The sequence below is a fragment of the Cetorhinus maximus genome, chromosome 9 (genome assembly GCF_964194155.1).
Source record: "Cetorhinus maximus chromosome 9, sCetMax3.hap1.1, whole genome shotgun sequence".
Taxonomy (NCBI): Eukaryota; Metazoa; Chordata; class Chondrichthyes; order Lamniformes; family Cetorhinidae; genus Cetorhinus; species Cetorhinus maximus.
In genome coordinates this window covers 123,428,871-123,498,988 of record NC_135887.1, presented here as the reverse complement: position 1 = coordinate 123,498,988, position 70,118 = coordinate 123,428,871, and the positions used below count along the sequence as shown (strand labels likewise).

General features: G+C 42.2%; 1 protein-coding gene across 1 annotated transcript; it reads right to left on the bottom strand.

Annotated features, from left to right (window-relative positions):
• Positions 1–59,350: 59,350 nt before the first annotated feature.
• Positions 59,351–66,865, bottom strand: fgf3 (fibroblast growth factor 3). The gene is made up of 3 exons (XM_078547891.1): positions 65,746–66,865; positions 63,641–63,744; positions 59,351–60,006 (listed from the first exon to the last, which is right to left on the bottom strand). Exons 1-3 carry the CDS (start codon positions 66,020–66,022, stop codon positions 59,674–59,676), a joined length of 714 nt encoding a protein of 237 aa, XP_078404017.1. The 5' UTR covers positions 66,023–66,865; the 3' UTR covers positions 59,351–59,673.
• Between the last annotated feature and the right edge of the window lie 3,253 nt (positions 66,866–70,118).

Sequence of the window (70,118 nt, the reverse complement as noted above, 5' to 3'; positions counted from 1 at the left end):
CTTTATGTCTGTGCATGAAGGCATATATTGTATTTTCACACTGGGGTGGAGTAGTAGAGTGGATGTAGTTGTGCCAGTGAATACCAACATGTGGCACATTTTATTTGCAATTTAAATGACCACATACACGAGTCCCACATTAACTGTGGTTGCAATATTTCAAATTGTAAATCATGATATGCTGGATCTTGTGCTGTAGATTTTGGAAATATTAACTGCCTGGAATAGAGATTCCAATAAGTGGAAAATCACAATAATGCTAAAAATCTTCAATTACTTCAACAATGAGACTGTATCTTATGCAAGTTTGATAATAATTATATATAGCTGTATCATTTAATACCTTTTTGCTATTGACACGTACAGTTATCCTCTCAAAGAGCGGCAGGCGATGTTCTTTAATATTGAAGTTTCGCTACAGACATTTTCCATCAAGGTAAATTAAAATAAACTGGACTGAGTTTCTAATCTATTATCTCCAGCACTGTCGCTTCTTCTGTATCTCAGGAGCAGATTATAGGCATCTAGATTAACACTTCAGATGCTGGCAGTTGAAACTGTGCAGATTAAAGAGTACACACTTTATCACTATAGATGAGCAGGATTAATGCATAATTGTAACTGAAATAATTACCCTTACTTCCACATTCAACTATTTGAACACCAGTCACCTTATTGTCTATAAGAACCCAAACAAAATTACTTTTTGCACATCATTCATACTTAACAAACACTATTTACAACTGAAGTGTGATAATGCCAACCTAAACTATTCAATGAGGCCTTAGACTTGTTTAAGAAGCTATGTTTAATATTTTGATCTGCATTAGCCTTACGGAAAACTGAAGTAATGTGCTCGGAATGGTTTTCTAATGCCAGATCGTTTCAAAGTGCAATCAATGCCATATTTTCTTTAATCTTGGTTTTTCAGTGAATGCAAGTCATGTTTAATTCTATTTATTCAATGTAGAGACAACACTTCTCTTTTGATATATTGGCTATATTATCAGCATGAGTTTGGAATCAATGGTTACACATTTACATCTGAAGAAGGGCCATGCGGTTTCAAAACGTTAACTCCGATTCTCTCTCCACAGATGCTGCTAGACCTGCTGAGTTTTTCCAGCATTTTCTGTTTTTGTTCTACATCTGAGTTACAAGATTGCAGGCTGAAGATGCACTCATGGGCAAAGATATTCTGATCATTGCCAGTAACACTTTTGAAATAAGGCAAATGTGTGCAAAGGAGGAGATCTTTTCAGCCACGGTGCATGCACCTCAGTTGGAGCTATTTACTGTCGATACATTTGAAGAACATAGGAACTGGAATTCAGACCTTTGAGTCTGATCTGCCATTCAATTAGATCATGTCCAATGATCTCAGATGCTATTTGCCCACCTTTCCTCCATATTTCTTGATACCTGTACCCCCAAAAAAATCTATCAACAACAACTTAGATTTATATAGTATATTTATCTATTATTTAACTAATAAATCATCCCAAGGCACTTTATATGTGCATTTTAAAGCACATCTGACAATGGGTCACTTAAGGTGATACGAAGGCAGATGGCTGAAAGCCTTTTCAAAGAGGTAGATTTTAAGTAGCATCTTAAAGGCAGAAAGTGAAGTATAGAGGTGGAGAAGTTTAGGAAGGGAATTTCAGAGCTTAGGGCCTAGACAGCCAAAGGCACAGCCATCAGTGGTACATCAATTAACATTGGGGATACTCAAGAGGCTGGAATTAGAGAAGTGCAGATAATTCAAAGGGCTCTAGAGCTGGAGGAGATTACAGAGACCATGGAGAGATTTGGAAATGAGGACAAGAATTTTAAAATCAGGCATTGTTTAACTGGGAGACAATGTGGATCAATGGTCACAGGGGTGATCGGTGAATGGGACTTGATGCGAGTAAGGACATGAGCAGTAAAGTTTTGGAATGGCCCAAATTTTCAGATGGTAGAATGTGCAAGACTAGACAGAAATGCAATGGAATAATCTAGAGATAACAAAGACATGGATCAGAGCGACAGATGAGCTAAGGCAGAGGCTGTGTTGGGTGATGTTAAGGAGGTGCAAAATAGGTGACCTTACCAATAGTGAGGATATATAGTCGCTAGTTCATCTCTGGGTCAAATATTACACCAAGGTTGCGAACAGTCTGGTTGCCAGGGAGAGGGGTGGAGTTGATAGCGAGGGAACAGAGCTTGAAGCTCACTCTGGTGACCTGGCCATCATTTATCCCTCAATCAATATCAGTAAAAAAGAACAGATTATCTAGTCATTATCACATTGTGGTTTGTGGGAACTTGTTTTCAGCAAATTAACTGCTGCGTTTCCTGCATTACAACAGTGACTACACTGCATAAAGTGTTTTATTGGCTATAAAGCACTTTTGGAGTACCTTAAATCATGAAAGGCGTTTTCTTTTTATAGCCTTTCATTTCCCCATCATCCCAATTAATCTTCACAGTAATTTTTCCGTGGTCCGAACATTATTCCGAGAAAGGGGCACCCAGAAATGAATGCCATACTCCAATTGTAGTCTAAGGATTTTTTCAGTGATATCAGCATCACTGCTTAGCTTTTATATTTAGTGCCTGCATGCATAAAACCCAGAATGCCTTTTACTTTGTGTACATTTTTTGACCTGAATATGCACCTTTAAAGATATCCGCATCAACCATGCCACATCTCTCTGTTCCTCCACCCTGTTAATAATCTTACGATTTACAAATTAGAAGCAGGAGTAGGGCACTAGGTTTCCAACAGATCTAGCAACTCAAGACTGGGCAACCATGAGGCGCTGTGGCCATCACCAGTAGCAGGGTTGTACTCAACCACAAACTGTAACCTCATGGCTCGGCATATCCCCCACTCTACCATTACCATCAAGCCAGGGAGTCAACCCTGGTTCAATGAGAGTGCAGGAGAGCACACCAGGAGCAGCACCAGGCATACCTAAAAATGAGGTGTCAGCCTGGTGAAGCTACAACACAGGACTACTCACATGCCAAACAGTATAAGCAGCAAGTGATAGAGATGCTAAGCGATTCCGCAACCAATGGATTAGATCTAAACTCTGCAGTCCTGCTACATCCAGTCGTGAATGGTGGTAATTAAACAATTCACTGGAGGAGGAGCTCCACAAATATCCACATCCTCAACGATGGGGGAGGCCAGCACATCAGTACAAAAGATAAGGCTAAAGAATTTACTGCAATCTTCAGCCAGAAATGCTAAGCGGATGATACATCTCGGCCTCCTCTGGAGGTCCCCAGAATCACAGATGCCAGTCTTCAGCCAATTCAATTTACTCCACAGGATATCAAGGAACGGCTGAAGGCACTGGATACGGCAAAGGCTATGGGCCTGACAATATTCTGGCAATAGTACTAAAGACTTGTGCTCCAGAACTTGCCGCGCCCCTAGCCAAGCTGTTCCAGTACATCTACAACATTGGCATCTACCCAGCAATGTGGAAAATTGCCCAGGTATGTCCTGTACGCAAAAAGCAAAACAAACCCAACCCTGCTCATTACCGCCCCATCAGTCTACTCTCAATCATCAGTCAAGTGATAGAAGGGGTCATCAACAGTGCTATCAAGCGGCACTTGCTTAGCAATAGCCTGCTCACTGGTGCTCAGTTTGCGTCCTGCCTGGGCCACTCAGCTCCTTACCTCATTACAGCCTTGGTTCAAACATGGACAAAAGAGCTGAACTCCAGAGGTGAGGTGAGAGTGACTGCCCTTGCCATCAAGGCAGCATTTGACCAAGTGTGGCATCAAGGAGCCCCAGCAAAACTGGAGTCAACGGGAATCAGGGAGAAAATTCTCCAGTGGTTGGAGTCATATCTAGCACGAAGGAAGATGGTTGTGGTTGTTGGAGGTCAGTCATCTCAGCTCCAGGATATCACTGCAGGAGTTCCTTAGGGTAGTGTCCTTGGCTCAACCATCTTCAGGTGCTTCATCAATGACCTTCCTTCCATTATAATGTCAGAAGTCGGGATGTTCGCTGGTGATTGCACAATGTTCAGCACCATTTGCAACTCCTCAGATACTGAAGCAGCCCATGTCCAAATGCAGCAAGACCTGGACAATATCCAGGCTTGGGCTGACAAGTGGCACATAACATTCGTGCCACACAAGTGCCAGGTAATGATCATCTCCAAGAAAATCTAACCATCGTCCCTTGACATTCAATGACATTACCATCACTGAATTCCCCACTATCAACATTTTGTGGTTACCATTGACCAGAAACTGAACTGGAATAGCCATATAAATACTGTGGTTACAACAGCAGGTCAGAGGCTAGGAATCCTGTGGCTAGTAACTCACCTCCTGACTCCACAAAACCTGTCCACCTTCTGCAAGGCACAATTCAAGAGTGTGAAGGAATACTCCCCACTTGCCTGGATGAGTGCAGCTCCAACAACACCTAAGAAGCTTGACACCATCCAGGACAAAGCAGCCTGCTTAATTGGCACCCCATCCACAAACATTCACACCTTCCACCACAAACGCACAGGGGCAGCAGTATGTACCACTTACAAGATGCACTGCAGAAACTCACCAAGACTCCTTAGACAGCACCTTCCAAACCCAGGACCACAATCATCTAGAAGGACAAGGGCAGCAGATATGGGAACGCTACCATCTGGAAGTTCCCCTCCAAGCCACTCACCATCTTAACTTGGAAATATATCACCATTCCTTGACTCGCTGTCAAAATCCTGGAACTCCCTCCCTAACAACACTGTGGGTATACCTACATGACAGGGACTGCAGCAGTTCTGGAGGCAGCTCACCGCCACCTTCTCAAGGGGCAATTTGGGATGGGCAATAAATGCTGGCCTAGCCAGCGCAGCCACAGCCCTTGAATGAATAAAATAAAACACGGCCCCTCCAGCCTGCTCTGACATTCAATAAGATCATGGCTGATTGATTGTAACCTCAACTCCACATTCCCACATACCCCTGATAATCTTTCACCCTCTTGCTTATCAAGAATCTATCTACCTCTGCCTTAAAAATATTCAAAGACCTGCTTCTACCGCTTTTTGAGAAAGAGATTTCCAACGACTTACTACCCTGTGAGAGAAAAAAAATCTTTTCATCTCTGTCTTAAATGAGCAACCACTTATTTTTAAACAGTGACCCCTATTTCTAGGTTCTCCCACAAAAGAGAACATTGCTTTCCACATCCACCCTGTCAAAACCCCTCAGGATCTTATATTTTCAATTAAGTTGCCTCTTACTCTTCTAAACTCCAGCAGATACAAGCCTAGCCTGTCCTGGCTTTTCTCATAAGACAGCCCTCCCATTCCGGGTATTAGTCTAGTAAACCTTCTCTGACTGCTTCCAACGTATTTACATCCTGCCTTAAATAAGGAGACCAATACTGTACACAGTACTGCAGAAGTGGCCTCAGCAATGCCCTGTATAACTGCAGCATAACCTCTCTACTTTTGTATTCAATTCCCCTCACAATAAATGATAACATTCTATTACTTTTCCTAATTACTTGCTGTACGTGCATATTAACCTTTTGTGATTCATGCACTAGGACACCCAGATCCCTCTGCGTTTCAAAGCTCTGCAATCTCTCACCATTTAGATAATATGCTTCTTTATTATTCCTCCTGCCAAAATTTATCCACACTCTACACCATTTACCAGATCTTTGCCCACTCACTTAACTTATCTATATCCTTATGCCCTCCTCACAACTTACTTTCCTACCTATCTTTGTGTCATCAGCAAATTTTGGTCACTTCATCCAAGTTGTTGATATAAATTGTAAAACATTGAGGCCCCAGCAATGATCCATGTGGCACTCCACTTGTTACATCTTTCCAACCATAAAATGACCCACTTATGCCTACTCTCTGTTTCCTGTTAGCTAGCCAATCTTCTATCCATGCCAACCCTGACACCATGAGCTTTTATTTCCAGCAATAACCTTTGATGTGGCACCTTATCAAATGTCTTCTGGTAATCTAAGTACAGTACATCCACTGGTTCCCCTTCATCGACAGCACATGTTACTTCTTCAAAGAACTCCAATAAATTGGTTAAACATGATTCACATTGCACAAAATCATGTTGACTCTGCCTGATTACTTTGAATTTATCTAAGTGCCCTGTTATAATGTCTTTAATAATAGTTCTAACATTTTCTCTATGACAGATGTTGACCTAACTGCCCTGTAGTTTCCCACTTTGTGTCTCCCTCCCTTTTAGAATAAAGGTGTCGCAATCACTATTTTCCAATCTAATGGAACCTTCCTCAAATCTTGGGAAATTTGGAAAATTAAAACCAATGCATCAACTATCACATTAACAACTTCTATTAAGACCTTAGGATGAAGTCCATCAGGACCCAGAGGTTTGTCAGCCCGCAGCTCCAACAATTTGCTCAGTACCACTTCCCTGGTAATTTTCATGAGGTTCTCCCTCCCTTCCGGTTCCTGATTTACAACCATTTCTGGGATGTTACTTGTATCCTATAAAGTGAAGACCAATGCAAATTATCTGCTTATTTTCTATTATTAATTCCTAGACTCAATTTCTATAGTGACCAATGCTCACTTTGTTAATGCTTTTAAAACAAAAAATCTATAGAAACTCTTGCTTTCTGTTTTTATATTTTCGGCTAGATTTCTCTTGTACTCCAATTTTTCCCTCCTTATTGATCTTTTAGTCATTTTTTGCTGTTTTTTATATTCTGTCCAATCTTCTGAACTGCCATCCATCCTTGCTCAATTACATGCTTTTTCTTTAAGTTTGATACTATCTTTAACTTTTTTAGATAAAGATTCTGGGCTCTGGGTCCTCCCCTTGGAATTTTTCTTTCTCGTTGTAATGTATCTATTCTGTGCATTCTGAAATATCCCTTCAAATGTCTGCCACTGCATCTCTATTGACCTATCCCTTTCCCTAATTCGCCAGTTCACTTTAGTTAGGTCTGCTTTCATGCCTTCATAATTGTCCTTATTTAAGTTTAAAATACTAGTCGTGGGCTCACTCTTCTCTCTCTCAAAGTGAATATAAAATTCAATCATATTATGATTGCTGCTACCTAGAAGCGCTTCACTATGAGGCCATTAGTTAATCCTATCTTGTTGCCCAATACAAGGTCTAGTTTTGCCTGTTCTCTGGTTGGCTCCAGAATGTGTTTTTCTAAGAAACTATCCTGAAAACATTCTATGAGTTGCTCATTTAGGCTGCCTTTTCCCATCTGATTTTTCCAGTCTATATGTAGATTAAAATCCCCCATGATTATCACCATACCTTTCTGACAAGCTCCCATTATTTCTCCCTTTATGCTCCGTTCTACCATGTGGGAACTGTTAGGGAGCCTGTATACCACTTCCACAAGTGATTTCTTGCCTTTATCATTTCTCATCTCAACCCAAACTGCTTCTACATCGTGGTTTCTTGAATTTTGGTCACCCCTCCTATTGTGCCAATACCATCATTAATTAAGAGCCATCCCTCCAGCTTTTCCTAGCTTCATGTCCTTCTTAAATGTCAGGTACCTTTCAATATTCAGGTCCCAATCTATGTCATTCTGCAGCCATTTCTCTGTAATGGCTATCAGATCGCACTTATTTATTTCTATTTGTGCTTTCAGTTCATCTGTTTTGTTTTCAATGTTGCATGCATTCAGATACAGAGCCTTTAGTTTTGTCTTTTTGTTATTTTTGTAACCTCTAGCCTTATCTGCTGATTTACTCTTAGGTTTGTACTCTCCATTCCTTCCTGTCATGATCACTTTATCATTTCCCATATTAGTACCTTTCTTTCTTGCCTTGTCTCTATTCTTTGATTTACCACATCTTCTCAAATTTGATCCCTTGTGCCCCTATTTGGTTTAAAATGCTCTCTATTTTCCTCGTTATGTGGCTTGCTGAAACACTGGTCCCAGCATGGTTCAAGTGTACACCGTCCCAACAGTACAGATCCCACTTTCCCCAATACTGATGCCAGTGCCCCACAAACTGGAGCCCACTTCTCCCATGCCAGTTTTTGAGCCATGCATTCATTTATCTAATTTTATTTGCCTCATGCCAATTTTGTACATGACTCAGGTACTAATCCATAGATTTATACCTTTACGGTTCTGCTTCTTAATTTTGTGCTTAGCTCCACATTACCTTATCTTACCACTTTTCATTGTTCTTTTCCCCACAGGCACTGCTCCGTATTCCTCTGAACTACATCTGCCATTTATCAGTCTGTTCTGCTAACCTGTCTATGTCCAACTGTAAACTCTTGCACAGGGCAGAAAAGCCAAAGAATGTGTTGGAGAGGCAGAGTCTGTTTTATTAGTGTTCATTTAGAAACTGACCTACTCTCTGTAGGCAGCACCACAATGGGAGTGCATGTAAACAAGCAAAATTGGAGGGGAGAAAGGATGGATCTTTCAGAAACTCCTGAAGTGATTGTGTGGGAGTCTGATGAGGAGCCTTTGCTGGAGCTGTGTTGGATACACTGTGACAGGAGGGGGTGTAACCACAAAATGTCAGTCCCGCTGAAGTAGGGCAAGGGAGGAGAATGTCTTGATTGCTTAGGTTGATCATTGCAGAGGTCAAAGATGACAAGGTGGGAGAAAGGGCAATAGTCTCAATCACAGGTGTTATCATTGATGGCTTTGACTAGGATGATCTCAATTCCATGAGTAGGCTGGAGCCAGACTAAGGGGCTTCAAACAAGGGGGGGTCTCAGCAGAGAATTTCAAATTCTGACCACCAGTGGCATAATAACACGTTCTAATCTCCTCTCTAAACAAAATAACCACATCAGACTGCTTTAAAGTACAAAGATACTTGGTTAAGGTTATTTTTAAATTCACTAATGGGATGTGGGCGTCACTGGCTAGGCCAGCATTTATTGCCCATCCCTAATTAAGAGTCAGCTACATTGTTGTGGGTCTGGAGTCACAAGTAGGCCAGACCAGGTAAGGACAGCAGATTTCCTTCCCTAAAGGGACATTAGTGAAGCAGATGGATTTTTTTATGACAATCAGCATGGTTTCATGGTCATCATCAGACTTTTAATTCCAGATTTTTATTCAATTCAAATTCCACCATCTGCCGTGGTGGGTCTCAAACCTCGGCCCCGAGACCATTACCCTGGATTATCAGTCTAGTGACAATGCCATTATGCCACCACCTTCCCTTTAAGATACTGCTTAAAGAGAAGTGGATAATTATTTGACAAAAAAAGGTAACAAGGAGCATAGAAAGAGCAAGAGGATGGGACTAAATCTTTCTTTTCAAATAACTAAATAACTTTCAAAACAGCCAGCCCAGGTGCAGCAGAATGAATGCCTTCATCTGTGCTGTTAAGTTTTCTTAGTAAAACAATACAGACCAGAAGATTGCATGTTTAATCCTCACTGTGTGTTGAAATAGCCAATCTCAGCTGCATCTGGGTGTTAAAGTAGGCCTAAGTGCACTTGGATTCAAAGGGAGGGAATTAGCTAGAGTTCCTGATTGCTATTCACTGCTGGAATGTTCTGTGTGCATGAGCATTGGATAGGCACAGAATTGGGCATGGTTGCAATGCCCTTTGAGGTGAATAGCTTGCCAATTATTACTATCTAAACTCACGAATGAAAGATATTACTGGAGGAAAGTGTTGAAGGGCTATGGTGTCAATGGAATCATACCCCATCCAGAGTGTATCTTCAGCAGAAGAATAGGGAATATCAGGAGAAGCTCCTCAAAAATACTTAAACACAAGCAGATTTAACATTCTGGGGGTTACCATTGGCCAGAAACTGAACTGGACTAGCCATATAAATACTGTGGCTACAAGAGCAGATCAGAGGCTAGGAATCCTGCACCGAGTAACTCACCTCCTGACTCCCCAAAGCCTGTCCATCATCTACAAGGCACAAGTCAGGAATGCAGTGGAATACTCTTCACTTGTCTGGATGAGTGCAGCTACAACAACACTGAAGAAGCTTGACACCATCCAGGACAAAACAGCCCACTTGATTGGCTTGATTCCCTCCACTGCCGATGCACAGTGGCAGCAGTGTGTACCATCTACAAGATGCACTGCAGGAACTCACCAAGGCTCCTTGGGCAGCACCTTCTAAACCCACAACTGCTAACATCTAGAAGGACAAGGGCAGCAGACAGATGGGAACACCACCATCTGGAAATTCCTCTTCAAGCTACTCACCACCCTGACTTGGAAATATATCGCCGATCCTTCACTGTTGCTGGGTCAAAATCCTGGAACTCCCTCCCAAATGGCACTGTGGGCATGCCTACACCATATCCAATCACTGCAGCGATTAAAGAAGGCAGCTCACCACCACCTTCTCAAGGGCAATTAGGGATGGACAATAAATTCTGGCCTAGCCAGCGATACCCACATCCCAACAATGAATTTTTAAAAATCCCATGGTGCTACTTACAAGTAAGTTAGTGCCCAGAGCGTGGTTGGGAAACGCAGTTGCTACCGTGACCTCCCTTTTTAAGGCCACTGCTCCAACTAGGCAAATCCAAATAATCACCACCTCATAAATTGCTGCAGGTCAGTTACTTTGTAAATTTCAAGCTTTGGGTTAGTTTTTGGCTATTTTTCTTTATAATATTGCTCACCATACGTAGCAAAGTTTCATATTCTCTATGCAATGTCTGGAATGTGACGCACACGAGGTGGATGAAAGGTTTTTTTTATATACAATGCATAACGAAAATACAAAATATATGTTTCAGCAAACAATAAAAGATTTTAAAAATTAGTTATGCAGAAATAACACATGGTCAGAGCAGCTGTTTTCCACTCAAGTAAAGGAGATCTACCTAACTCATTCATGAGTTATAAGTGCTTCACTCATAATATATTCATGGTGCCACACCTGTTCCTGTCAAGCATCCCCTGTATCTCTGTAGATGAAATGCTTCTTGAATTAGTTGAATTATTTTGATGAGGGCTGCTCTATAGCCCGACCTTGTAATCTAGGGCCTCTTTACTCCCCTGTACTCAAAGTGAGTATGTGCTGGTATCCAACAAGGCTGATTTACTTGAATTTTGTGAAGTAAACATCTTTTCCATACAGAAAGGTATTGAAAAGTCAACATGTGTCTCTCACTGGAGTGTTTTGATTCACCTCTACAATGGGTCATTGCAGAACCATTTTTTTATTTAGTACAGATTTAATGTATTGGGTATCAGGTTTGTGCTCTTTAAACAGGTGAATGTTTGACGTGTGTGAATGTCACTAAATTCCTACCATGGTCACTCTCCCTCCATCATAAAATGCAGGACTACTTACAATACTTGTGAGAGACATCTCTTTTGAGAATAGTAATGTTAAGGAATGAGGGCAAAACATAAACTGATAATCTAGGAACTAGGCTACAGGAACCAGGCACCAAACATTGAAGATAGATGATTGTCACTGACTCTACTGATAGCCAAGAAAATGTCCTTCAAAATTAGAACAATTTATCATCCAACATCAAACACATATCAGGCATTCTCCAGGATACTAACATTAGTTAAGCAGGCATTCTAGATAGGCTTAAAGGCTGAAAACTAATACATCTCACTGGACACATAAACTGTACCCAAGGTAGTTAGAAAAACAAGGAGAAGATTTCTGAAGCACTAATGCTGATTTTGAGTAAGTCAGAGAACAATCGCAGACCCCTGGGTGTGTAGTTCCCATAATCAGAAATCGCAGAAGGTCATACCTGGCAACTACACATCCATTAGCTTTAGCTAATTAAAAAAGTAATGGAATCAATGACCAGAATCTAAATGGAAGGGGACCTGAATGAAAAAAAAACTTCATAATTAAAAACCAATACAGAAGGAATCAATGGCCTGACCAACCTCATAGACCTATTTGGGAAGGTGCTATCCCAAGTTGATTTGGGTGGTGGGGGGTCAGGGAGGGGGTGGGGGGGTGGGGGGGGGGGCACGGTGGGGTTATTGGTAGTGGAGGGTGGGTGAGGGGTGATGGTGGAAGAAGATGAGGATGCATAATATACCTTAAGTTCCACCAGCTTTTGATAAAGTACTGCAAAGGAGCCCTGTTTATCAACTAACAGGAATGGAAGCACATGATACTTGCAAAGGAAGATAGGTCACTGTGGGGAAATGTTGAATGGGGTGCCCAAAGATTGGTGGGGAGGGCACTTCTGTTCTTAAGATATCTAAATGTCCTTGAATCACAATCTCAGTCCAAAGTAGTTGAATTCATAGAAAACACCAAGTTTGGGGGAAGGGGAATGTGGACTGGGAAGAGGCAGTCAGGATCTTACAAAGAGGTTGACATCATCTTGGCTGATCCATGGCAAATAAGATTCAATACTGACAATACATAGTACTGCATATTGGAAATCATATGCACTCTGTTCATGGCATAGAACTTACCAAATCGAAGTTGAAAGAGATCTAAATTGATTTACCAGTATAAAACAGTGCAAGCTGGCATTAAACAAATTGATTATACCCTCAATCAGTTGGGCATAACTTGCCGGGGGCCATAGTGAAGGTGTAGAGTGCTCTAATCAGGCTGCACATGGACTATTGAATACATTTGTGATTACTGTGACATTGGGGTACCACCCAGCCTCTGTCACCATTGCAGAGAGCAACAAGGATGATCCCCAGTGTCATAATGAAGAGGTACAGGGAGAAACTTAATGAGTTATATTATTCAGCCTCAAAAGGCATTGGAAAGGGGATCTTGTGGAATTACAAGAATAGAGAAAGTAAATCAGCAGGACAAGTGGACCATGGAAAATAGGTCCCAGTAAAATTACCATTGGGTTTCCGAAAATTGGAAGTGGAAATCCAAGTTTCAGAAACATAGTTCAGCTAGTGGCTCAACTAATCAAAATTAAAGTCGAAAGAAGAATTTTGTGTTATGTATTTTTTGTATATAGATACCATAATAAAAGAGTTCAGTGTGAAAAATGACAGGGAAGAACTTATAGTAGTAGGAGATTAACTAGTTTGATATGTTTTTACTACTTAAAAGTGCAAAGCAGGGTAAAAATTTATATACCAGATGCAATTGTTGGGAATATTGAAGTGAGGATGGATGGATTTAGTACAAATAACAGAAGATAAGAATACCCCCATTCAACCTGCAAGCATAACTCCAAGCTTCTGGTCATCTGGCTTTTTAAAACTCCACCCCACTCCCACTCTGACCTCTTTCTCCATGGCCTCCTGCATTGTTCCAATGAAGAACATAAGAAATAGGAGCAGGACTAGGCCATTCAGCCCTTCGAGCCCACTCCACCATTTAATTAGATCATGGCTGATCTTCTACTTCAATACCATTTTCCTGCACTATCTCCTCAATCTAAGGAACAGCACCTCAACTTTCGATTAGACGCTTTACAGTCCTCTGGACTCAACACTGAGTTCAACAATTTCAGACCATAACCTCTGTCCTCATTTTATTTTTTGTTTTTCAATGGCAGTTGTTGGTAAGGATTCAGCTATTGCCATTTACATCTCCTCTGGATCCATCTTTAGTTTCTTTACTTGCCCCATTACCATCACCTTTTGCATTGTGCCATCATGCCTTTTGTCGTTTAATATTGCCTACCTTCCACTTATCACAGATCTTTCCTTCTGTCCCTACCCCATCTGTCTGCCTTCCCTGCCTCTGTACTTGCTTAAAACCTGTTACACCTCCAACTTTTTCCAATTCTGATGGAAGATCATTGGCCTGAAATGTTAACTCTGTTTTTCTCTCCACAGACCTGGTGCCAGACCTGCTGACGCCAGGACAGCATTTATTGCACATCCCCAATTTCCCTTCAGGTGGTGGGGGCACTTTCTTGAATCCCTGCGGTCTGTGTGGTGTATGAGTTCCAGGATTTTGACCCAGCGACAGTAAAGGAAGGTGTTACAGTTCCATGTCAGAATGCTGTGTGACTTGGAAGGGAACTTGAATTTGGCAGAGTTCCTATGTTCTTTGTTCTTCTAGGTGGTAGAGGTTGTGGGTTTGGAAGGTGCTGGTGAAGGATCCTTGGCAATTTGTCACAGTGCACCTTACAAATGCTACACACTGCTGCCACTGTGCACTGATGGTGTAGGGAGCGAATGTTTAAAGTGGTGAACGGGGTGCCAATCAAGTGGACAGGCTTTGGGGAGTCAGGAGGTGCACGTCAGACAGGTTAAGGACAGCAGATTTCCATCTCTCAAGGAGCTCAGTGAACCAGATGGGCTTTTAAACCAGTCCAGTGGCTTCGTGATCATCATTAATGAGACCAATAGATGCTCTGCGGCAAATGGCAGGATGGGTGGAAAGTGGAAAGATTAATAACAAGCTAAAAGTTACTTAATTTTATGCCAATGGTAAGAGCATGCATATTAAACTTGTGGAGTTGGAAAATAGGTTAAAGGCAACCAAGTGATGCAATGGAAATAACCGAGACTAGACCAAGACAATGCACTCACTGAGTCAACCACTTGAACGTGTGGAAAGAATCGTCACAGCAATTGAAAAGTGAAAAGGTACATTACTAATGTCTCGGGTAGATACCCGGCTGGAGACTTTTCCCAGACACTCGGAGGCGCGGCTGGAGGCGGAGGCCTTGGGAAAATTGAGGACAAGGAAGTTTTGCTGGTTCCTTGTCCTCAATACTTAAGTGGATTGGGAGTAACCTCCCTCCCACCTCCGCAGCAGCAGGGTAGCGTGTTGAGGCTGGTCAGCAATTTCCCAGGGTAAAGGAGTTTTACTGGCCTCACACCGGGACCCCTGCTCTCTTTGCAGCTCGCCAGGTAACAGAAGGTGCATGCAGAGTGGGAGCTCGAAGCGATATGGCAATTACTTCAAAACCTACTGTCTTCAGATGCAGACCTGAAGGCCTCTGCAGGCAGAGGCTCACCATTTCCTTCTAATCTCCCGGAGACTGCAGCAAGGAACAGTGCTGGTGGAGAGGAGGTGTTGCCTCCAGCCGTTTCTCTTCTGCCGAGCCCCCTCCCGCGTCCCATGCACACCGGCAACGCCGCCACTGCCCACGGGGAAGGCAGCCGTGCAGTCTCGTGGACCCACTGGCTCTCCACGACCTGCTCGCCGTCCCGAGGAGCGCGCCGATCCCAGAGCAAAACGTCTTTAATTGGCCACGTCTGCAAAAATTAGCCCGGGAGGTGTGCCGCCGCTGCGAACAGGGTTAGGACCCGAAGATTCAGCCCGTGGTTTCAGAACGGGGCTGAACGCTGTAACAAAACAGATGTCATTTAAACATATGCAATGACATGTGAACACAGGCAGGTGCAGATCTATGCCTCAGTACATCTGGAGGCAATTAAAGAACCTCACTGCAAAAATGCTAAATATGACCTTATTTGGGTCTTCATTGGAACTGTATAATTTTCTGTACATTTCTTGCATGTATTTAAAATGATAAGTCTTGTTAATTGCATTGTGTACTTTTGTGGCCGTGTCTAGAGGTTATCAAGAAATGTTAATAATTCTGTGCAAGACTGGGGTTGGGAAGAGCAGGGACTAGCTGGATAAAATCCTATCCCCGTCATGACATTACCAGTCTTAGCAGCACATTTTAAAGCATTGTACTCATATCTGAATTAGTAATAACTTCAACAGTTCACAACAAGCACACACTAATTGTGACTTCAACTTGTAGGATAGGGTAGAATAGTGGTTATGTTACTGGACTAGTATATGGCCCAGTTTAAAGATAAGCGGTCTCCGATTTAAGACGGAGACGAAGAGGATTTCTTCTCTGAGGGTCGTTAGTCCTTGGGATTCACTTCCACAGATGGCAGTGGAGGCTGGGTCATTGAATATGTTCAAGGCTGAGTTAGACCGGTTTTTGATTGATGAGGGAGTGAAAGGTTATGGGGGACAGACAGGAAAGTGGAGTAAAGGCCACAATCAGATGGGCCATGATCTTATTGAATAACAGAGCTAGATCGATGGGCTGAATGGCCTACTCCTCCAATTTCTTATGATCTTATGACAAATGGTATTACATAAAGTGCAATACCGATCAATTTCTTTCAATATGGTGCACTAGGTGACTCAGTATATTTGCTATCATAGGTTATATTTACAATGTACATTTACATTTCATGTCATGTTAGTTCTTAAATGGGAGCGATTGAGAAGTGTTGATGTCCTGGGTGTTCTTGTTCATAAGTCACTGGAAGCTAACATGCAGGTGCAGCAAGCAATTAGAAAGGTAAATGGTGTGTTAGCCTTTATTGCAAGAGGATTTGAGTACAGGAATAAGGGAGTCTTGCTGCAATTGTATAGAATCTTGGTGAGACCACACCTGGAGTATTGTGTGCAGTTTTGGTCTCCTTACCTAAGGAAAGGTCTACTGGCCATAGAGAGAGTGCAATGAAGGTTCACCAGACTAATGAAGAAGGGTCATACGGATTCAGAGTTAACTCTGTTTCTCTCTCCACAGATGCTGTCAGACCTGCTGAGTTTTTCCAGCATTTTCTGTTTTTATTTCACCAGACTAATCCCTGGGATGGCAGGATTGTCTTAGGAGAGATTGAGGAAAGTGGGCCTGTATTCGCTAGAGTTTTGGAGAATGAGAGGTGATCTCATTGTAGCGTACAAAATTCTTACAGGGCACGACAGGGTAGATGCAGGAAAGATGTTTCTAACTGGTTGAGGTTCGAGAACTAGGGGACTCAGACTCAGAATAAGAGGTAGGCCATATAGGACTGAGATGAGGAGGAATTCTTTCAGTCAGAGGGTGGTGAATCTTTGGAATTCTCTACCCACTGAGGGCTGTGGAGGCTCAGTCACTGGGTATGTTCAAAGCAGAGGTCGTTAGATTTCCAGACACCAATGACATCAAGGGATATGTGAATAGTGTGGGAAGATGGAGTTGAGGTAGAAGATCGGCCATGATCTAGTTAAGTGACAGAGCCAGGCTCGAGGGGCTGAATGGCCTACTCCTGCTTCTATGTTCCTTGTGTAGAAATAGAACTGGGGGGCACAGCTTCAAAATAAGGGGTCTCCCATTTAAGAAGGAGATGAAGAGGAATTCTTTCTCTCAGAGTCATTAGTGTTTGGAATTCTCTTCCCAGATGGCAGTGGAGGCTGGGCCATTGAATATATTCAAGGCTGAGATAGACAGAGTTTTGATTGACAAATGAGTCAGGAGTTATGGTTGGGGGGGGTGGGGGGGGGGGGGGGGGTGCAGACAGAAAAGTGGAGTTAAAGCCACAATCAAATCAGCCATGATCTTATTGAATAATAGAGCTGGATCGATGGGCTGAATGGCCTACTCCTGCTGCTATTTCTTGTGTTCTTGTGTCAAACATTCTCTGGTGCATACAACCTGAGGGGTTTTTTGAGAGGTCCCAGCCCCTTGGTATACTATGGCAGGTGGGTCTTAGACAGTAATTTTCTGGTCAATAGGAAATGACTGGATGGTGAGGACACCCTTCTCATCAGTTTAAGACATTTCCATTTCCTGATGCTACCTTTTATTCATGTATGCCATTATTAGATGTCATTTGTGACTTTATGTTTGCTCAAAATTGCAATAAGTCTGGACTCACCATTACCCCTATTAGCTTCAAAATTCAGCAATATTAATTTAGTTTTCCAACATTTAAGTAACTAATACAGTTGGGAAAACAGGAGTAGGGGAAACGCTTTCAAAAAGGAATGTGCAAAGCACTTGGACAGTTTTACAGCCCTTTCCCAGCTTCACATCCATACCCAACTGGAGCTGAACAAACATCCTAACTAACATTTTGAACTAGAACTCATGTCACTCACAATAACAGCTCACAGGTAAACACACAAGCAGATTTCCAACAAAAACTTGCTGCATGATGCATATTAATCTGCACGCATATGCAGGATGAGCACTGAATGTTTTCTTCCAACTTTCAACATCTGAAAACAATTTCTCTGCTTGCAGGATGAAGCAGTAAACAAGAAACCAGAATGAAGAAAGCCTTTAATTAGACCTGACAGCACCATAATGGAAATTCAGGACATTGTTAACTTCTGTTAGACCATGTAGAGATTCAAATTAAGAATTCTACCCCAATAAATTCACATTACTTTTTATGGAGTTTTTAATTGTGAGCTATACCTCTGTTCTCTTATACATGGGTTTACAGCAGTTGTGGCTCAGTTGGTAACTGAAAGGAAAGCGATGCAGTAAAATGCTGCAGATTTGATGTGTATTCAAAAGGAAGATTAGTAAGGACACGGCTTATCAATTTATTGTATAATTACCAGTGCCGATCCTTAGTAAGTTCAAGGAGTTCCCTGCTACTCCTGTGTTTCTACATTTACCCCTTTCAAGGACAAGGGTACTTTTCAGAAAAGATCCACAGCCTATAAACCTCAACAACTCAAACCCCATTAGCTCCCCAGTTCATCAACAATCTATCCAAAATGCCCATTAAATGTCTCGACCCTATTTGCAGCATTTCTTTCTGGGATAGTCAATTTCAATCAACCTCAGAAACTTTCCCATTTCCTAACTTGAAGACAAATTGCTTGTGTGGCATGGGGAGATAGGAGAAGGTGAACAAGGCAATCATGACACGGGGCTGTAGGAGGCTAGGTTTTGTGGGGTTTGATATAGGGTCAAAAAGAGGGTGCTTTCCTCGTATTGGTAACTGAAAATGATATCAGGGTTCAACTGACAACATGAAGATGAAGAGTGCTGGAGGGCATGCCAGAAGCGGCCCCAGGCCTACCTAAAAATGAGGTGTCAACCTGGTGAAGCTACAACACAGGGCAACTTGCGTGACAAACAGCATAAGCAGCAAGTGATAGACAGAGCTAAGCGATTCCACAATAAATGGATCAGATCTAAGCTCTGCAGGCCTGCCACATCCAGCCGTGAATGGTGGTGGACAATTGGACAACTCACTGGAGGAGGAGGTTCCACAAATATCCCCATCCTCAATGAAAGGGGAGCTCAGCACAGCAGTGCAAAAGATAAGGCTGAAGCATTTGCAACAATTTTCAGCCAGAAGTGCCGAGTGGATGATCCATCTCTGCCTCCTCCGGAGGTCTCCAGCATCACAGGTGCCATGATTCAGCCAATTCGGTTCACTCCACATGGTATCAAGAAATAGCTAAAGGCACTGGATACTGCAAAGGCTATGGGCCCTAACAATATTCTGACAATAGTACTAAAGACTTAGTACTTTGTGCTCCAGAACTTTCCACACCCCTAGCCAAACTATTCCAGTACAGCTACAACATAGGCTGTTTTCCACATTGACAGGTAGATGCCAAAGTATGCCCTGTACACAAAAAGCAAGACAAATTTAACCCGGTCGATGACCGCCCCATCAGTCTACTCTCGATCATCTGTAGTGATGGAAGGGGTCATCAACAGTGCTATCGAGTGGCACTTGCTTTGCAATAACCTGCTCACTGTCGCTCAGTTTGGGTTCCTCCAGGATCACTCAGCTCCTGACCTCATTACAGCCTTGGTTAAAATATGGGATGAAAGAGCTGAACTAAAGAAGTGAGGTGAGAGTGACTGCCCTTGACATCAAGGCAGCATTTGACTGAGTATGGCATCACTCAGCAAAACTAGAGTCAATGAGAATCAGGGGGAAACTCTCAGCTGATTGGAGTCATATACAGAATCACAGCATCACAGAATTTTAACGGCATTAAAGGAGGCCATTCGGCCCATTGCGTCTGCACTGGCTCTCCAAATGAGCATTACTACGTAGTGCCATTGTCCTGCCTTTTCCCTGTACCCTTGCACATTGTTTCTATTCAAATAATCATCTAGTGCCCTCTTGAATGCCTTGATTGAAACTGCCTCCACCACACTTCCAGGCTGTACCTTCCAGACCCGAACCACTCATGTGAAAAAGTTTTTTCTCACGTCACATTTGCTTCTTTGGCAAATCACTTTAAATCTGTGCCCTCTCATTCTCGATCCTCTTACGAGTGGGAATAGCTTCTCCCTATCTACTCTGTCCAGCCCCCTCATGATTTTGAACATCTCTGTCAAACCTCCTCTTAGCCTTTTTCTCTCCAAGGAGAACAGTCCCAACCTCTGAAAACTATCCGCGTAGCTGAAGTTTCTCATCCCTGGAACCATTCTTGTGACCCTCTTCTGCACTCTTTCCTTATGTTCACACCCTTCCCATGATGTGGCACCCAGAACTGTACACAATGCTCCAGCTGAGGTCTAACGAGTGTCTTATATAAATTCAGAATAACTTCCCTGCTCTTGTACTCTATGCCGCTATTAATAAAGCCCAGGACACTATATGCTTTATTAACTGCTCTCTCCACCTGTCCTGCCACCTTCAATGATCTAGGCATATATATACTAAGTCTGTCTGCTTCTGCACCCCGTTCAAAATTTCACCCCTTATTTTATACTGTCTGTCCATGTTCTTCCTACCGAAATGCATCACCTCACACTTCCCTGCATTGAACTTCATTTGCCACCTATCTGCCCACTCCACCAACTTGTCTATGTCCTGTTGAAGTTCCACACCATCGTTCTCGCAGTTCACAATACTCCCAAGCTTTGTATCATCCGCAAACTTTGAAATTGTCCCCTGCACACCAAGATCTAGATCATTAATATGTATCAGGAAAAGCAAGGGTCTCAATACCGACCCCTGGGGAACTCCACTACAAACCTTCCTCTAACCCAAAAAATATCCATTGACCATTACTCCCTGCTTCCTATTTTTCAGGCAATTTTTTATCCATGTTGCTACTTTCCCTTTCATTCCATGAACAATAACTTTTCTCACAAGTCTGTTGTGTGGCACTGTGTCAAATGCTTTTTGAAAGTCCATGTACACCACATCAACAGCATTACCCTCATCGACCTTTTCTGTTACCTCTTCAAAAAACTCCAGCAAGTTAGTTGAACACGATTTCCCCTTTAGAAATCGATGCTGGCTTTTCCTTATCAACTCATATTTTTCCATGTGACTGCTAATTCTATCCCAAATAATTGTTTCTCGAATCTTGTGCACCACTGAAGTTAAACTGACTGGTCTGTAATTGCTGGGCTTATTCTTACAACCTTTTTTGAACAAGAGCGTAATGTTTGCAATTCTCCAGTCTACTGGCACCACCCCTGGGTCCAGAGAAGACTGAAAGATTATGGCCAGTGCCTCTGTAATTTCTACTCTCATTTCCTTCAATTGCCTTTGGATGCATCTCATCCAGTCCCGGTGCCTTGTCAACTTTAAGTACTGACAGTCTATTCGACACTTGCTCCTTATCAATTTTGAACCCTTCTAGTGACAGAGTTTCCTCATCTGTCACCATGGCCTGGGTAGCGTCTAGCTTCTTGGTAAAAACGGATGCAAAGTATTAATTTAATACCTCAGCCATGGCCCCTTCATCCATGTGTAAATTCCCTTTTCAGTCCCTAATTGTCCCTAATCCTCCATTTACCACCCTTTTACTTCTTATATGGCTAAAGGAGACTTTGGGATTCCCCTTTATGTTGGCTGCCAGTCTTTTCTCATAATTGCTCTTCGCTTCTCTAATATGCTTTTTCACCTCCCCTTTGAACCTTCTGTATTCCTCTTGATTCTCAATTGTATTTTCTGCCTGACACCTGTCATAAGCACACCTTTTTTTCTTTACTTTAATTTAAATCTTCTTTTTCATCCATGGAGCTCTGGATTTGTTTGCCCTACCTTTCCCTTTCAATGGACTTTATCTTGATTGTGCCCAGACCAATTCTTTTTTGAAGGTAGCCCATTGTTTAGCTAAGTTTTTCCTGCTAATCTTTCGTTCCAGTCTATCTGGCCCAGCTCCGTTCTTGTCCCATCGAAGTTGGCTCTTGTCCAGTTAATTATTCTTACTCTGGATTTCCTACCGTCCTTTTCTATCATCTTCCTAAAATGTACAATACAATGATCACTGTCTCCTAAACGTTCCGCCACTGACACTTGATCTACTTGGCCCACCTCATTTCCAAGAACCAGGTACAACAGTACATATTTTCTTGTTGGATTGGACATGTACTGCTGTAGAAAATTTTCCTGAACACAATATAGGAACTTTTGCCCCTCTCCACCCTTTACACTACCACTGTCCCAGTCTACATTCGGGTAATTAAAGTGCCCCATTACAACTACCCCATAATACTTGCATCTCTCTGTAATTTCCCTGCAGATTTATTCTTTTATGTCTTTCTCACTATTTGGTGGTCTATAGACTACACCGAGCAATGTAATTGCACCCTTTTTGTTCCCTAGCTCTAGCCAAATTGTCCTTGAACCCTCTGGGACATCCACTTTCTCCAGCACAGCAATGCTCTCCTTAACCAATACCGCCACCCTTCCTCTTTTCCTATTTCTTCTGAACACCTTGTACCCGGGAATATTTAACACCCAGTTCTACCCTTCCTTGAGCCAGGTCTCTGTTATCTCCACAACATCATATTTCCACATGGCAATCTATGTCTGTAACTCCCCAATCTTATTTACTATACTCCGTGCATTCACATACATGCATAGTAACCCTGATTTAGGTTTTGTTACTTTCTCCCTTGCCCCAACTTAACCTATTAACTTACTATTCTATATACTAGTGCTATCTTTCCCTCCCAGTATTTTGTGCACCCTGGTATTCCTCTCTAATATTTTCTCTTAGTTCCCACAACCCTGCTGAGTTAGCACTAGCAAAACACTAGCACAAAATACCTAGCACAAAATAAGATGGATGTAGTTGTTGGAGGTAATCATCTCAGTTCCAGGACATCACTGCAGGAGTTCCTCAGGGCAGTGCCCTAGGCCCAACCATCTTCAGCTGCTTCATCAATGACTTTCCTTCCATCATAAGGTCAGAAGTAGGAATGTCAGCTGATGATTGCACAATGTTCAGCATCATTTTCAACTCCTCAGATGCTGAAGCAGCCCATGTCCAAATTCAGCAAGATCTGGACAATATCCACACTTGGGCTGACAAATGGCAAGTAACATTCACACCACACAAGTGCCAGGCGATGACCTTCTCCAACAAGAGAGAATCTAACCCTCACTCCTTGATATTCAATGGTATTACCATCACTGAATCCCCCATTAACCTGGGGATTACCATTGACCAGAAACTGAACTGGACTAGCCATATAAATACTGTGGCTACAAAAGCAGGTCGGAGGCCAGGAATCCTGTGGCGAGTAACTCACCTCCTGATTTTCCAAAGCCTGTCCACCATCTGCAAGGCACAGGGCAGGAGTGCAAAGGAATACTCTCCACTTGCCTGGATGACTGCGGCTCCAAAAACTCAAGAAGATTGATATTATCCAGGACAAAGGCAGCCTGCTTGATTGACACCCCATCCACAAATATTCACTCCCTCCACCACTGATGCACAGTGGCAGTAGTATGTACCATCTACATGACGCACTGCAGGAACTCACCAAGCTTCCTTAGACAGCATTTTCCAAACCCATGACCACTACCATCTAGAAGGACAAGGGCAGCAGATAGGTGGGAACACCACCACCTGTAAGTTCCCCTCCAAGCCACTCACCATCCTGACTTGGAAATATATTGCCGTTTCTTCACTGTTGCTGGTTTAAAATCCTGGAGCTCTCTCCCTAACAGTACTGTGGGTGTGCCTACACCATATGGACTGCAGCAGTTCAAGAAGGAAGCTCAACGCAACCTTCTCAATTAGGGATGATCAATAAACGCTGGCCTAGCCAGTGATGCCCACATCCCATGAATGAATTAAAAAAAAGAACCCTAATTGTCATTCACTGAAGAGGAACCCATTCATTATCAAGAATGCACCAAAATGCTGCTGGCCTGGATTTCATTGAGTTGTTCCCCCATCCACCAATACACAAATAATGCTGTTGAAAGCATATTTCACTTTACCCTTTATACCACGTAATATGTTTAAAACTTGGAGTTAAACTATACAGATAGCACACCATACGATCTCCTCTTGTCTCTGTGAGCTAGGAATTACTATCAGGGACGTTAAAAGCTTATTTCCTCCTCTACATTGTTCTGGAGCAAGTTATTTGTTTTAAGTATAATCAAACCAGCTGTTAAACAGCACAAAGAGGAATTTGTGTCGTAAAATACTCAAATGCGAACAGTTGCTGATCATATTTGCTACCCCATGTGTCAGCAACATCTCTCCATGACTATTTCTAAAGTTCATTTTAAATGCTATTAGAAATTCACAAGAAACTATGAACATAAGCAACCTTCCTGAAATATTTACAGTGTCACCACAGCTGCTGGCCATGGAGAAATCCTTACCCAAGAGAAGATTGGGCTCAGCTGTGAAACCCTCCACAGTCAAATAGCATGTAAACATTATCTGAATTTGTACATAAAGAATGATCATTTGAGGGTGGTGCAGTGGTTAGTGCTGCTACCTCACAACTCTAGGAATCTGGGTTCAATCCTATCCTCAGGTGTCTGTCTGTGTGGTGTTTGTATGTTCTCTGGGTGCTCTGGCTTCCTCCTACCATCCAAAGATGTGTTGGTTATAGGTGGATTGACTCCAGTAAATTACCCCTCTATATGAGTGTGTGCCCTGTGATGGACTGGGTGTTTCTGCCCAGCACCAATTGCCTGTTGGGATAGGTTCTGACTCCCCATGACCCTGAATTGGATAAAGCAGTTCTGGAAAAGTGAGTGGATGACCATTTGAGGGCAGTAACAGGGAAGGCCAACAATTGTTCCTAGTAAGGCTCAAATATTTAGAAAAGGGAAAATAAAACTTTGATTTCTGAAAGAAGCTGACATTTGTCCTCAAATGTGATTTCCTATTTAGTTAAAATAGTGTATTTCTGGAAAACATCACTTCAAAAGTTATGGGAAATATTTTCACACCTAAAAGATTAAAGACCTGAGTCTGAAACAAGACTGAAGTCCTTCTAAATGTTGATACTTGATTGGAGAAAAGGCTGTTTTTCTACCTGCTTAGTGAAGATAAAATATTACAATAAAATATGATTCAGCACAATAATATTTTAGATAAGTCCTGTGAGAATGCCAAACCAACAGAGGGCACCTTATCAGAAACCAAACTTTTACCAAGACTTTCATAATCCAGCCAAAGAAATTCTTTAAAAAAAACAATAGGAATAGGAGAAGACAATACAGCCTGTCGAGCCTACTCTGCCAGTCAATATGATCATGACTGTCCTTGGGCTTCAACTCCATTTTCCTGCCCACCCCTATCACCACCCCCACCCACATCCCTTGAATGCCTGAGAGACCAAAATTCTGTCTATCTCAGCCTTAAATATATCCAATGATGGAGCATCCACAACCCTCTGGGGTAAAGAATTCTGAGGATTCATAACCCATTGAGCGAAGACATTTTTCCTTATCTCAGTTCTGAGCGATCGCCCCTTATCTTGAAACTGTGCCCCCTTGTTCTAGATTCCCCAACCAGGGGAATTCTGATTAATTATTATGGACTTTTTCACTGTATGTATATTTATATCTTGTGCTACTTATATTGTATATAGTACTGTTTATATTTTATATCTCAGATATTTAATTTTAATTAAATACATTATTTATTTTATGCTGCAGCACTGATCAAAATACTCACTGATGTTATTATTGTAAGTGTTGTGCAATACAGAGTCGACCACTTCATCCTCCTCCATTTTTCCACCTTTTTCTGTGATCCAACCTTCATGGGACCAATTTTGTGAGTTTCAGTCTTACTTGTCCCAGAACATCTCTTGGAGTGGCTTTTTCCTCTGCCCCTGAATGGTGACCTCTAGATTACCCCAATGTCCTTCTTTGGATTCTTCTTATTACCATTTACTGTAAACTGCAGCACATAAGTCAACCCAGCACATAAACGACCCCATTTTTCCAGCCCCAGAAATCATGCTTTTGCATATACTTGGCATATAAATTGACTCCCCTGCCCACCTGCACTTTTCATCCACAACATACTATACTTGTATTAGTAGTCACCCAACAAATTAATGTTTTACTTGCCTGTACCAGGAATTAACTGAATTCCCCAGTGAAAAGCTCTACTTCGGTATTTTTTTCCTACTTGCAGAAAAATATGGAATCCACATTCTTGTCACCTGCCAGTTACTTCCATAGCACGCTGTAAACAGGCCATCTTTGGCCTAATTCCTGAAACCGAGTTCACAATTACAACTTAGCCTTGAGTCAGTGGCTACCACATGGGCAAGTATATATGTAGTGAAGCAGATTTTTTTGGGATGGGGGACAGAAACAGGAGAAGCACCGTTAGGATTAAGCAGACAATGGGGCTGTGTTGCAAAACTATGCAAGAGTTTGAGACGCTCCCACTCTTTGTAGTGTATGCCAATGACATTTTAGAATGGCGACCACCCACACCCAGGCTGGCTGTTCACTTTTATACTCGGCGTATAAATCGACCTCCGTTTTTCGACGGATTTTGAGGCTTCAAATGTCCATTTATGCGCCAACATTTATGGTACTTGTTGGCCCTCCTGTTACTCATGGGCATGTGATCGGATTTGTGAGTCAAGGACAGACTAGCTTCCCATTCTGGGGGGGGGAGGGGGGAGTGAGGTTGGGCTTGATGGGGATTCCTCAGGATTCACATTCTGAAAGAAGGGTATCCCTCATTTGCACTATGGAACCATTATTAAGAGGGGCACTTGGGAAATTTCCCCATAGGGGGCCAATCTGTCCTTGTATGTATGCTGCCAACACAGCTCTACATCTCCACTGTCAGCCTCGGCAATATGACTTCTTCTCTCATGTTAGATCATTTGCTCCACAAGAGTGGGCGAGCTAACGTTCAACATTGGGAAGATCAAAACATCCTTAATGTCTTCTGCTAAAAACTTCAATTTCTCCCTTCTATCTGGCTGCTCAGTGTCTGAAACAGTGTCTAAATCTGAGTTTCATGCACCGTAGCCTACCCTCCGGCAAAGGCTTTGAAGTTTCTCTCCCCATATAATGCCGCCTGACTTGCTAAAATGTTTCAGCAGACTCTGTTTTTATTGATGTTACAGGACGAATCCAGACCAATATTGATCCGAGGATAATCAAGTGATCCCAAAAGCATTTTATGCAGCTGTTCCCCCCCATCCCATCCCTCCAACCCTCAAAGCTACATGCTATACGACCCCCTTCCAGTAAACGCGCCAATTCTTCGAGGAAAAGTAGCTGCAAGTACGCCTGCGCCCATGGTGTAACAAAATACGCAGGTCACGTGACGGCGGTCGCCTTGGAGACATTGGAATCTGGTGTGTCAGTTTCAGTGTCAAGAGTAACAATTAGAAGGAGCGAGTGGCCTGGCTTCCCCCCACCCCACCCCGTGTCTGTGCTCGCTCTGCTGTCCTAATTGACCTTCTTGCGGCATCACAGAGGCGGAGCGGCGCCTGTAACTGACGCAGCCGGTTCCATCAGCTCTTGTCATTTCAGCGCGTCCCGTGAAACCGATAGAACCGCACAAGCGGGTTCGCGGCTGGGCTACCTCCTCTGGGAGGGAGGTTAAAAAAAACACAGAAACCTTTCCCATACCTCATCCTAACATCCTGCCAAAATGCACCGAAAGCATTTTAGAGCCCAGCACCTACATTCACAGTGACCCTCGAATTCACTGCCCCCCCCCCGGGACAGGGATGGCATTATATGGGGAACTCCTAAGGACTGGTATCAAATAGGAAAGCTACCATGCCCGAGCTACAGCGCGGGTCGTTTCTTCCCCCACCCCAAGACGGTTTGTTGACTAAAAAAAAAACACGTTCAAAGTTACGGGGACTTGTACTTGGCCCTTCACTGTTGAAGGGGTGAATTGGAAAACCCGGCTGAAACATTTTAACCGGATCGAGAGTTCAGTCGGGATTCCCATGTTCAGCTCTGTTTGACACTAGTCGTATGCTGGTGTGAGACTGAGCCTCAAAACCATTGCTGGACGTACTGTATTTCAGTGACTGGACATCCATATTCGCAAAGATTTTTTAAAAAGGTACATTCTGAGCCTAAGTAGTAAACTTCAGTTTATGTCGTTCGTTGAGGTGACTAGAGTGCAGATGTTGCCTGGTTCCGGCAATGGTTACTTGAGTGTTTGTTATGGCAGACTCTTGGGGCGGGGTGAATCCAAAAGGGAAGTTTTTTGCGGTGTCAGAGCAAAAATAAAATGCGGTTTCACCAAGTCTCCGGCTGTCGAAACGTGTTCGTTCCTGACGGTGATTCTCCTGTTTCTGTCCTCCAAAAAAAGTCACTTAAAATCTGTATCGCGACATGCCTACTTGCCCATGTGGTAGCCACTGACTCAAGGCCGAGTTGTAATTGTGAACTCGGTTTCAGGAATTAGGCCAAAAATGGCCTGTTCACAGCGTGCTACGGAAGTAACTGTCAGGTGACAGGAATGTGGATCCCACATTTTTCTGCGAATAGGGAAAAAAAAACCTAAGTAGAGCTTTTCACTGGGGAATTCAGTTAATTCCTAGTTGCGTGACAATTTGTTTGCTGACTTTCTGCTATTACCCCTGAATCATCAATGATGAGAATATAATTTATGGGGAGCCGGTGGCATAATGGTATTGTCACTGGACTAGTATTCCAGAGACCCAGGACAAAAGCAAAAATAGCTGGAAAAACTCAGCAGGTCTGACAGCATCTGTGGAGAGGAAGACAGTTAACGTTTCGAGTCCGTATGACTCTTCTTCAGAACTGAAGAGAAATAGAAATGAGGTGAAAAATAAGCTGTTTAAGGGGGGGTGGGACAGGTGAAACTGGATAGAGGGCCAATGATAGATGGAGGCAAAGGAGAGATTGCCAAAGATGTCATAGACAAAAGGACTTTTAATTCTCTGAGGACCCTGGTTTGAATCCCGCCACAGCAGATGGTGAAATTTGAATTCAATAAAAATCTGGAATTAAAAGCCAGATGATTGCCAATTATCACAAAAACCCATCTGGTTCGCTAATGTCCTTTAGGGGAGGAAATCTGTCATCTTTACCATGTGACTCCAGACCCACAGCAATGTGGTTGACTCTTAAATGCCCTCTGAACAAGGGCAATAAATGCTGGCCTAGGCAGCAATGCCCACATCCCATGAACGAATAAAAAAAAATACTGCTTGGCATTGGCATGCTCTTTGAGTTGACTAGATCACTTCTTTAGCAGTGCCGTCCGATGACATCTGATGACACTTGACCCAGTTCAGAGTGCATCGTAGAAAACCATGATTTTCTATCCATTCCTTTAGAACCATTTTCCTTAGAGTCTTGCAGGTGCTGTATTACTGGTTTCCACTATGGCAGCTTTTGGTTTTTACAATTGGTGATGGGTAGACTAAAGAAAGCAAAGAGGGATCCTGCAGTCCCAATTCAACCTGTCCAGCTCTTGTGCTCCCTCCTCTCAAGGATGTCCCCATGGATTGGTGCTCCCAGTTTGGACTGCATCTTAGGAAACAATGGTTTTCTATCCATTCACATAACTTTGAACCGTAGATGAGTTGGCAATTGGTTGTGAAATAGGAGAAAGAGAATAGAGATAAAGGGAATATATTCTGATTGTTTGGATATGACAAGTTGCATTTGCCAGGGATCTGTACTAGGACCCTAGCTAGTCACAATATCTCTCAATTACTTGGATATTTGTCTCTTTATACCTTCATCTAAGTTTGCAGCTGGCACTAAGTTAGGAGACATGGCACATATACCTTACATGTGCCAACAAGTTAAGAAGGGCACAATGGGAAAAACTGTGGCAGATGGAATTCAATGCTAGGAAGTGTGAGGTTCTCCACTTCGATCCAAGACGCACCAAAATATTTTCTTAATGGTAAGAAACTGTAGAGGAGCAAAGGGATTTGGGTATCCGTGTATCAAATCACTAAAAACTAGTGCACAAGAAATAATCAAAACAGCTGATGGAAATTTTGACCTTAATCTCAGGTGGACTGGAATGCAAAGGATAGGAAGTTATGCTTCAGTTGTACAGAACCTTGGTCAGGCACCATCTGGAGTTCTGTGTTCAGTTTTGGGCATGACACCCTCTGAAGAGGTACAGTGTAGAATCTTATAGAATGACTGAACAGGCATGAGGGGCTGAATGGCCTAGTGGTGTTCCTATGTTTCCTGGTTTAGTATGAGTGCGTGCAATAATGTAATACAATGTCAACCCTGTCAGGCTGAAATACAAGTGGAAATGCTGTAACCCTCAGCAGATCAGGCAGCATCTGTGGAGAGAGATTCAGAGTTAATGTTTCAGGTCACTGATATTTCATCACACTTCCAGAACTGTCAGGTATATGCATTTTCAATACTTTTCTCTTCTGCATTTCACATGCATCAGTTTGATGCAAAATGACAACTGTTGACATTGCAGTTTTTCTTTTAAATTCATTTTTGTGATGTGGGCACCACTTCAAAGCCCAGCATTTATTGCCCATCCCTAATGGCACTTAAGATGGTAGTGGTGAGCCACTTCTAGAATACAAATGAGTGACTTGCTACACCATTTCAGAGGATAGAGTTAGCTGCATTGCTTTGGGAAGGGAGATGAGGCGTAGTGGTAATGTCACTGGACTAGCAATCCGGAGGCCCAGGCTAATTCTCTGTGGATATGGTGGTGGTAGAATTTAAATGATGCTGATGGAATTTAAATTCAATTACTAAAATCTGGAATTGAAATATTGTCTCATTAACAGTGAGCATGAAACTATCTTCAGTTGTAAGGATGCATCTAGTTCACCAATGCCCTTTAGGGAAGAAAATCAGCTGGCCTGGCACTACATGTGACTCCAGACCCACAGCAATGTGGTTGACTCTTAATTGTCCTTTGAAATGGCCTAGCAAGCCATTCAATTCAAGGGCAATTAGGAATGGGCAACAATTGCTGGCCTTGCCAGGGATGCCCACACCCCATGAATAAATAAATTAAATTATAATCAGATATAGGCCAGAGTGGAGAGTGGATAATGATGGCAGATTTACTTCTCTAATGGACATTAATGAAGCAGATGGGGTTTTATGACAAAATAATGGTCACCATTACAACTACTAATTTTTAGTTCCAGATTTATTTGATTAATTTAATTTAAATTTCCCCAGCTGTTGCGGTGGAATTTGAACTTGTCTCTCCAGGTTATTTGTCCAGGCATCTGGATCTTTGAAAGGTTATTGGGGGTAGGCAGGAATATGGTGTTGAGGTTACATTCAGATCAACCATGATCTTATTGAATGGTGGACCAGGCTTAAGGGGCCAAGTGGCCTACTCCTGCTCCTAATTCATATGTTCGTAGTTCAGTAAAATATCCACTATGCTACTATACCCTAACTATTAGGGTATTGGTGAAGGTAGCTGAGTGAGTGAATTTGTCACACAGATACATGTGCATCTTGTGAAATTCAGTGCAATTAGCTTTTATTATAGAATAAATAGAATTTAACCTTGCTCTTCAACCATAAACAGCATATCACATAAAATCAAATCACAAAATATTAATGCATAAAGTTAAACACTGCTGATGATTACACCATTCCATTTAACCCTGCTGTAGTCCCATCTGTTATTTCTTTATGTGCCCCATTATTGTATTCTTTTGCCTTGCACCATCATCCCTCGCTTCATTTTACCCATTTTGCTTTCCACCCTATCATGGATTTTTCCTTTTGTTCTTTCATACCCCCCTTTTCTGCTTCAGTTATTTGCTTAAAACTTGGTACATTTCTAACTTTTCCCAATTCTGATGAAAGGACATTGACTTGAAATGTTGGCTCTTTCTCTCTCCGCAGATGCTGCCTGGCCTGCTGAGTGTTTCCAGCATTTTCTTTTTTCAAATCACAAAACATGGTGGTAACTCTGGAAGGTGTAGATTTCAGCTGTGTCTTGGACCAGTTGGGCCCACTAGCCTTTTTCTGTGCTGTATGTTCGACAAAAGAGAATTTCCACCTCCAGTTTAATAAAAATGTTGAGGGAGATGATAAAGCTCCAACAGGAGAATTCCAAACTCACGACCACTACCATCTAGAAGGACAAGGGCAGCAGATAGATGGGAACATCACCACCTGGAAATTCCCCTCCAAGCCACTCACCATCTTGACTTGGAAATATATCGCCGTTCCTTCACTGTGGCTGGGTCAAAATCCTGGAACTCCCTTCCTAACAGCACTCTGGGTGTACCTATACTACATTGACTGCAGCGATTCAAGAAGGCAGCTCACTACCACCTTCTCAAGGGCAACTAGGGATGGGCAATAAATGCTGGCCCAGCCAAAATAAAATTTAAAAAAGGAGAATTTACTTCTGGAATATAACAATATACTAATTTTTTTGATTTTCCCATGTATTTGCCCTTGGATTAATGGTTACAAAGTGAAAGTATCCCTTTTATATTAAAAAAAACATAGAAAACCTCTCACTAAGTAATGATTTTAGAGATCCTGATATTAATATGCATGGCATATTCAATACAGTGTGAAGCTTGTAAATGTAGGTGATAAAAATTCAAACAAATTGTTAAACAGTTAAACCTGATGTAATGTTTTGCAGAGTTATCGTGCCTTTTTTTATACGACGCCTCTTTCAGTGCAGCCCTCAACAGCATTTTCACAGCAGTTGTGGTTACATTGCCCGAGGGCTGGCATATAGCACAGAAATTCCTGCGTGCACAGGAAACCACTGCTTAAATTTTGCTTTGTACAGGGATGAGCATAACTCCACTGCTCCAGGCCCGGTTTCTCAGCAGCTGCGAGCTGGACAGTTCGGGACTGACAGTGGGACTAGCAGCATCAGGTTGTTTCTCTCCCCTTCCTGGTGACGTTTATTTCAATAATAGCAGGCAGCATTTATCTAGCTAAACAGCGGCAGCGTTGAGAAGTATTTTCGTGCCTTTTTTTTTTGTTTTAACGACGCGTTTATTTTATTTTTTTTTCCGCAGTGAACAGGAAGACGTTCAAAGTTACAGAAGAAACCGCAAGTGCAGTCTGGTGAAACGGCATGGAGGAAGAAGCCCATTGCTCTCTCATTTACTGTGGGAGGGAGGAAGACAGGTCTTTTAGCAGAACGGGTTAGATGAATTCGAGTGGGAGAAGGCTCGCGTGGAGCATAAACAGCGGCATAAACCAGTTGGGCCGAATGGCCTGTTTCCGCGCTGTTAAATTCTATGTATTTTAATTCTATGTAATTCCATGTCTACACGTAGGCAACTCATGCATACAGTCCTGTTGACTGACCTCTGATCCGAGTGATGTCTTCTAGCTGGGAGGAGCTAACTAGAAGTTCAAAGATGGATAACCGTATTTGGCAGAGTTATATATTAAAATTAGTTAGAAAATTGATTTAAAAAAAAGACTTGCATGTAAATAATGTTTTTTAAGACCTCAAATGTTCCAAAGCGCTTTACAGCCAATGAAGTACATTTTTAAGGTGCAGTCACTGTTGTAGGAAACATGACAGCCAATTATGCACAGCAAGATCCCACAAACAGCAGGCAGCTAGAGCACAGTGACCTGAAAATTAGTGCCTCCAAGGTTATGTTTGAGCCAGTGTCAGACACACACAATGCAGCACCAGACATAATTGTTGATGGCACCAGTCTCAAGGCTGTAGAAAAATCTCTTGACTTGGCAGTGTGCTCTCTAGGGATGCCACTATTGATGCAGATATCAATGCCCACATCAGAAAGTGAGTTTTGCCTATAGCCAACACCATGAAAGGGTCTGAAAGCAGCTTGGCATTAAGCTGAATACTAAAATCAAACTCTGCCAGGCCTTTGTCCTTACCATCCTGCTGTATGGTGCAGCACCCTGGGTCTGCCAAAGGCATCAAAGATATGGAACACATCCACCAAAGACACCTGTGGTCCATCATGAGAATTCGATGACAGGACAAAATCACAATGAGGTCCTTCATGGTGCTGAGCTCAACAGCATGGAGATCACTCTCCAGAAAATCGATCTTAGATAGGCAAGCCATATCTCCTGCCTGGATGACTACAGAAGCCCCAAGCAGATCTTCAATGGGGAACTGTCTCAGGGAACATGACATCAAGGTGGTCAGTACAAATGACACAAGTACATGCTTAAAAGGAGCCTTACAAACGTCTACATTGCAGACAACCTCTCTTGGGAAAACACTACAGCCGACTGGCCCATGAGCAGACAAGCACTGAAATTTGGTTCAGTATGTTTTGAGGGCTAGCTATGTCAAACTTGCAACATCCGATGTGCCGGGAGGAAGGCCGGGGGGTGGTGCAGCTGCATAAGTTCCCCCAAACATCAGCAATGACAATTTGAACTACCATTCCTGTGACTGTCCATACCAATTCCACATCAGACTCTTCAGCTATGAGAGAAGCCACAGGAGATGATGAAATTGGTCACAGCTTCAATGTCCTTGCACCACGAGGAGTCTACCATTGCCATGGAAACTCTTGCATCCACCTGAGAAGGCAGATGTAGCCTCTGTTTAACATCTCACCTGAAAGACACCACCTCTGACAGTACAGCACTCCCTGAGTAATGCACTGAAGTGTCAGCATAGATTTTGTTCTCAGGCATTTGAAGTTGGACTTGAACCTGCAATCTGCTTACAGCCACCAAAGCAAATTGTATTGGTACAGCTCTAACTTATGTTGATACCAGTTCAAAATTAGCATCTTCATACCTAGCTGTTGGAACTGTTGCCAAAAGTGCAGCATAACAGAATTAATAGTTATGGTAAGTTGAATAAATTTTCACAAAAGTGCATAATTTAATTAGGGAATGAAACAAACTGTAGAGCGTGTTGTAGCTGTAGAACAGGTTTGCACCTACGACGTCCCATATCACCTGAGTTTCTGACATTAGCCATGTTGTTGTGAGATAGCACTAAGAGAGGACATGTGATTCTACAGTGGGAGGGGAGATAAAACATTAGGGAAAGTAACAACTGCTGATAATTAGCTTAAACAAGGTTTCCGAGGTAAGGCAGCACTGATGCTGGCCAAGAGCAGCTTATCCACTGGTCCAGTGTTTTAGCCACATTGAGTGAGGGAAATATAGAAAGAAAGAACTAGCATTTAGATAGTACGTTTCACAACTTCAGGGCACCTCAAAGCACTTTTTGGCCAACGAAGTACTTGTTGAAGTGTAGTCACTGTTGTAACAGGAAATGCAGCAGTCAATTTGTGCTCAGTAAAGTGCCACAAAAAAGAATGAGACAATGACCAGATAATTTGTTTTTGGGGTTTTGGTTGAGGGATAAATGTTGGCCAGATAGTTTCATGAGATCTTTTACAAACACTTGAAAGAGCAGATGGGGCCTTGGTTTAACATCTCATCCAAAAGGCAGTGGCTGTGGTATTGGAGCGCTCCCTCAGTCCTGAAATGTCAGCTGAGAATATAGGCTCAAGTGTTTGGAGTAGGACTTGAACCTCTGACCTCCTATTTTTAAAGATATGAACTATCACTTAACCAAGACTGACAATTAATATTAATATCTAAAGTTCTGACCAGATCGATCTGTTTAATGTAAATATTACTTGTTAAATTTGACTTACCAAAAGATAAAAAAAGTAAATCCTATAATTCTGGAAGTCCCATATATAAAATGTCTCTAGTGTGAAAAAAAGTGAAAACATTGAATCTAAGAAAGAAGTATATGTACATTGTTTGTTGTTCATTAAAACATGCGATAGAATGGTAAAATAATTTTCTAAAAGACAACAACATGTTTATTCATCCTTCATGATAAAAGAAGACAGTCAGAATTTCCTACAGTCAGTTTTTTAGGCCGATAAGACCAATCTTTGCTGGGAATGAGTATCCACATAATGGAAAATGGATCCTGCATACGCGAAGGCCAGAATTTTACGGCCTTGTCACAGCACAGACGGGGCCGTAAAACGTGGCAAGCTATTCTAAACTCCATTGACTTCAGTGGGAACGTAAAATCCCTCTGCCGTAAAACTCTGCCCCAAGTTGGGATCTTGGTTTCGCAGATGAGACAAGCTGTGCAACAAGCTTCATAGTAGAAGATGCCACCGTGGATGTCTTTTCTTTTGGCCAAGCTTTCTGGAGCAAGTTATTCCCACATATGAACATCTGTTGTACGATATGTTTCTGAGGAGGTTTTCAGCAATTTTTTCAAACTTTTTTTTTTGTGCTGACGATGAAATAATTTCACAGTTTTCAATGTGCCATAAAAGATCCTGTTTGGAATTCATTCATCAGACATTTGCAGCACATGATCTGACCAGCGTAACCACGCTTTCAAGTGATCAGAGCATCTATCCTTAGCATGCTAGCATAATTTAAGAACTTCAGTTTCAATTCTTACCATCTGATCATCATTAGCCATCTCCGGCAACTTAGGTGCAAGTGATTTAGTTTCTTAATATGTTGTGCATATGTTGCTCAATGTTCACAGGCATATGGCAGGGTTGTCAGAACGGTAGCCTATAGACATTGAGCCTAGTCTGTAAATCGATTCCTCTCTTGTCACGGAATTTGATAAAGCTAAGCTTGTGAGTTTGACATGCCCAGCAGCCTTCAAGAGATCCTTTGAACCAGTCCCAAGCATGGGATGCACTCAATCTACCATCACTATCAGTGATAACAATAATATCTAGACTTCTCTCGCCGCCTCCACCATGAGCTCCCAATTTTCTCTCTGCTCACCCAAAAATGCCAAATGATGCAAGGATATAATTACACAGGTGCCAGTAATATTTAGTGACCATTTTGAACATGTACACCCAGACAATGAGTGACAGAAAGCTATTTGACACTGGAAGGCATCTCAACAAACCCCACTCTTCACTGAATTTTCCACTCTGTTACCCACCAATGCTTAGGGAAATGGTGTGCTTCAAGTGCTGCCCAGTTGAGATCTGCTGACACTGCACTGACCAGGAGTCAACTCTGGAATCTGCTGGTCTGTGTGGCATTAGTACACCGTTACCTTTTACCCCCCAAAGTCATCAGGAAAGCTCCAGTGTCTAAATCGTCACCAAAAGTAAACAGAACCAGGCAGAAAATACCACCAATTGTAATCTTTTGCATATGAGAACCAGGACTGTATCACAAACCTCCTCTGTGAAGGTCTGTATGATACTGAAACTACAATCTCTCCATGCAGCTACACTAGACTGCAGCATGCAATCAATAATTCTCCAACTTTTTCAAAATATTTTTTAAAAGATGCAAAATAAAAAGTAGCTCAAATTTTAAGGCATGCAGGAATCATGGAGTAAAGAGGAACAAGAATAAGATCAGTAAACCCACTTGATGCGTATCCAAAAAGTGGTCTTGACTGATTTGGAATTCCACCATAACAAACCCTGAGTCTGTATCCATTACCTGACTACAGAATTACAGTTTCAAAGGACAAAAAGCTGGAAAATCTAGTATCCCTGTCACCATTTCAGCTTTTAGATGTGTTCAGATCATGGCTTACCAGCACATTGATAATTCTGGGGACAGATTCAACTCAGCACACTGTCACGAGAAATTTATATCAATAGAGAAGGGTCCGGCAGAATAAGGACAGCAAGTGTTGTTTTCAGTATAATTATTAAATTTGCTCTTTTTTTTAAATGAGAATTTTGCCAATTACTGAGATCTGTTATAATTAATGTCCCCCCCGCCCCACCCATGAGATATATCCACCAAATATACCCAGCTCACCTCTTCCCTTTATTTGGAAATCTAGTTTGTACCATCCAATTCTAAAGCAATATTAAATTAATGTAAAATCCTCAGCCTGACATATCATTCAAACCACTAACTGTACCTTGTAACAGTTCTAACAGGAAAGAATGAAGTAATGTACTACACCACACATCCTTCCTGTTGCTTTCTGCTAAGGAGGAGGGGGAAGGAAGGAATGATGTCTTCAGAAAATAAGCCATATGGGATACAGTACATTATATTGTTTTATTACTCCCTCTGGAGTTAATTTGTGCCTCCTACTACCCCATTCTGTCAGCCTGCCATAAGGCTGACTGGTGACACCTCTCTCAATAAGTGGTTATTATTTAAAGGGGCAATGCTAGAAGTCAGATATTCCTGCACACAGCCAGCAGTCAATTCACAGTCTCACAAACAACAGAAGAAATGTGAGTCTGTCACAACTTTTACAACCAAATTGTTGTTGGACAGTTTGAAAGATGTGCTCTTCATAATAAAGCTTTCATGTGAACCTCACATCTTTTGAAAGCATCCAAAATTCTCTTTATTGTTAAAATTTGCACTGGATTCACATTTCCACCAGCATCTGCGATACTCTAAACTGACTTTTTCTGTGTACAATAGCTGAGGTATGCATATGTTTCAGATTTATGAGGACATCTAGCAAGGTAATAGTCTTGTACGAATTTGATACTGTAATGTCATATTAAATTGTGTATGGTACCATTGATGTGAAAGATGTGTTGATGGATTCAATACACATCAATGTGCTGATAAGCCATGATCTGAGCACATCAAAAAGTTGAAATGGTGACAGGGGTACTAGATTTTCCAGCTTTTTGTTCTTTGAAACTGTAATTCTGTAGCTAAGTAGTGGTTACAGACTCAGAATTTGTTGTGATGGGGTTCCAAGTCAGTCAAGACCACTTTTTGGATTCACATCAAGTGGGTTTGCTGATCTTACTCTTATTCTACTTTACTCTGTGATACCCGCATGCATTAAAACATGAGCTACTTTATATTTTGCCTCTTTTTTAAAAAAATTGGAAAATTTGGAGAATTATTGATTGCATGGTGCAGTCTAGTGTAGCTGCATGGAGAGATTGTGGTTTCAGTATCACAGACTTTCACAGAGGCGGTTTGTGATACAGCCATGGTTCTCATATGCAAAAGATTACAATTGGTGGTATTTTCTGCCTGGTTCTGTTTACTTTTGGTGACGATTTAGACACTGGAGCTTTCCTGATGTCCTTGGAGGGGTACAAGGTAAAGTTGTACGAATGCCACACAGACCAGCAGATTCCAGAGTTGACTCTTGGTCAGTGCAGTGTCAGCTGATCTCAATCGGGCAACAGTTGGAGCACACAATTTCCCTAAGCATTGGTGGATAACAGAGTGGAAAATTCAGTGAAGAACGGGGTTTGTTGCGCTGCCTTCCAGTGTCAAATAGCTTGCTCTCACTCACTACCTGGGAGTTAGATTTGCCAACTCTGGCTGGACATATCCTGGGAGATGTCGGTGGAACCGACATCATGAAAAGCTGGCGCTGTGGCCCGAGCGGGTGAATTTCTTTACGTCCAATTTCTCATCCACCCCGCCATCTCATTCCACTACCCATGGCCACTCTCCCAGGTTCAGATTGTTGATATTTATTTCTAATTTTTGGCTTCTCCTTTCTCTCCAGTGCAACGACCACCTCAGGCTCTTTTAACTGTTTAATTCTGGCTTCCAACATGAGTTGTGTTCGACGTCCCAAGATTAGAAGAAAACACATAAAACAGCATTGTGTTAAAAATCGTCGATGCTCCCGTCCACTGTCTCTTCAGAGTTGAAGTAACACGCTGGAACCTTAATGACTGATAAGGCATAGGAAAGGCCCAGGCTCTATGCAGAGCCTAAGTCATCATTTCCTGTTCGGTTGCTACCATGTCCTAGCGCCCAACAAATTACCAAGTCAAACACTTTTTCAACAAAATGAATGCAACTTCAGAAACAAAAAGTTGCTAAATCAGCAGCCTCACTGATTATACTATCTTCAGACTAGTGACCTTTCTAGGCCTTTTAAATCAATGTAATTTTTCTAGCGCTCCCTCTCATCTCAAGTTCTTTCAGCTACAGGTAGAGGTCGTCTCGAGGCTCAAACAGTGCCAGCGGGAAAATAACAAGCAGCAGCTGTAAGTGCAGTACATGTTGGAGTCACATTGGTTACGTCTGTGTCAGGGTAGGAATCTGGCCCATTGCTCAATTTCATCCAGCATGCAGCAAGATTTCTAAAAACGTAGACCTATGACAATAGTGCCTTCAAAATAGCATTACCATCATCATTGCGAATTTGCTTTGGATAAAAACGTCAGCTAAATTACTATAATAATATTTAACAATATAATATTCAAATTCAGTTATCGCATTAAAACAGCAGGTATGTTGAACGTTTCTGTATTCTCTGTAAAAAAAAACGAAATTAAGTTGATTTTTATGTGTGTGTGGCCCGTGACTGATGTTGTCTATGTGTGAATGGCCCGTGACTGATGTTGTCTATGTGTGAATGGCCCATGATAAGAAAAAGATTTCCCACCCCTGGTCTATGTCATCATGCTGCGCCTGTGCGGCTGACGCAAATGTAATCATCAACATTCATGAATGGACTGTGGCTGGGAGTTACGAATTACAGAATTGAATCACAGAATTATCATTTGAAAATCTCCCAGATTGCTTTTAATAGCCACTGGGAGATTGAGGACGAATCCAGCAGTCTTCCGTCCATTCCGGGTGGGTTGGTAACCCTACTGGGTGGCACATGGAAGAAATAGTCACTAAGTACTACTGGTGCCCGTATAATTATATCTGGGCATGAGCTGGCACTTTTGAGTGAGCAGAGAGATAATTGGGAGAGGGTGTGAAGGCGGAGAGAGAAGCCTAGATATTATTGTTGATGGTTAGTTTTCTCTGATAGACGTGGCCGCTGCTGAGGCTGCAAGAGGAAGAAGAGGCACCTTCAAAGGGCTAGGAAGAAATTTTCTTAACTGGTGACTGGAGTTATGAACCCTCCAGCAGAAACAGGAAATCGCGGGGGCAGCTGGTGCTGTCAAGGGGCCGCTCCATGGCCAGAAAGGAAAGCCCCACCCTACCTCTAGGGAAGTCGGTGAGAGGTGGCCTCAATGAACCTGGTGGTCTCCCACATGCCTGGGGGCCATACTGAGACCAGTAAAATGCCATCAAGGCTGCAAAGTGGCTGATAATAAGCCACTTGATTGATTTGATTGGGGACCTGCCTTCAGGCGGCTGAGATTCTCCATTCCCACCTTTCAAAATATCTTGTGATAAGGGAGGACCAGAACGCATCAGACCGAGCCGCCCAGAACGGTGTGTGCATTATGTATGGTGCTTGGTTGCTAAGTGAGGGGCGCAGTAGTCTGGAAGATTTGAGACAGGGTGGTGTACCAACATGGATCAACAACAAACACTTAAGGGCTTTTAGCACTCATGATAACCTCATGAACACATGCCAGTTGCGGTTGGCTTCTGAATCATACCCTGTCCCGATTGACTGTGGCCTTTATAATCAAACTATAATGGGAGTGGTTCCCAGGATGCCAGTAATGGGCCAACCACAGCAGCCGGCACCAGTATACTGGGTGGAGAACATTAGGGTCATTAGAAATAGGGTACATGTGCAGCATCAAAAGGCCCCTCTGTATGTGGTCAAATGGGGGAGCTCTGTATCTGGCATGGACTTAAAAGGGTGTCAGGAAAAGTCGTGGTGTTATATTTGAATATCGGGCTTCCCTCCTGATGCCTTCCGCTGCCATTTACCATCTCCAGAGGGCTGGTAAAATTGGATCATGCAGACATGAATACATGTGTGTGCATACTTCAGCAAGCATTAGCAATGAGAAACAAGAAGTTTGGCTGGTTTCCTCTCCCACCTGCACATTCCCAAGCCCAGGATTATTAAGGACAAGTGTAGTATTCTATTTGTGATTTTGCTGCAAAGACCAAGTGAGCAGAAACTGGATGTCAGACCTTCTAATCTATATCTTTTAGGACCACAACAAGCAGCCCCATTAGAGAGGTTCCCTATGCATCTTTTAATTGAATGCCAGTTAAAATCTTGATGTTATCCGTGATGTCTCATCCAATTCAAGTGTTGGAAGCACTTCTCAAAATGTAGGAAATCTTTTCACATGCCACCAATATTCCATTCTGCAACATACAGGTTTATACAATAAAGGATTTTTAACCTGAATTAAAAAATAAAGTAAGCTGGACTGATGTATTTTATGGTGTCCATCTATGCTCATTTTTTAGAATGTTAATTATTTTTAAATATGACTTTTTGCTGTTTCAATTCCTGCCATGCCACTGAAATGATTTTGTATTGGATAGTTCACTTGACTATATTTCAGTTCATTGTGATGCTTATTTGAAGTTCAACAATGTCAGTTGCAGGAAACTTGGTGATCAGATTGTAATCAATTAGTCACTTTAACTCCCTGCATGAAAGCTTTGAGGGAGGTTTGCACACAGTCAATTTTGAATCTTTCTTTGTAGCTAACCATTTTTTAGTACCATTATCCAAATACAAATGTTAAAAATTCTTATGAAACTTGTTGGGCCAAGACAAGACTAATAGGTTAATGATCATGAACTCAAGACATTGATCCACCAGTTACACAAGAAACAAATTAAAACAGAGGAAAGAGAAGATAGTATAAATTAACTTGCCAAACAATAAGGAGATAGAGATAGCCTTGAAAGACATAAGCATTAGGTGCAGTCCTCCAGGCCAATGGTTCAGGTTTGTCTATCATTTTTCTCATATTACCTCACTCATGCTCCATTTATCATTGGTTTTCTATATCCACCTACTGTACAGAAACTCCACGCACACCTCTAAGTATTGTTGACATGTAAATGGCTGAAAGAAAGGTAATAATTAACTGGTAAAGATGATATTTGGCTTTTAATAATCTTTATACAGTACCACTTTCCAACTCTATTGGAGCTTTGTACTCCAGTCTTATTCTTACTCTTTTCTGAATTCTAATCTGATGGTGTGTGGGAAAACCTTAGGGTTGCAAAACTCAATGAAGGCTTCACAGGAACTTTTGCATGACATCATTGCATTTTTCTATGTTAACTGTTTCCTGCTGCTCCTTGAGGGCTTATCATCTAATTGCTGCAAGATTTATTTTTCAAACTGTTCCAAAATTGACAGTGCGGAGTCTAGACCTAAATTTAGGTTTACTGAATAATTCACTATTTTTTTCAATTTCCAATTTTATTTTCCCTACCGCTCCCAGAGACCTGGGCTTTGGTTCCATAGATTGTGCGAAACCAGATTGTCATGCCTCATGGCAAAAAGAGCGACTTTTGGGCAGCTATTTGATGATGAGGCCACCGCAGTTGAGGGCAGCCTTTCCTTCAGACCATAAGCATTCTGCAGCGATCAAGGGTGGGAACTTAACCCTTTTTTTTCACTCTCTGAACCTAAAGATATTCCAAAGTAAAAACAGAACAATGCTGGAAATATTTAACAGGTCAGGTAGCATTTGTGAACAAAGAGAGTTAACGTTTTGGGCCGGAATTGGAAAATGTTAGGGATGTAACAGGTTTTAAGCAAGTACAGAGGCAGGGAAAGGTGGAGGGGGAAGAACAAAATGGGAAGCTCTATGATAGGGTGGTAGGCAGGAGCAATAAAATAATAAAATGGATGATGGTGGAAGGCAAAAGGAGATGGTAATAGGACAAGTAAAAAAACAAAAGATGGGATCTGTAAATGGGAATAGCAGAATCTATACCAAAAGCAGCTGTCTGAAAAAAGAAATGGGTGCAGAGATTATGATCAAATTATTGAACTCAATGTTAAATCCAGGAAGCTTTAAATGCCTAATCAAAAGATAAGGTGCTGTTTCTTGAGCTTATGCTGAGCTTCGTTGGAACAATGTAGGAGGTCTAGGGCAGAGTGGGAGGGAAGTGGAGAACTAAAATGACAGTCCATTATGGACTGAATGGAGGTGTTCCACAAGGTGGTCACCCAATCTGTGTTTGGTCTTTTCTATGTAGAGAAGATCAAATTGTTTCAACAACTCCCGAATGCCAATGTCCCTTCGCGTTTCTCTGACCTCATCTCTTCTTCCAATCTCACCCTTTGTGATGTTTTCATGAGCCCTTTGGCCTGTCCCTCAATGATCTTGAACAATCAGTACTCAGCAAAGGCCTCAGCTTCATTTCCCTTATAACTCTACCTCAATGAGTTTTGAGCTCAGCACAATGCTGAGCTCTTCTTTCATCACCTTCACCTCCACTCCCACTTCTTTGGCCAGGAGTCTCCCCTCTGCATGGTCGAACCTTTCTTCTATCTTCAGAAGTTTTGTTCCACCTGGGCACCTCCCTCTGCATCTTATCCTCGCCAGGTCTTTTCACTCAGACCCACCAGCATGACATCAGCCATCATAGTTTCTCTGTTCCCCTCACCCACTGTAACTTTCCTCCCTCTGAACTTGCAGCATTCCGTTCTCACAGGCCCAACCCTAACATTATCATTAAACTTGCTGAGAAGAGGAGCTCTGTTGTTGTTTTGTGAATTGACCTCTGCCTTGCAGAAGCTGCATGTCAACTCTCTGACACCTCCTCTGACCTCCCACTGGACCATGAGAGCACTATTGTAGATCAAGCCATCGCTTCCAAAATTGCCATGGACTTCATTTCTTCTGGAGATGAAATGGCTCCTCGGCCTCCACCGATAGTCCCCGCTACCCTGCATAGCAGGCTTCTACTTCCTCTCCAAGACCAATAAATAGGTGCCTTGGTGCACCCATCATTTTAGATCCTTCTTGCCTCAAGGAACTGATCTCTTCCCATCTCAAGCTTATCTTTTCTCCCCTTGTCCGGTCTTTTCCCACCTACATCTGCGACTCTCCTAACACCCTCTGTCACTTTAACAGTTTACAATTCCCTGGCCCTAACCATCTCCTGTTCACCATGGAAATCCAATCCCTCTATCTTTCCATCCTCCACCAGGAGGTTCTGTGAGCTCCCTTCTTGAGTGGAAACCCACCAATTCCCATCCGCCAGCACCCTCTTCTGCCTGGCTAAACTTGTTCTCACATTACCAACTTCTCCTTTGACTCCACTCATTTACTCTCAACAAAATGTGTTAATATGGGAACCCATATGGGTCTTATGCTTCCTTTTAGTGGAATATGTGGAATAATCTTTGCTTCAGTTTGACTCAGGTTGCCTCCCTCGTCACTTTTTCTGGTACACTGATGGTTGTGTTGGTGCCATTTCCTGCTCTCGCCCTGATCTGAGAAGTTTCTTCAACTTGCTTCCAGTTTCCACCCTCCCTTGCCTTTACATAGTTCATCTCTTCCCTTCTGCAACTCCATTTCTGGTGATAAACTATTGACCAACATCAATTATAGACTCACTGACTTCCACGGCTGCCTTGATTACACTTCCTCATTTCCCACCACCTGTAAGGATTCTATTCCATTCTTCCAGTTCCTCTGTGCCCATTCTACCTGTTCTGTCAATGCCACCATCCATACCAGTGTTTCCGATATGCCTCCCTTTCTCCTCAATGGAGCATTTCCCTCCACTGTGGTTGACAAGACGCTCAGCCATGTTTGTCCCATTTCCTCTACTTCTGCTCTCACCCTTCTCCAACCTCCCAGAACCACCATAACATCCCTCTTGTCCTGAGCAGCCTCCACATTAAATAGTTCATCCTTGAATGTTTCCACTATCTCTAAAGTCATACCACCTTCAAATACATCTCCACTCCCCTCCCCTTTCAGAATTATGAATGGATTGTTCCCTCTGTGACACCCTGATCCCCTCCTCAAATACCCCCAACTTCCCCCTCCCTTCCCACGGTGCTGTTCTCATGCAAGAAATGGGGGATGCAATACCTGCCCTTTTATATCCTTCCTTCCTACCAGTCAGGGCCCCAAACACTTCTTCCAGGCGAAATGGTGATTTACGTGTACTTCTTTTAACTTAGTATACTGTATCTGTTGCTCACAATGCAGCCTGCTCTACACTGGGGAGACCAAACGCAGATTGGGTGATCACTTGCAGAACACTTCTGTTCAGTCTGCAAGTGTGACCCCAGGTTTAGTCACTTGTCATTTTAATTATCTGCTGTAGTCCTACTCTGACCTCTCTGTCCTTGATTCCTTAACTGTCCAAATGTAGCTCAATATAAGCTTTAAACATAGCACTTCATCTTTCATTTAGGCATTTACAACTTCCTGGGCTCAACATTGAATTCAACAATTTCAGATCATAATCTCTATCCTCATTTTTTCAGACAGGAGCTGTGGGTAATGATTCTGCTATTCGTATATACACTTTCTCTGGACCACTCTTTTGTTTCTTTACTTGTCCCATTACCATTTCCTTTTGCCTGGCACCATCATCTCTCTTTGTGATTTAATCTCCCCTGTCTTCTGCCCTTTCACAGACCATCCCTCTTGTCCTTTTACTATCCCACCCCTGCACCCCTTTCCTTGGATCTATACCTGCTTAAAATCTATTTCATCTCTGACATTTTTCAATTCTGACACAACTTATTGCCCTGAAACATTAATTTTGTTTCTCTCTCCACAGTTGCTACCTGACATGCTGAGTATTTCCAGCAGTTTCTGCTTCTATTTCAGATATTCAGTATCCACAGAATTTTGCTTTAGTATTTCTATTGCTGTGTTTTTGTATGGAACAGGACACACCATTGTTCTGTTGGCTCGAGTAGCAATTCTATAATTCAACCTATTGATGCACAACTGTAAACTGGGGAAATAATGTGTCATTATTGCAGATACCACTTACCAATTCTATGTAGTACATTATGTACCTCTTTCTTTATAAAGAGGAAAAAACAAAATAACTCAATGATCATTTTTTTGAAAACTGCCCCCGCTTCACATTAATAAAAGACTTTTATAGTTCATTAGCACCTATAGTACTTGTGGGTTCTTTCATGTCTTTTGAAAGAGTCTCTGTATTCCAACAATCCTCAATATACATTATGCAAAATATGCAGCAATTAAACTTTTAAGCAATTGTCATAACAAACAAACTATTGATACCTATTTTCTTGCCAAGTATAGGATAACTTACCACAAAGGGCCATAATGCCTTCTTCCATGATATATGATACATAGCAGTTACCACAGCAATTAAGTCATTACATTTCAAGACATTTAACCATTAGACTGCTGTCCAGCCACCATGGAAAGCAATTTATTTTAAGGTGGTGTAGCTTATTCAGAAATTATTTGAATATTAACCCAAGGCTATAAAAATAAATATGAAAAAGAGATTTTAAATTTTTTAAAATGCTTTAATTTGAATTAAAAATAACTACTTTGGTTTATCTCACCCTGTTGTACCTTTGGTCAATTCTTTCTTCACCCCCCCCCCATTCACTCTCTGCTATTTTATTTTAATTTTCCTTTTATTTTCTCTTATAACTGATAATGGATATTCCAACAATTCTATTACATATTTTATTTCAAAGTGCAACTTTAAAACAAATCCTCATCATTTATTCTATGATTCCCAGATCCCATCATTCACCTTCATGTTGGAATTCATATCGACAAACTTGGCTTCAGCCTTGCGATGAAAAATTGCTCCAAACAATTGGTAGGCATGCCTTCAGCTGCCAAGGTATCTATGATATGGAGTTCTCCAACCCACCTCCCACCCCCACCCCGCCCCTTTCCACTTCTCCACCAGCCTTTCGTCTTTTTAGACCCTCTTAAAAACCCTTGTTTTTGACCAAGGTTTTTGTCACTCCTACAAATACTTCCTTCTTTGATTCACTGTGTATTTTTTTCCCTGATTTTGCATCCATAAGGCGCCTTGAAGAATTTAAAAAGCATTCATTTATGAATGGAATCTATTCTTGTGCGGGTGGGGAAGAGGGAAGGGAAGAACTGCCAGAATTAAGAAGTTGCATATTATATCATCTTATTAAATTGTAGGTTCAAGCTGTTTGCTATGGCCCCTGGGGCTGTCTGAACATTTTACATGAGGCAACTTCTTAGAGCAATGGATGTGTTTCCTAAGACATAATTGTTTTGATCTAGCTTTCGGGAGGCACTGCTTTACCCAGAGAGTGGTTAGAATGCGGAACTCACTACCACATGGAGTCGTTGAGGCAATTGACATAGGCACATTTAAGGGGAAGCTAGATAGCTACAGGAGGGAGATAGCAATGAAAAGATCTGATGAAGTAAAAGAAGGTTATGTGTGGAGGATAAACATTGGCATAGAACAGCAAGACCAAATCACCCACCTCTGTGCTGCAAGTGCTATTTAACTATATGTAACCTACCAAAGTTATCAGAGTCAACACCCCCAGTTTCAACAGTGATAGTAAGACTGAGAAAAAAAATCTCATGCAAAAGCAAAAAAACTGAAATTTGGAATAAAAACAGAAAATGACAGAAACACTTGACAGGTAAGGCAGCATCCGTGATGAGGGCACAAGAGTTAATATTTTAATGGCGATGTTTAACAACGCTCCACAAATAGAAAACTACATTCTTAGGGCCAAATTTGTTAATCAGTAATAGTTATTACTCTGATCTCTGTTAAAAACTGATTTCAATGGTTGCTGGCTCTGGGGAGAATGGGGGATTCAACACTGCTCACTGCACGACATCACGGACTATTGAAGCAGTGAGTGACAGACTGCAGCTTAAGTATTTCTGCCTTAATCTGCATTCGCACGAAATCCTGAAGTTGCTTTCAGATTCAGTGGGACAATGATGGCGAATGCCAACAGTTCACCATCAAAACAAAGCAAAATTCTGGCCATTATTAAATTTACAGAATCAGTCACATGATTAAGAACATAAGAACATAAGAAATAGGAGCAGGAGTAGGCCATTCGGCCCCTCAAGCCTGCCCCACAATTCAATAAGATCATGGCTGACCTGCCCCAGGCCTCAACTCCTCTTTCATGCCAGCTCCTCATAGCCCTCAACTCCCCAATATGTCAAAAATCTATCTACCTCCTCTTTAAATACTTTCAGTGATCTAGCCTCCACAACTGTCTGGGTCGAGAATTCCAGACATTCACTATCCTCTGAGAGAAGAAATTCCTTCGTATCTCAGTTTTAAATGAGTGTCCCCTTATTCTGTAACTATGTCCGCTAATTCAAGACTCCCCCAGTAGTGGAAAATCTTCTCAACATCTACCCTGTGAAGCCCCCTCAGAATCTTGTACGTTTCAATAAGATCACCCCTCATTCTTCTAAACTCTAATGAATAAAGGCCTAACTTGTTTAGCTGTTCTTGATAAGCCAACCCCTTCATCCCAGGAATCAGCCTAGTGAATCTCTTTTGAACTGCCTCCAATGCCAGTATATCCTTTCTTAAATATGGGGACCAAACTGTACACAGTACTCCAGGTGCAGCCTCAACACCCTATACAGCTGTAACAAGGCTTCCCTATTTTAAACTCCAATCCCCTAGCAATCCAAGCCAAAATTCTATTTGCCTTCTTAATTACTTGCTGCACCCGCATGCTAACTTTTTGTGTTTCATGCACAAGAACACCCAGATCCCTCTGTACTGCACTTTTTTGGAGTCTCTCTCCATTTAAATAATAGTCTGTCTTTTTATTCTTCCTACCAAAGTGCATGACCTCACACTTTCCTACATTAAACTCCATCTGCCAAGGTTATTTCCACTCACTCAACTTATCTATTTCCCCTTGCAAATTCCTTATGTCCTCATCACAACATGCCCTCTCATCTATTTTTGTATCGTCAGCAAATTTGGATACATTACACTCTGTCCCCTCCTCCAAGTCATTAACATAGATAGTAAATAATTGAGGCCCTTGGACTGATCCTTGTGGCACTCCACTAATTACATCTTTTCAACCTGAAAAAGACCCATTAATCCCCACTCTCTGTCTTCTGTGTGTTAACCAATCCTCAGTACGTGCTAATACATTACCCCCAATACTGTGAGCTCCTATTTTGTGCAATAACCTTTTAGGTGGCACCTTATCGAATGCTTTCAGGGAATCTAAATACACTACATCTACTGGTTCCCCTTTATCAACTCTGCTTGTTATGTCCTCAAAGAACTCTAGCAAATTTGTCAAACATGATTTCCCTTTCACAAAACTACGTTGACTCTGTTTGATTGCGTTAAGCTTTTCTAAATGTCCTGCTATTTCTTCCTTAATAATGGACTCTACATTTTCCCAACAACAGATGTTAGGCTTACTGGCCTGTAGTTTCCTGCTTTTTGTCTCCCTCCCTTGTTGAACAGGGGTGTCACATTAGCAGCTTTCCAATCTGCTGGGACCCTCCCAGAATCCAGTCAGTTATGGAATATTTTTACCAGTGCCTCCACTATCTCTGTAGCCACTGTCCTCCACCGTAAAGACCAATGCAAAATATTGGTATAAATTATCTGCCATTTCCCTGTTTCCCGTTATCAATTCTCTAGTCGGATCCTCCAAGGGTTCCCCGCTCACTTTAGCCCCTCTCTTTCTTTTTATATACCCATAGAAGCTCTTGCTGTTTGTTTTTATATTTCTTGCCAATTTACTTTCATAATCAATTTTCTCTCTCTTTATTAGCTTTTTAGTCATCTGGTGTTGGTTTCCAAAAAATTCCCAATCCTCTAGCCTACCACTACTTTTTGCTACTTTGTATGCCTTAGTTTTTGATTGGATACTCTCCTTTACCACCTTTTTTAACCATGGGTGGTTTATCCTTCTCATCGAGTCCTTCTGTTTGACCAGGATAAATTTTTGTTGAGCATTATGAAATACCTGCTTAAATGTCTGCCACTGCTCATCCACTGACTTTCCCCTTAGTCTATTTTCCCAGCCCACTTTAGACAACTCTTTCTTCATATCTCTGTAATTGCCCTTATTTATTTATGTTGAGGACACTGGTGTGAGGCCCAAGTTGCTCACTCTCAAACTGAAATTGAAATTCTACCATGTTGTGATCGCTACACCTAGAGGATCCTTAACTATGATATCTCTTATTAATCCCACTTCATTTCACATTACGAGATCTAAAATAGCCTGTTCTTGGATAGGTTCTGCAATGTATTGCTCTAAGAAACAATCCCTGATGCATTCTACAAATTTGTCTTCCATGTTACCCCTGCCAATCTGATTTGTCCAGTCAATATGCAGATTAAAATCACCCATAACAATTGTAGCACCCTTCTTACACACATCCATTATTTCTCAATTTATACTTTGTTCTACAGTGAGGCAACTCTTTGGGAGGCATATGGACAACTCCCACCCATAACTTTTTCCCCTTGCTATTCCTTATTTCCACCCAAAGTGATTCCACATCACAATCTATTTCGCATATATCACTACTCACCATTGCACTGGTACCTTCCTTTATTAACAAAGCTACCCCATCACCTTTTCCTTTTTGCTCATTTTTCTGGAATGTTGAATACCCTTGAATATTGAGTTCCCAGTCTTGGTCACCCTACAACCACGTCTCTGTAATAGCTATCAAGTGATATTCATTTATTTCTATTTATGCTGTCAACTATCTATCTTGTTAAATGCTGTGTGCATTCAGATAAAGAGCCTTAAGCTTTGAATTTTTATCATTATCACTCATTCTGCTGCACTCTTCTGCTTATATTTTCTACCCCTTCCTGTCACACTTTATCGTTCGCCTCTTCATGACCCTGCACCTCTGCTCTCTCGTTTCTTTCTGATTTTTTAAACTTCCCTTCAATTGAACCCTCCCCCCACTAATTAGTTTAAAGTCCTATCTACAACCCAAGTTATATGATTCGCCAGGACACTGGTCTCAGCATAGTTCAAATGAAGCCCATCCCAATGGAACAGCTCTCTTCCTCCTCAGCACTGGTGCTAGTCCACCATGAATCAGAACCCATTTCTCCCAAACCAATCTTTGAACCACGCATTTACCTCTTTAATCTTATTCACTCTATGCCAATTTGCATCTGGCTCAGGTAATAATCCAGAGATTATTACCCCTGTACTTCTGCTTTTTAATTTAACCATGAGTTGCTCATTGTCCCTCAGCAGACACATGTTTTGCAAAGAAATATATGGCCTCCTTATTCTTTCTACAAAATATACCAGCAAATACTAATTTAAATTGAATTCATTTACCAATCAGAGAGTGGACCTGCAGAACCTTTTTCCTGGTCCTACCTATGTCGTTGGTACCTATGTGGACCACAACAACTGGATCCTTCCCCTCCCACTCCAAGTTCCTCTCCAGCCCAGAAGAGAAATCCTTAACCTTGGCATCAGGTAGGCAACACAGTGTTTGGGATTCTCTGTCTTTGCTGCAGAGAACAGTATCTATTCCCCTAACTACAGTATCCCCTATTTACTACACTTCTCTTTTCTCCCCCACTTGAATGGCACTCTACACCATGGTGCTGTGATCAGTTCACTCATCCTCCCTGCAGTCTGTGCCCTCGTCCACACTGGGAGCAAGAACCTCATACCTTTTGGACAAGGGCACCAGCTGAGGCTCCTCCAAAGCTAAATTCTGAATCCCCATACCTGCCTTACTTGCAGCCACGCCCTCCTGTCCCTGACCACGGTCCAAATTTGATGTAATTAGTCTAAGGGGCATTACTGTCTCCTGAAACACAATGTCCAGGTAACTCTCCCCATCCCTTTAGTGTCACTGTGTCAGCAGCTCAGACTCCAGCTCATCAACTCTGAGCTGAAGTTCCTCAAGCAGCCAACACTTGCTGCAGGTGCGGTCACCGTGGATCACACCGGCGTCCATCAGCTCCCACATACTACAGCTGCAACACATCACCTACCCAGCCATCTCTATTCTATTTAATTAATTAATCTGGATGTTAAATATTTTAGAAGTGAACAGGGAACTTGCCTTTATAATAACGCTTTTAATTAACGCACAATTGCTTTTCGAAGAAAGTAGCAAGTTGCTGTTAACTAAAGTATGCTGATTGGCCCAAAATATTTCTAAGTCCATAGGAAAGTTATCAATGTAGGACCATTAAGCAGTGAAAACCAGCAAGCAGGCAGGATAAGTGCAATCAGCGGAAACCACTCTGCTTTTCAAGTGCTCTCAATTGCCACGCTGATTCCTCAGGAACTAATGAGACACAGGGCTGAAAATAAAACGCGCACAAAAAAGCAATATCACAGGAGAAATTACCCATTGAGTTCCATTTTCTGTGTTAGGAATCACTACAAAGTTTCTTCCGTTAGCCTATCCGTTTCTCCAGGGCCCAAGGCCTATACCTATATACCTGCAACTTCCACCACCTTGTTGCTTCAACAATGTCAGGTAGCCTCGGCACTAGTGGAAATCCAATAACAAATTGCCTGTACACTGCAAGTCTCAGAATGCACCCAGTTGAATGCCATTTCGACACAAACACGTGTAACCTTTCTTCAATGCATGGCTATTAAGTGGACAAATGCAATCCATAAAGGTTTTTTTATGGACAGCATGACTAAACCATTGTTTCCAAGTCAGAACTGGAAAGTCCCAGCTCGGTTCGGACTTAGCAAAAAAAAAAGTACAATATACCCACTGAGTAAGCGAGGGAAAAAACGTGCACACTGCAACAAGCAGTGTGATACAGAGAGAAGAATGAGCAAATAGAAGAAAGGAGAAACTTGAAGAACAAAGTGAGGCAACAGTCAAGACAAATAGATATTAACGTGAGTCAGGCACAAATAGTGGAGGAAAGAAAATGAGAGTGCAGACAAGAATAAAATCCTTTGAATTTTTTATTAGGAGCTAGTTACACAAGTATATGATAACCCATAGTCTATTTTAGGATAAAATACATATAATATTATATACAACTCATGATGTGACCCCCGCTCCCCGTTATAATCGAGAGCAACACGGTGAAATCGACTGGAATATTGTGATCAAAGTAATTCCTTGCCTAGCGTGTTACTGAATCACTTCTGTACTTGCAGACGCGACTGTAAATGTGTTAAATGTTAGGGGCCCGCACACAGGAGCTTGGTGAAATTATAGGAGCTCCCCATATCGTTCAGTTTAAGAAAATATGGCAGTGAATGAATGGATTTAACCCAATTATCAGGAATAAAGGAAGTTCACAAAACCGCTGTTTAAAAAAAAAGTAGCGAGGTGTGTTGACAGGCACGCCCCTTTCTCCCAGCACACCGGCACGCTCACTCTGCCACAGGGCATGACTTGCTGAGCAAATCACGAGCCGACGGGAGACCCCTGACTGCAGAATTCAGGTTAATGCGGAGATGACCATGGAATGCCCCAGTCTGGCAATCCTGATTAGCGAGCTTTTTCACAAGGGGAACCACATGAGGATTCATACAATCACCGTCCCCTCTGTGGTATACAATCCTAGTCACACCATGCCTCGAGGGGGTCTTTTTTTTCCCCCCAGCCTTGTATGCACTGCGCTCAGGCCCACAGACTTTCATTGAAAGCAAGGTAGACTCATTAATCTCCCCCTTGACTGCCTCTTTTGAACAAGGCTACCTTGGCTTCTTTGAAAAAAAAAATTGAGTTCAGCCAACCTTTTTCTTTAATTGTGGCCCTTCCATTCTGTTGAAAATAACGTGTTTTAGTCTAGACTGGTAAAATCCTGATGCATTTTGCTTTGGTGATCACTTTTATCCATTTAAATCTTATAACCGCCCGCTCAAATAAAAGTAGCCAACAGTTAAAGAGAGGGAGAAGTGACACGTCTGAGAAGCACCCTTATGCTTTCGATGAAACACGCTTTCAGTGATACAGTTATTTAATCATATTGATCACAGAGGGTGCTGGTATTCTGACTTTTATCAGCTGGGATGATGGGGACGTTATTGGCTGCATTAAATATTGATATAACACTCTGCAAACGCGTAATATGTTAAATATCTTTAATCAGTTTTTACACTGTTACGGTGAAGATGTTGCAATGTTTTGTTTCGGTTTGTGCGAACAGGTCACTAATCAACATCCCATCCCGACAGGGAAGTATCGCCCCTGCTTTAGCTTCACTTGATGTTGTTTACTCCCTCCCTGGTCACTTTTTTTTTGGATCTAGCTTCATTTAATCCATTGCACGGATGAACATGTATTTAAAAGTAAGCACACGCCTTCAGCTGTTCAGAGAAGATTCTAAATCCATGACGGTGGGCTTTGCCATTTTTATAACGCAAAAGGGAGTCAATGTGCGAGAAGGGCTCTCACTGCAGATCTTCTATCCTGCTCGCAGCTTCAGACATGGAAACTCTTTCGAGTTACCAACAGTCACAGATTGCAACTCTTTCGAGTACAATCACAGTTCTTGGTTTTCCGGGAGTGGGACATGAACCCACAACCCTCTGATTCAAAGGCGAGGGTGCTATGAACTGAGACACAGCTGACACCTCGTCTTCAGACATGGAAGCTCTTTTCGAGTTACCAACAGTCACAGATTGCAACTTCTTTCGAGTACAATCACAGTTCTTGGTTTTCCAGGAGTGGGACATGAACCCACAACCCTCTGATTCAAAGGCGAGGGTGCTATGGACTGAGCAAGATGCAGTTACCGCAGTGGAGCCCTAATTTCTGATAATTGTGAAGTCATTGTGCCAGGAGCGACACATTTTCGGCAGTAACTTCCCTGATTCGAAGGTTGGTCAAACCGCAAGTTGTACAAATTGTTCACACCTCGTAATTTCTACACCCCAGCGGATGGATATGTTTCCTTACTCGGTAAACCACTTAAACGTATCTAAAGAATATTATGGAGCTGTCAAATTGCCAGCTGAAGGAATGCCAGACCCTTTGTAACATTCCTCTAATAGGGTTTCACCTCTCCTGTAAGAGCATTTCCGATTGCGGGAGATTCACCCTTTTTTTTCTCCGTATATGCAAAAATCAAAATATGGAAACACATTCTGAAGTGGCATTTTTCAGGCATGATATCGTAGGTACATTTTGCAGTTATGGCGATATGGGAACAAGTGTAGGCCCTTTAACCCCTCCAAATTATTCCTTAGTTTAATGAGCTTATGGCGGACATAACTCCATACACCTGCCATTGTCACCTATCCTTCAATACATTTGGTTAACAAAAACATTATGAATTTCAGATTTAAAATTAACAATTGATCAGGCATTAATTGGTATTTGCAACTATCCTTTGTGCGCAGAAGTGTTTCTTAATTTCGCTCCTGAAAGGTCAGCGACCTGAAATGTTAACTCTGTTCCTCTTCACAGATGCTGCCTGGACCTGCTGAGTTTCCCCCCCTTTTTTTTTGTCTTATTCATTCTTGGAAGGTCTGGCTCTAAGTTTTAGGCTATGCCCCCTAATCCTAAACTCCCCAGCCAGCAGAAAGTGCTTCTCTCAATCAAGTCTATCTGCTCCCCTCAATATCTTGAAAACTTTGATCACATCAACCCTTAACCTTCCAAACGCCAGGGTTGACAACCCCCTGATTTCTGTAATCGCTCCTTAAAATTTAACCCATAACCTCCGGTTATCAGTCTGGTAAATCTGCACTGCACTGCCTCCAGGACCAATATAGCCTTCCTAAGATGTGATCCCCAGAACTGCTCACAAATCCTAGCTGCAATCTAATCAGGATTTTGTTTAGATGAAGCCTGACATCTCTACTACCTTGTATGCTCGTCCTCTATATGTAATGGTCAGCATTCCATTAGCCTTTCATTATTTTCTGTATTTTCACATTACATTTTAATGATCCGTCAGGCTGGATTCCAAACTCTCTTTGGGACTCAACTCTTCCTGGATGTTGTTCACTTACAGAGTATCCTGTTCTATCCTTTTGAGGTTCTAGGCGACGGCACATGTTAAATTCTCGTTTGTAAAGGTTTTTCTTTATTCATTCATGGGATGTGGGCTTCGCTGCCTAGGCCAGCATTTATTGCCCATTCCCAATTGCCCTTGTTCAGAGGGCATTTAAGAGTCAACCACATTGCTGTGGGTCTGGAGTCACATGTAGGCCAGACCAGGTAAGGACAGCAGATTTCCTTCCCTAAAGGACATTATTGAGCCAGATGGGTTACACTGATCTCCTGCAGGGAAAGCTGGACAGTTACATTTCAAGAGCCCGTCCTTGGTTAGCTCCGGGAATATCAATTCGTAATCCATTGCAAACATACTCCATCTGGTTAAAACAAAAAAAAATGCAGCAATTCCTTAATCTACATGAAAAGATAGGTTGCTGTCCTAGTAACAGTGAATTGTTTCATCTTTCTGTTTTCCTGTTGCTCATCCTTAAAATCACCATGTGCCATGGCACACTTTGTTCCATCCACACATTATTTGCAAATCTATGGGCTCAGTTGTTTTTATTATATATTTGTGATGATTAATGATCTTGCTAGGAATTTTTTTAAAAGTGGTTCTTTTTCAAAACGTAAGCTTGATAGATGTTGATGTCCGTAAGAGAGTTGGTGTATCATCCAAAATTGGGATATAGAGGATTCAGTGTTCACCTCTTGGTATCTCCCATACGGCTGGTGGATGGATGATCTCGTAGCCTTTGCTGTTTGAAATTTAGACACCAGTAGGATGTGATTTTTGCATAATTTACCTGGAAGCCATCCCCGGTCAACAATTAAGGCTTTAGACTTGTCTTCTTGAGTCATTCCCGTGGGCTAATGGCACATTCTTCCATCACCCGCAGAAAATCGTGGATGAGACGCACATTATTTATGTTAGCTGTTATCTTGGAGGGCTCCAGGATTATTATGTGTGTGTAATGTATGAATATATGTAGATGCCAATTGTTCCCTGTGCGCAAAACATGTTGAGCGACATGCATTGCAAACTGAACGTGAGCATTGAACGTTCAACAGACAAACGGACAGCCTTCAATGTGCTTGTATATGAAACTGTGCTTTAATTTATTAAAAAATTCTATTATCAGGACAAACCACAGTGGTGTTTCAAGAATGCCCTTGCAATCAAATAAAACCAGCGGACAGCTGACGTAGGGCATGGGCTGGCGTCTGGGACTTCTCATGTATTGAAAGGCCCAAATCTTCCATATTGTGTTGAAATCTGAAAAATTGACCATTTTTTCAGCGACTATTTCACCACGGAATATTCTGGAACCGCATTACTTCTTCCTCAGTTATAGATATTAACTACACCAAACTCTACAACCTCTCTGGACAAGTCCATAGCTGCTGTTTATAGCGGTACACAGTGAAAACGACCGGCTCTAAGGGCCATTTATTTTGGCAAATTGAGTGGTGGATGCTAATTTGAAACATGTCTTGCGAGAATAATGGGCGAAGAGCGCTAACGGAAAGCGAGCCTATCTTGGAGGCGAACTGTGTACGGAGAAACTCCTCAGTGAGTTCAATTTCCGCCAAAACTTCCTTCGAAATTCACAGGGGCAAGGGACAACTCAAATCGCATTCCATTAACAAATACACATTTTAAAAGATCTTCAAATAATATTTGAGACTTCACAACTAATTAGCTACTAAGATAACTTTTTCTCCTCCCAAATACAGCCCATGATAGTGTAAAATCTTGCACACTTTGTGAGAGGTTTCTCAGGTTTCCCTCGGGTTGTCTCAGCTCGTTGTTGGTGCGGTAGTGCCATATGGTATGGACATTGCGTGAAACATGTATATTTACATTGGTACTTGAACAGACGCCAGTGCCCAAGGTCTACCGAATCTTAATGGACTACATTCAAGCAGCGTCTGCATCTAATGTGCCTTTCTACTGATAAGTTTAAAAAAAAACTCTGGGTGTTCTTCGTGCGAGTTCCTGCAGAATATTAAAGTCGAAAGAAGGCCCGAAAGTTACAACATAAATAGGTTACTTCCTCTGACAGACTCTAACACATCAACTTTCAGAAAACTTGATTTTTTTTTAGGCTGAAAGAGAAATTGTCAACAGAGTTCAAGTGTGTGTGTGTGTGTGACAGAGAGTAATGGGGACGAGTGGGCGACTGACAGTACAGGTGTATTCACAACCAATAAAACGCAATTATAAACGACCGTTATTTCTTCAATGCCCACCCCTTCGTATTAATAATACTGTATGCATATAATGTTGGGATTCGCCCCCTTGATCGCCAGAAGGATATTTCTCTAATAATATTTGATTGCAGATAAGCTACACCTTGTATCGATATCTGTTTGGAAGTATCACAGATCCGATTTATTCCCGTTATAAGCCTAACCTGATGATATTCATTAGAATTTAGTTCTTGGATTCAAATCATTGTAGTGACTCCTCCATCCTTGTACTATTGATGGAGACACTTGGCCAAGTGAACAACATCATGGACTATTCTTTGCATCAAATTGCGCATGTGTATATGAATTTTAAATAAACTAAACAAATACAGGTAAGCCCTTGTGTAAGTTGTTCAGTACGGCTTCTGAACCCCTTTGCACAACGTAATTAACTTATCTTAATTTAGAGTCACAGTAGCAGGCCATTGGGTCCATCGTGCCTATGCTGGCCCTTTGAAGTAACAGTTAGTACCCACCTCCCCACCCCCGCCGCCTTTTCCCCATGGCTGTGCAACCGCCTCCTCTTCAAATATTTATCCAATTCCCTTTTGAAAGTTACTGGTAAACCGGCGTACGCCTTCCTTTCAAGCAATACATTCCAGGTCACATCATGCAACCGGGATTCCTCATTCAACCCCTTGATATATCCTGCTCCATGATCTCATTGCAAATGAGGCTACAGGCGAGATCACTTAAGTATGGTGTGGTGTGCCTTACGAAATGAGGGAAGAAATTAGAGAGAGGTACTATACTAATCCGTTGTATTTTCTTGTGATGGAAAAAGACATACAAAAATAGAACATGTTTAAAATATCACTGACTACAGCAAGTCCCTACATAGTTCGAATAAGGCATTGGCGATGATATACATGAAAAGTCCTTTAAAGACAAGGACAAACTCGAAATAAAAACTAATTTACATATTTACATTTATTATATCACAGATAGTTTCAACCTGCGATGCTAAGTATATCATTCTACAAATAAATTTTGTCCTATTTAAAACGCAAGTCCAACATTATAAAATATCTTGCTCAAAAGTCTTAAGTTATTGCAGCAGTATTAATCACTATTGGGCGGCCCTCGTTTTCTCGGCCTTGCTTGAACTTTTCAATAGGCTCTCTCGGTATTTGGAACTGGTGTGGAATAATCGGACCATTTCGTGGTCCTTGCTATCCAGCACCCTCGGCAAGAAAAGGGAGGATTTTTGAGTCCTTCGGGTTTTGAAGCCCCTCCGAGGTCGGCCTTTCCCATTGATGGACACGTACCAAAGTCTCTCGGCGCTGTTTCTGCGCCTTGTTCCCGCTGAGTTTGGAATGGTCCTGTAGGATCTGGAAGCGTACGTGTTATATCCCAGTTCGTGAATGCGTTCCACAAACTCACACTCCTGGTTGTAGACTTCCTGCAAACGGTGGAGAAACATGTGAGATTTGCATTCAGAGTGGTTAGTTTACTAAATTACCTCCTAAAACATTTGGATCATTTATCTAACCAAAGTCCCTCCCCTATCATTAGACTGGTGTCAATGTGAATCTGTGGAAGCGAAGCCCAGTCCTGCTTTGCTTGTCATCTTCTCTGCCCCACGTTGGGCGGTTTCCCCATTTTCTTCTGCAGCAGGTCTCGATTATGTGGTATTGTCACATGTACTGTTCGAACAGAAATCCTTCTCACTATTGTGTATATCAAAAAAAATAAAATCCTATGCATTAATAGAATGTGACATCTCCACTGTGGAAGAGATTGTTCAGCGCGCAGAATGTCACTGTTATAAGGTGACAACTATGGTAACTCAATATCCCAAAGTTCTTTTAACCGCTATTTTGGAAGCTAGGAAATTATATTTATCCGACATTGCTCAACTTGGCGGAACTGGGAGCAACTTTAGACACTAAGCAGAAGTACTGGAGATGCTGGAAATTTGGGTGAGGTGAGTGGGAGTGGGAGTGGGAGGGGGGGGGGGGAGTGGGAGGGGGGAAACGAAGTTCTGACCAAAAGTCATCCATTGAAACATGAACTTTATTTCTCTCTCCACTGATGCTGCCAAACCTGCAGAGTATTTTCAGCATTTTCTGTTTTTCTTTCAGATTTCCAGCATGCACAGTATTTTGTTTTTTATCTTATGGGCGTCCTGGACCTTGGAACGTGCCAGTCTGCTGCATTCAGTCTTGGACAACTCTTTACAGTGGAAGACCAACAGGTTCCAGAACAGACCAAAGAGCATCTTTCACCCAGTTTGTGGTCCTCCAACAGCAGTTGACGTTTGTATTGGTGTGTGTCCCTGGAAACAGATTGTAGAGCACAAGAGTCCTGCACACAAAGCTGCTCAGGAGGAACTTGGACAAACACCAATGCATCTCTTTCCCCAGATCTTCTTTGCAAAAGGCACATTCGAGCTGGAAGTAGATGGCAGTCTCTTCTCAACTTCTGCCAGCTGGAGGGCAGCGTGCAGTGACACCGAGAATACCAGTGGACATGAAGGATCTGAGCGTAAGTGCCCTTCTCACCAGCAGCCAAGTTGCCTCTCGTTCCATTTTGAAAGTTCTGGAGGTGAGGCTTTCTGCCAAATTGCATTAACAGTCTGCTCAGGGAGCTCATGGGACAGCTGTTTAAATAATTAGTGCACTTGGAAGTTGACTGAGTCCAAATCCTATATAAAGTCAATTTAACCAAATCCGGTAAAAAGGTAAATAAAAACATCGTTTTAAGTGATGGTCCTTATAGTTACCTGCCTCACGAACCAAGTGGCCCTGATTTAAACAATAGCTTTAAAAGGTATTTTCAAATCAATTCTAATAATGCTGAACGGACCAATGAAATACATGCGTTGGGCGATTTCTTCAAAGCTACAGTAAATTTATTTCCGAGCAACACATTAACATGATGGGAAGCTCTGCTAATTATGTAGGTATAAAGGATGCTGTTTCTTTTTTTTTAAATCAAAGTTAATAACCTCGACCTTAACAACTATCCCTTTCTTGTTACCATAATTACATATTGAATAAAAGTTCACTTTTCCAAAGCACTTATCAAGTAAAAGTTACAAAATTAGACGGAAGTAATGTTTAATAATCGCTTTCCTAAAAAAAAAATCTGAAACACATCATAAGCTTTTGCCAGATAATCAAACTGTGATCGGAACTACCACTTTCCTCGGATATATGTCTGTTAAGGCTATCGGTCGATCAAGGATAAAACTGCATTGAATCAAACAGTGGGGCATATTGAACAAGCTGCTACTGAGACGGTAGCAGTCTGATCGGAGATAAGAGTTGCTGTGAGAACCCTTTCTCTGTGCAATTCCACTTTGAACAGATAAAGAGATTGGAAGCCCGTGATATCAAACGATGTCCTATCTGAATAGAACATACAGGAGAATAAAGGATCAAACAGAGATTAAGTGCGTCCACGCTTTTTAGAAGGAGCAATGCTAAATCCTGCTCGTACAGTTTGCAGAATCTGAATTTGGAGAAAGTATAATTTGGCACAGGACGCACATTATAGTATAAACTGCCAGCCAGGTATCAATCTTAAAACTGTACTTCAAACAGGGTGTTAGTGTCAACATGGTGCAACCAGAAGTGTGTTTTAAATGAATACCTTGAACAAAAATAAACAACTCATTTCTCACAGGAGTACACAGTGTGATTCCAAGCCCTAAAAGGTGTTTGATAATAGCACATTTGTATATCTTTGACAAATTAGGTTTGTGTGAAACCCGAGGTAGCCATGATTTGGAAACTGGATAAATAATTGACGATGAAATAGTTCATCTGAAACTTCTGGGTAAAATGTGTGAAGTTTTCACAACGATTAACCACACATTTCAGGCCACTTGTGCGGCCTGTGGTTTGTGTCGCGCCGCATTTTTGAGTCAGGGGGAGCATTGTGCACCCTGCTTCCCCCCCCCCCCCCCCGCCCCTCTCCGGGGTCTTATTTGCGCCACTTCTGGTAGCGAGAAGTGTTTAGTTGGCGTTAACTGTTTCCATGCTGATTTATCAATATAACTAATTATGGGTCAGCGTGGAATTTCTGGAAACGTATTTATGGCTTTGGGTGAAAACCGAAAGTTTCACCTGTGTTGAAGCAGTTTACAGTTGGCATAAATGAATCATGTTGATCTTACAGCTAAGTGCGGTTCAATAAGAAAATGGAACGTTGTTTTGCCCCTTTTACAACTGAGATAAGAGATAAAGGGCAAAAGACTCAGGGACCAGGTGGCACATGGACGCCAGTCCAACTCCGATCTCAAGGATGTAGTGATGACTTTTCTCAATCTCTCAGCACATTTCTTGTCTGTTCTGTGAACATTCCAGGAAGCCATCACAAGCGATACACATCGCCTCTACCTTCCCAGCGTCCACTTTAAATTGGTGGGATACCACCCGCGGGGTTCGCTTCCTCGTGCTATCAGATAACACCCCAAGACCTCTGGGATCATCCAATAAACCAAACAGCATGACTGTTTGTACAACTTATCCGGATTTCAACCCGACAGCGAAGTGAGAAGCTTTAGGAGTGTGGTGGGAAAACCATGCAGCAAGACTAGGGGGTTGGCACAAAGAGTTGCATTGAAACTCCAACCAGGGGGGGGAACTCACTTTGTCATTGGTTTCGGCTCATAAACAAACACAGAAAATGCTGGAAAAACTCAGCAGGCCCGACAGCATCTGTGGAGAGAGAAACAGAGTTGACGTTTCGAGTCCGTATGACCCTTCTTCAGAGCTGATTTCTGGCTGTTGTTTCTCACTATTATAGAACTTTGTTACGTGGAGGCAGGCATTTAGTTATTAATAGACACATTTAACTGAACAAAGGTGACAGGTGCATTTTGTGTATAATACAATTAGCATCTGGTATATTGAGTCCGTGTTCTTGTTGGTGCATTTAGTGAAAATTATGCTTAGTATCCTGTTCTGACCAGGGATAAGAAGCTTTGTGTCTGCTCTGTTTTAATGTTTGAAATTGGCATCATGAACATTCACACCATTAAAATGTCCCAGTTTGAATAAGCATGTATTGTGATAAAGATAACTTACCGACGCATACAAGCGTCCTCTATTGTTCATCGCCAAGTATCTACCCGAAAACAAACCTTTAATCGCCACAACTCCTACGTCAACTGCAGTTATTTCTAATATACCTGAAAAAAGAAACAGGAAGGATTGGAGGACGGAACATTGAGCAGATGAAGTTCAAATAACATGACAACCTCAACAGAGGAAGATTCGAGAAAGAATATAAACTGAATTAATATAATGAGGAATAGCAAGACAATTACAACAAAATCCACCAAAATGGTAACAATTCTCGCCTATAGATTAAGATATGATAAAAAAAAAGTTGCACTAATCTAGTTGAAGGTGAGTGAAGGCCAGAGAAAGGCCAGGGAAAGCTGGTTGACATTGAACTATGTTGTACACTTAATCCAATAACTGTCTAAATCCCTCTTTATTGCGCGTCACTAGGCGATTACCTGCACACCTACACTTTTGACCCAACCCTTAACATCGTATATTGCGATGTTAGCCAGTTGGATATCAATGTTTCTAACAGCTGCCAAGGATTTCGTGAGCTTGGTATGCTATCGCCCAGTTTCCACATCTATGAATCTTCTTATCTCTTTCATGTGTGATAATTAAAGCTACTGCAGCAATCACAGGTAGTGCAGGTGCTTTTAAACTGCTTTTAGCCCAGCCTTTTAGAACATCAGTCGTTTTCGGCACAGTCTAAACGTGGTTAACCGCTTTGTATTCTAAATATAGTCTTCAATTCCCCCCACCCCGCCCGTTCGTGTGCGCCGTAAATATCCCCAGTCTATCATTCGGATGTTGCCTGTTCACCTACTAATTCCAATTAATCCCAGTTGAGGCCTTACAGGAGTTCATTACTCTAATGGGTGTCAGAAATGCACACAGTACAAAAGGTTGGGTGAAGAGTAACAATTTAAACCGCTTTGTGGTTTTAAGAAAACAAATTTGAGTGCAGCTCCTAGGATGGCGCAACGAATTAGGATTGTATCAAAGCAGTTTGTCAGCAAGCTTTTAGGGGAAATGACGCGTGTTAGGATAAATCCCCTGGAAATGGAGCAAAGGGCCGGCTCCTCCAGAGACGGTTAAACAAAGTGACAGCTTACTGGAGTTAGCCATTGTCATGGGGAAATAAACTACTTTATCCCCCCCCCACCCCGATAGATCCCTCATACAGGCCAAGTCTGCTGAACAGCCCACCCCGGGCCTGAAAGCAGCTAGTGTGCTCGGTCAGGGAAACGGTGCCTTTGGCTTTGGAGATAAGGCCGACCCTCCATTAGTCGTTAGGCCTGAGGTGTCACAACTCGAGCTAATTCTGTCCTGCGGCCAAACGTTTCCCCAAGATCACGCTCAAGTGAATGGCGCTGCACGTTAATAACAGACCCTTCCGCCGTATTTTGGAGTTGAATAAGGGGGAGAATTCAAATACAGTGAATGCCTGTAAGTTGCTGAATAGGGAAGATGGGGGAGGGGAGGGGGGGGCTATAAAATGAATAGGAACCTGGAAATAACTAGACAAGAAAAAAAAACCCGAAGTCAATCCAGTTCATCTTCTGCCATCTGGGTAGTCGCATAATGCAACGGTTATACTGCTGTTGGCTAATCATAGGAGGCATGCATTAAAAATCCGACTGTTATAAAAGGCGTGAGAGTGGGGCATTAATACCCCGAACATGCCCCCAGGCTGGCGAAACCGCTGCAAAAAAATCAACTTAGACTGCAAGAAAATGCTGACAAAAAAAAAATTCACAATAAAAGGGTATGATAAATAACTTCCATAAAACGTGTCGTATTAACTGTTAAACCATATCTCTACCCAATGTGGGATTATGCCTTTTCGTAAATTGAATACTGCAATTACTCCGCAGAATAGTCATAATCTTTTTTTTTCTCTTATCCCGAGATCAGCGTTTGGAACGCAAGAATCGGTTTGCTTAAGCACTTGATGCGTGTCTCGCACGACCACATTGGCTTTCGGTGTCTCCAGAAATTCCGCCGAATGCGGGTAAAATGAAGAGAAGGCATTGGTGTTGTGCCATTGCCGCAGGCACGGTGTTGTAACCCTCTGCAGCCTCCCTGTAATGGTTTAGAAAGAACAGGCATATCATACTCACTGAAGATGCTGTTCTTCTCCAGCGTGCCATCGATCTTCCCGTTGAGGTGGATCTGCAGATGGTACTTGGTGGCACAGTAGAGCCTCCTCCGCCGCGGTGCTCCCCCGAGATGTTCGTACACCCCCCCGCGCCCCCCGGCATCCCTCCGCAGTCTGGACTCGCAGGCTGGGGACGGGGCGCACGGCACCTTCGGAGCCACAGCCGGCACCCGGGGCAACGGCGACTGCTGTCTACTGAAATCCAGAAAACTCAGCAACAAACAGACAGTTATAAACATTGTGGCATGGTCGAAACACTCGCCGGTACAATCCGATGCGGATGAAGGTCTGGATGAGTCGGGTCAAGGGGTCCCATTAAAAAAGTGTTACAGGCGGGCCAACAGGTTGCGGGGCGCGCCGGTCCACTCGTTGAAACATTGGTAGTTCATCTGCATTGATCTGTTGAATCAATAGTCACTTGTTCTGAGCCATCATAATCTCCCCAAAAGAGCCGGCTTTTAATGAGGGACCGCGCCAGCCTCTCCTGTCCTCCTGCTCTCCAAATAGCGCAGGGCAGACTGTGGCTGAGAAAACGACTGAATTTCACTTAAGACACTATCGTGAGATTTCGTCGCAACCCCGGTGATCGACGGCGCATAGAAATAAAAGAACTTTGCTCCGAACAATAGCTGAACTCCGACCAATTGATACAAAGGAGAAGGAGGCAAGGTATCAGTCTTGTGTGAACTCACAGAGTGCGGCGTGGATAAGATTACAACATTACACACAGTGGCTTATTGCGGAAAACCGCATCACAAAGAAACCAGCAGCGCATCTGAGGGAAGATTTTCTTCAGAGCTCTTCTTAAAAGTCCAAAAGACCAATTATACATATGAAAAAAAATATACACTGAAGGGTTGGAGTGAATATTCCCCAGAGCACGCCAGAGCTCCCAGTTACTATCAATGCAAACTAACAATACGTGACAACTTGGATGACTGATGCTAAAATGAAGCAACTTAGAAAAAAAGTCTCTTTAAAAAGATGCTCACAAAAAGCTGCATACGAAAAGGAATCGCCAACGTTGCAGATTGTTTTTTTTTAAAAAAAACACTTCTGCTGCAATACTGCCTGTTCGCACTTCGACACGTTTAACGCGAGCTTTTTTTTAAAAAAAAATTATAAAGGAAAAATTAACACCTTTTACAGTTCTCTGTTGCGCTAGACCCCCAACAGGCGTGCGCAGAACATTAACGGTTGCGTTTCATTATCAATTGAATAACTAAATACTCGCCCCTTCTGGGCATCTGGCTGGCTATTTTAATCATCCCCCACCCCCCCACAACCCACCCCCGTCAGTCCTGCATCAGCAAGGTAATTTAACCGAAAGTCCACTACAATCACAGGAAACTAATGCAGGATAATCCCGATATAACAGATGTACTGCTCTTTCATTCACTAACCGCTACTGAATGCATCGAAGGCAATACGCATTGTTTTTGCAGTTAATTAAGGCTGTTCATTTTTTTTTTGGGAAAAAAAAAATCTCACTGGGGAACAACGAGGACTGGAACTGATAACTCCTTAAATACTTTTATTTGCCTGAAAATTAATAATTCCACGTCGCTGATGTGAAACAAATTACTCCTGGGGAAGTCCCATGCAAAGCTACCGCTGGATTATGTCCATATCTTTGCTTTAAACTGTAAGATGTTCACTGATACATCTCGATTTCAGGGCAATCGATTAGGCAGCACTCTGGAATGTTGAAGGGAGGTAGTGCACTCACTGATACCTCGGTTGGAAACGTGAATCTTAAAAGACAGCAAGGTACATTGAGGTTTTTTTTTTCCAAAAAAACAACCCCCAGCCATATTCCAAAGCCACTTGCTCCTGTGCCCCCGCATTACTGACACATTGCTACCTCTAACAACATTCCTGCACAGATATTACTTGGCGAGATTCTCTGACATGTTAAAGGTAAGCTAGAAAAGACAAACTTTTACTGGCCACAAACTAATCGAAAGAGCATTTACTGCCCCCCTGCCCCCCAAGTGAATGTCGACCTGCCGAGCCTGTCGGTCTCTTGCACAGCCAGTTTGTACCTTGACAGAATTCAACAAAATATCATTTGTGTGTGTGTGTGTGTGTGCATTTCATCATTGAGGGGTGTAGGATGTCTAAGCGTACCCAAGGTAAGAAGCTTGCGACTGTCAGTGTCACAACTTGAACCAGCGTGTAGTTAATTAAAAACCTTCTAGTTAACATCTGTTTCCAATAATATCATATGTCTTCAATCAGACTGCACAACAGCAAAATCCAATCATTGTTTAATGTTGCAATAAAGTAATACGTGTCTAAACTAATTTTTTTTTTAAATGCTAAATGTTAATCAATGGGCTATCCAATGGGTGTAACAGCAACGCGCACATGACCTTTGCCAAAATTGCTTCCATCCCGGCTACATGATGGTTAACATTTTCATAATGGGTACCAGCGACGACTAAGCTCGCTGTCCTGGGCAGTTGCTGGCCCTGTGGTTTCAGCACACCGAGAGATAGCGAGGGATTCCCTAGCCAACCCCTCCCTACCAATTTTGCTCATCCAACGAATTCATATCATGCTCCCATTCGGATCCCCAACCCCAAAAAAGCAGACAATTAAACTTATTGTTAAAAAAAAAACCCTCTCCCCGTTGGACATTCAGAACATCAAGTGGCTCTCCCAGTCAGACATCAACATGGTCAAATGGGAGTTCGGTGACGTATATTATAAGTTGTCTGGTGACCATTTTATTTAAGAACCCGCTTTTGATGTGGTCTGGTTATGACTGAGGGTGGTACTTTAGATGTGGTCTGCTGTCTGTTTCTGGAAGTATTTTTAATTAGCCCTTAACCTCCCAGAAAGTACTTTGTGGCCCTAGAGCAACAATACCGGAGCAGTTTTTGAATTTTTCTCTCTCTCTCCCTTGAATGTTACTATACACAGCACTTCAGTCCAAACACATGTTTATCAAGGGTTAGCATTGGGGTTGGGGGCAGGGGAGGGGAGGGGAGAGGGAGGAAAAAAAAAACCTCCGAACGCCTTAACCGTACAAATGTGGATGTTATCCGTAGCCACACAAGAGTGACCGTAAACATAGTCATGTGATTTTCAAATGTATCTAAGTGCATTCGGGATCCTGTTACAATTACACGCAATAGGCGGGATGGAGGGGAAGGGGGAACGGTTTATCTAACCAGAGGTTGCGAGTAACAGTGGTGGCCATGTCGGTGCCAATTAAGTCAGGAGATACTTGGACACGCTGCACGCTTGTCGCTCAAATCCGTCTGTGAAGATCTGCCTCTTCCAATCTGAACCAGTGATTCCTTCAAGATAAAAGCCAACATTTTCTGTTTTTGTTTCAGTAATTCCCCTCGTTTAAAATGGGGCTGTTCTTTGCATCATTTCAAGCCGCACAATAAAAACACACAGCTGCAGCATTTCCATCAATACTAAATATTTCCACCGTATACATAGTTGTACCTCTGCCAGCGTTCCCAGTCATTTGTGTATAGCTTTATGAATGAAATAAAGGTTAAAAAAACACTTCCGAACAGGAAGTTCAGACGCTGATGAACAACCCCCAGAATCACCGCACACCATTTAATAAGTTAATAGACGGATTACATATGCCTACCTCCTATCCCCAATTCAGGAGGCACAGATATAGCGGACGCGGAGTGCTCATTGTGATAATTAGGAGGTTCAAATATTAATGGTTAAAAGGGAGGGGAAAGGAAGCGAGGTCGGAAAGCAAAGTTTTCCAGGAAGCTCGGTATTTTTAATCATTTAAAAAAAAAAGTGAGGGTGTAAAATATAGTTTGGGATTCACTGTTCCCAATTTCTCGTAGGCAGCACATCCTGTTGTTAATTCACTCTCTTTCGGAGCACGTCAATGATTTACTGTTTTAAATGGATGCCTGATGGAAAAAAAAGGGGAAGTTACAATTTGTAGCTGCAATAAATACAAGGGTGGGAGTGGTATGAGTGGAGGAGTAACCCCCGCCCCCCTTCCTCGCCAATTAAAAAGTCATTACTTGTTCAAACAGTGCCTTCTTTGGCCCCAAAGAACGCAATATTCAAAGGCTGTCATTAAGTGTTGCTTTCAGTTCTGTTAGCACAACTACCGGTAAGTACTTTTTCCTCAAAAAGAAGAGAAGCCAGATTATCCCCCTAATGCCAATGAAGTCTTACATTTTAGAGATTTTCCTCTCTCTTTCGAACACAGCCACGGAAATATGGGAACTTCTGAAGAAGCTCTGTGCGTTTAAATTGATAGTTCACAATACATTTTTCAACATCAAGTGTCCTTGTGGCACTGGAGGTTTTAAGAGTTAACGCGTACCGACCGAG

What these genes read in the sequence shown, in the direction of transcription:
- fgf3 (XM_078547891.1), bottom strand. Translation starts at nt 66,022, where the DNA reads ATGTTTATAACTGTCTGTTTGTTGCTGAGTTTTCTGGATTTCAGTAGA. An exon ending in GGAGAAGAACAGCATCTTCA is followed by an intron (nt 63,745 to 65,745) that starts GTGAGTATGATA and finishes TTCTTTTTTCAG; the next exon opens with GTATATTAGAAATAACTGCA. An exon ending in GAGGACGCTTGTATGCGTCG is followed by an intron (nt 60,007 to 63,640) that starts GTAAGTTATCTT and finishes CACCGTTTGCAG; the next exon opens with GAAGTCTACAACCAGGAGTG.